This window comes from Helianthus annuus, chromosome 13 (assembly GCF_002127325.2).
Source record: "Helianthus annuus cultivar XRQ/B chromosome 13, HanXRQr2.0-SUNRISE, whole genome shotgun sequence".
Taxonomy (NCBI): Eukaryota; Viridiplantae; Streptophyta; class Magnoliopsida; order Asterales; family Asteraceae; genus Helianthus; species Helianthus annuus.
In genome coordinates, this window is record NC_035445.2 from 2,567,129 (window position 1) to 2,639,217 (window position 72,089).

General features: G+C 37.4%; 2 protein-coding genes across 3 annotated transcripts; both read right to left on the minus strand.

The window, feature by feature from the left end:
• Window positions 1-2,046: 2,046 nt before the first annotated feature.
• LOC110897341 lies at window positions 2,047-3,710 on the minus strand. The gene has a single exon (XM_022144098.2). The coding sequence runs from the start codon at window positions 3,618-3,620 to the stop codon at window positions 2,352-2,354; it is 1,269 nt and encodes a 422-aa protein (XP_021999790.2). The 5' UTR covers window positions 3,621-3,710; the 3' UTR covers window positions 2,047-2,351.
• Window positions 3,711-17,474: 13,764 nt separating this feature from the next.
• LOC110897342 (cytochrome P450 CYP72A219) lies at window positions 17,475-59,218 on the minus strand. Of its 2 annotated transcripts, none has more exons than XM_022144100.2 (5): window positions 58,914-59,218; window positions 18,992-19,212; window positions 18,610-18,854; window positions 18,147-18,531; window positions 17,475-18,019 (listed from the first exon to the last, which is right to left on the minus strand). In XM_022144100.2, the coding sequence occupies exons 1-5, from the start codon at window positions 59,185-59,187 to the stop codon at window positions 17,588-17,590; spliced, it is 1,557 nt and encodes a 518-aa protein (XP_021999792.1). In that variant the 5' UTR covers window positions 59,188-59,218; the 3' UTR covers window positions 17,475-17,587. The 2 variants fall into 2 exon arrangements, with proteins under 2 accessions (XP_021999792.1, XP_021999791.1); XM_022144099.2 differs by lacking the exon at window positions 58,914-59,218 and adding an exon at window positions 19,288-19,647.
• Between the last annotated feature and the right edge of the window lie 12,871 nt (window positions 59,219-72,089).

The following is a 72,089-nucleotide window of genomic DNA, read 5'->3' on the forward strand; positions in this document are numbered from 1 at the left end:
ATTAGCGGTGACAATGAAGTTTAGAACTAGGCCTCTCTGGAGGTCGCCAGTTTGAAACAAGCCAAACCGGGTTTTATCGTAGTGGGCCTTCGAGCGGGCGAGTTTTCCCCGAAACTGGTGGCTCGGGTATGCATCCAACTCTGATCGTTATGGAGGAGAAATGCATTTGCTCAATTGAGGGCATCCCAGGATGCTTATCTGATGATTTAGTTGGTCGTTCAAAAAAACCTATGTGATATTTTAATTTTAAAAAGGTTTGTTGATTGCTCACTACACGTTAACAAAAACGTTTACAATCCATTTACTTACAAAAAGGGTTGTTCAAAAAACTCACCGCTCAAAATCAACGTGTGAATAAACGATCTGACCAGCCTGACTCGTTAAAATTTCAAGTCGAGCTGGAGTTAACTTGTTCATACATATATACACATTAATTTCAAGTCGAGCTAGTGAACCCAATCCCAATTTTTTCTTTTCTTATTTTTTTTTTCCAATTCCATATCTTATATATAACCAACTAATTTCACATGCCTCATCACTACGTCATTTTACCTAGTGAAATGACCTTGATGACATGGACGACACGTGACGAAAAAGGGCATTTCACAAGACTTACCACTACTCATGGTCTAAAGGGATGTTGTGGGGCTCTAAGGACGCTTTATATGAAATGTGGTATTGGTTAAGGTGACTAGATGTGATTGGTTGTATATTTAAAAAAACAAACAATTTGTGCCCTTCATGCCCCCAACTCACCCCGAGTCCCCCTCCACGCCGGTTTGTTGTGGTGTTCGCGCCGTGGGCGCCATTGACGTGGCCATAGGCGTTGTGGGTTTAAGGCCCACAACACATGGTGTAAGTGTCTAAATCTAGAAAATACAAACATAAGAGAATGGTGTTTCGAGTTTGAATAACTAAAATGTAGAGAAAGTTATGTGTGTTATACTTTACGGTGTTCCAGAACAATTTTACAAGTATGGCCATAAGACATGCGAATCTTTGGTCGCGTATCTATTTTTATTGGCCTAAAACCTACATATTTTCAATCTATACACGATACGCATATAACAATACAAACACAAGCCTAAACACGATACAATGTCGCGTATCACATTGGTTCAAATACTTATATATGTGAAAAAGTTTGATACAAGTAAATGGCTCCTAATCTAACACCTATTTAATCCACCTAATACTCCATTGTGGGGATGGAACCATCATCCCTTTGGATGGAGGGGTAGAGTTAATCGTGTATCTTATGGCTAAATGAGAGATATCTTTCTGTAATGACCCAAAAACAACAAAAACAAAAACAATTTGAATTTACGTCCGGTTTTAACCCAAATAGTTGTCAATAGCGAACGGCGGTAAATAGCTATTTACCGACAAGTTACCTATATGCTATGTAGCGATACCAATGAAATAGCGCCCACTATTTGATGTTTAGTTTAGCGATAAAGTAGTAGAAAATTTAAGAAATATTTTACATGTATACTTTATCACAACTAGCTAAAATACGCTATCACTAATTATCTAAATACGCTTCTTTGTTTCAACCATGAAACAAAAAAAAAACCCTAATAACAAACTATATACATAGAATTTTTTTTTTTTTACTGGAAACATCGCTATTTGTCGCTAAACACCCTATAGTATGGGTGCATCGCTACATAGCGCGCTATAGTGAGCGCCATTTACAACTATGGACCCAACGACAAACCAAAATTTCAAAATATATGAACTTGAAACCAAGTAATTTAGAAAACCCATAACAAACTTGGTCCAGTTCTTTTGCTATGCAAGCCTAGTCAAGTTTGCAAACCCTCTAGCCATTAGGGGCAGTGCATGCCTTAAATCGGATTTCTAGATCCACCGTCGCTAGAGCTTCAACATGAGACGTGGGCCACCCATGAGGGTCCTTACATGACTAAGAGCTTAGAACAGAGTCATTGCATTAACAAAAATACTCAAACCCATGACGACCCTAAACAATGACGGCTCCTTAATGGATCACAAAACAATAATCTTCACATCAACAAGAAAATATACAGCAGTTCAAGAATCTAAATTCCATTAAATTTGGCTAATTAATAAACAATGTTACAATACAAAGCAAAATTCAAAACCGAGTTCTTCCATGATTCATCATCCATCCTATAGGGTATACTAACAAGCGTTTCATATAACTTATTTTGCGTTCTAAAAGGAATTTAAACTATGTAACCATAACATTCGAATCAAAATTTCAAAATATGTAATAGATTAAAAGTTAAAAACCACCAAGAACACTAGCTTACTTACCAATTGAACAACCCTTCAAACTCTTACGGGCTTCTGAACAACGAAAACTTTCAAGCTCTTACCGGCTTCTGAAGAACAGCAGACAAGTAAACCTCGGAATTCCCCGACCCGTTAATCTTCTCCCCAACAACCCATTTCAGTTTCTTGTACCCGAACCGTTCAATCAAACGGGTCAAGTTCTTTCTCTTCTCATCATTAGAACAGAGAAAATTATCCAACCAAAACAACCCGCCAGCCCGAATAACCCTATCGATATCAAACATCAAAAACTCCAGTTTCTCGGCCCTGCCACCGATATCCAGACCGTTCCCAACATGAATTATGTCGAACACATTGTCGTAAAACGGGAATCTATGATCTAAACTTAGGTACAACGGGAAAACACCTCGAGCAGCTATAAACTCATTAAAAGGGGCATCAATATTCAAACTAGAAGTAACTATAGTCACATTCTTTTCCGCCATTCGAGCGGCAAACGTACCCGATCCACCACCAATATCAAACCCGATCCTAACACCACCACTACCTAAACTCAACACATCATCAATCAAGAAATCATTTTTACCTCTTGATTTCACAAACCTTGTAACCTCATTCCCATTACTTAAATCGAAACAACCGGCGCAATCTCTATTCAACTTCTTACTATTCAAACAAGCAAGATTCTTGCACCCAAGCCCACTCCAACTATAAATCTTTTCACTAACATTTCTCCAAAGTGAAAGAGGAAAAGGGTGAAGACCAACCTTGGGGATAACTTTAGCAAAGCATCTTCTTCTTGGCAGAGGCTCACACCCCTTCAAGATCAACTTCTGTCCAAGACTCCAATCATCTGGGCAAGCACCATTAGGTTTATAGCTCATATAACTAGACAAAAAGTCCATAGATTTGTAACAAGAATGACCCACAGATGACACCATCTCAGTGATCCCAGTTCTTGAATCTTTACCCAATGGAAGCTGGTTTCTTTGTAGAAACAATTTCAACTCGGTTGGGATGTTGGGTGTTGAAAGATCCAGACTTTCGTATCCAAGAAGCTGTTTTTCCATCTGGGAAAGTTTCTTTTGGGAAGAATCGATCTCTCTGAGGATTAAAGAGACTTGTTCAGAGATTAAAGATATGTTCTTGTGGGTATGGTGGTGGGAAAGAAAGTGAATCTGGTGGTGATTGGGCTTTGGGGAGTAAGTGAAAGCGTATAAAGCAAATAGATTTGTGGTGATGACTGAAAATAACATGAGAATATGTACGGCAGATGAACAGACGGTGGCACTCTTGAATCTGGCGGTTCCATCACCGATCTTTAAAGAAACTGAACCCATTTGGGGGAAGAAGATGAAGATGAAGATGGAGATGGGATTTGGGAGTGAGAGTGGGGGAGCAGGTGGATGAGTAGTAAAAGTAAACACAAGTGAAGACATTTTGTTGAATTAATTAAGACAAGTAGAGAGGGGGGATCTTGTGATATGTCGGTTAATACTAGATATTTAGTTTTTTTTTTTTTTTTTTTTTTTTTTTTTTTTTTTTTTTTGAGTTTGACACTTTCAACCATGATAATTCAAGGTTTATTGTTATCTTGTGTAAGATTGAGTATAACAATATCACCTATCCCACCAAATAGATCTATTTCTACACCTATTTTTATACCAAAGAAAACCGAGGACTTTCACATCTTGAATCAGGTTACCGACCTCCAAACTAGTGCTCGAGAACCTTATATCTTTCCGCTTCCTCCACAACACCCAACACCCTACCACGATTAAACCGCAGAAGATATCTTTTGTATGAGAAACCAACCCGGAAGACTCGTGCAACTCCAGCAGATCCTTCGTTGAAAAAGCAAAAATAGGCCTGACCTTGCACCACGTCGACAACTGATTCTCAGTTATTTTTTGACTGATGTGGCCATATTATGCTGACGTGGCATGATAATGTGTAAGATATTATATATATATATATATATATATATTTAAAACTTGTTTTTCTTTTTTAATTTGATTAAAAATAATAAATAAAAACCCCAAGCTCCACCCCTCTCTCTCCTCACCCTAAAACAACACCTCCACCATTACTCCTACCACCTCCTACCACCATGACATGCCTCCTACCACCACAACCTCCTGCCACCACCACCATAACAATGTCTAATCAACAGTTTCAGTAAAATCAAACAACACTTGATCTGTACAATTATTTCACTCCTCTGTACCAACTCCACCATTAGTCATCTTCTCTAGCAAACTGCAATGCTCAACCGACATCGTATTCTCCATAATTGTAAGACCCATACTTGATATATAAAAAATATTTTATATAAGTTTGCATTTTACATAAATATAATGCTAATTACAAAACGCAAAACGTAACTTGAAGTTATCTAAGACTTCATAAGTATTCAAAAGAACATTTCTACTACTTAACAATGTTTAGGTTAACAAAAACGACTAAACAAGTGCGGAAGCTTTGACTTCATTTGTGTTCGGTTTTTGTAAAGCTTGATCCCACCCGTTGTCATCATATTAAAGACCTAAATAACATTTAAAAGTCCTAAATGTTAGAAGTATAAATGTTTAAAGGTAATTTAATAACATAAACTACTCAACGAAACAAAAATAAAAATTTGGAATAATCACGCCGTAAGCTACGGTTTGGATACGGTAGCTTACGGTTCCCTTCAACTGAATTGGGCAGTGAGGCCCTATCGTAGTGTCACACCCCGATATTTTCACATATTACCGGTGAGTCCGGCGGGGAGTATCGTGACGTAGTTGATATCATTATTGTCAATACACACAATAATATAGCACAACGGAAGGCTTGGTGAATAAACTATTACAAACCATAATGTCTGAGTGATCGAGTTTAAGAATATACAAACTGGAATGTAATAAGATCCACATGCGGATCATGAAAAGTACAAAGAAATAAAATAACAGACTTCAGGTATCTATGGATTTGCAAGATCCTCTTAAGACACCCTATAGCTCCAGCCTATTACGAGAGGTACCTGTCAATTCAGTCTTTAAGAAAATACGTCAGTTTACACTGGTAAATACAATTAACTGACTCTTTTTGAAAACATTTATGAAAATTGATTTAAGTGCACATAGCACAAATCATTTATAACTTGGGACAATTATTTAAAGATAATCTTGTATACACAGCTTTACATGTTTGTCATACAATTGGGGCCGGTTGGAAGCCGATCGTGATTAACCGACTCACCACTTATAGAACCCACAAAGGAGGTATCCCCAACATGTGGGTTTATATATATTATTTAGCATTTGCATCTGTCAGGTGTATGCCTACACCCCGTGCATAGGTCGTGGCCATTTTCAAATGAAATGAGCCGAGGATATCCAGGACACGGTCAGATTAACCCCCGATGTTCATGTTATCAAACAAAACAGATTAAAATGGGTTATGCAATTTATTAATCACAATCTGATTAAATGATTTCATACCCGACCAAGTGGTATTATTATAATACCATATCCCAAGCCCGTGCAAGGGAAAATAAGTTAAAAGTATTTACCTGATGCTAGCAGTATAATTCCTAAATCTTTTTGAAGGCACCTTCTACCGGAAGCTATTTAATCTGTATAGAAGGTTTATTAACCTATTAGGATGCTAACGGGTCTTTACTTAAGTCAAGGACTTAGACCGGCTAGCTAGAAGAAAACCTTACGGTTCTAAACGCTAGATTAAGCGGAGACCGGAATAGAATGTGGTTTAGACCCGACAAGCTTGGATACTTGTATAATATGGGTAAACTAAACACATTCTAGAAATTGAGAATTTAATGATAAGGTTAAGCCCGTTTCGGCTATTTTACATAAACTAGTCACGTAAGCCGATCCGAACGCATAAACGCGTAACAGGTAACCAAATAAATTATATACAGGTCTTAATTGTTATTATGCTCAAAATATGTTAATACATCAGTAAGATGTTAACATATATGCCCAAAAAGTAATTTAAACCAAAATAAGTCCCATAAGGGCATTTTGGTCATTTTAATGCTCATAAAAGAGTTTAAATATTAAAGTGAGTTTCAGGTCTGATCAAATCAGTAAGAATATGTATTTTTATAAGTTATAATAGTAGGGTATTTTATATATGTGAAATTTATTTTATATAACCAAACTATGCACCGTAGGGGCAATTTGGTAATTTCACATAGGCTTTAAAGGTCAAAATAGACTTCTGAGTTTAAAAACTTTGGCTTACTGTTTAATTATATAAATTAACTTAAAATATCAGTAAGTAATAAGTTTTATATGCCAAATATAGTTTTAACTCATATTATGTGCTAAAAACGCTTAAAAGTCGGTTTTAAGGGATATTTGGGTTAAAATAGGAAATCTGAGTTTTTGATCAGTTTATAAAATTCAAAATACTTTATTTATCATATAGAATCAGTAGCAAAAGGTTTGGCATTAAAATGTTATGTAAAACTCATTTTATGACTGAAAAGGGTAAAACCGACAATTACCGAAATCAAGCTATAACCCTATGTTATGCTCAGCCTAAAAATAAATAAAAATCTTCAAAATCCCAAAATATTATTTTACATCAGTAGGTAAAAAGTTTGGTATCAAAAATTGGGTTTAAATAGGCTTTATGCTAATTACGCCATTTAATTAATAAAAAACTTTCTAATTACGCTATTAAGCATAAGTCCTAATCTAGAGCTCAAACTTATGTCAAATTTTCGGGACAAGTCTAAATATCAGTAGCAAAGGTGTTTGTCCATTCACATTGCTAAAAATCTCAGTTGTGTGTCAAAAGGGCGTTTATGGCATTTTTAAGCATAATTACGATCAAGTGCATATAATTCAAACCATTAGGCACCATGCAATATAACTCTAGAGGGTTATACTACTAAGTAATATGGTCTTAATGGAAGCTTAAAACATGGGAGAATCAAGCTTAAACGGGTCAGAACTGAAAGTCAAAGCAAAAGTCAAGCTTTTGCGACTTTCGGTTATAAACTGACCTTAGACTATTAATTGCCGGGTTAGGACTGATAAAACACGTTCTAGTATTAATTATCAAGTCATTAGAATGTTAAAATATAATTTAGAACTTCTGTTTTATTAATTTTAATCATTTTCAAACATTTTATCCAGTTTGACTTTTTGTCAATTTGACCCGACAATTGACTAGTCAAACGAGATAATTAGGAGGTGCCCTTTTAGGGGTTAATCACTTATCTTAATATGGTTCCATAACCACTTTCAATTTGATCAGTGGCTGTTCCATATGTAATTAAAACGAAAGTCAAATCTAATTTACGATAAGTTTTTTAAGTAATTAAGCTAATTAAAACGACTAAGCAAGTAATTAGAAGCTTACTAAAGGTCCTAGCTGTCTTTTCTACCCTTGTAAGTCTTCTCCTTGTACTTTGCAAGCTCCAGAAGTTGTAGTATAAGAAATTGTTGCAAGTGTGCTTGTGAACTCAAGAACTAGTTCCTTTATATAGCAATTCACAAGATCATGGATCATTTCCAGGTGTTAAGGGAGGCCCTAGGATCACCCCAGGTGTCCTAGTGGTTTATTATGACCGACTTACAGCCCCTAGAGTCGTTACAAACAAGGTTAAGGCGGTGCAACAGCTTAAACCCACACCTGGCAGCTTGTTTCTGCGCTGGGCAGTCTTACGCGGCTCGCGTAAGAGTCCTTAAGGACTTACGCGGCCCGCCTGGAACCTGGGAACTGGCAAAACAAGTTTCAATGCTGGCAGATTCAGTCCCTGATCGTTTTAAACCATTTTTAACATGATTTTTTGGCAATACAATCCCTTGTAGTCAGTTTGATGAAGTTCAAGGATGTATGAACAAACTTCGTTAGGCTCGGGTTCGTTAAATATCACTATAAAAGCAAGTTTCGTCAAGTTGACACTTATAGCCCAAAGTCTTGAAAACATGCTTAACGATCTCGAAACTACGTGAAATTTATACCACTTATTCTTGAGAGTATGTTTGAATATTTCAAAGCCTCGGTTTCGTTAAAAGGTCACTCAGAGGTCAGAATTGACATGTTGACACGTTTAACCCTTGTAGTTTTATAATCTTCCGATTATTTTCACAAACGGCTTCTTACATCCAATCAATCACTCGTTTAAGAATATATTTATCACGTATGGTCATTCAGAGGCTCAAGTTTGTCACGTTGGCACTTTTAGTCCCTTTGTAGGCATAGTTTCACTATTTGTCAACTTTAGTCCTTCAAACTCAATCTTTTACATATTCAGAGTTTAGGACACGTGTCTATACACAGTTGGACATGTTTTTACGTGGTGTTACATCCTCACCCCTTTAAAAGAAATTTCGACCCCGAGATTCACTGAAATAAGTGAGGGTACTTCTGTCTCATAGTGGACTCGACTTCCCACGTATATTCGGGACCTCTACGAGCGTCCCATTTGATCTTTACTATAGGTACATGCTTTCTTCGGAGCTTTTTAACCTGACGATCCTCGATCGATATTGGTCTTTCAATAAATTTTAGGTTTTCATCAATTTGCACGTCTTTATGAGACATAGCTAGCGATTCATCAGCTAGGCGTTTCTTGAGATTACAGATGTGGAACACGTTATGTATTCCACTCAGCTCCGCAGGCAAGTTTAGCTTATAAGCTACACTGCCGACACATTCGATAATATCGAATGGTCCAATATACCTAGGGCTTAACTTACCCTTCTTACCAAAACGCATCACACCTTTCTAGGGTGATACTTTCAGTAAGACTTTATCGCTAACCTCAAACTTTAGAGGTTTTCGCCTTTTATCAGCATAACTTTTCTGCCTATCCCTGGCCGCTTTCAGGCGATCACGAATCTGGACAATCTTATCCTATCGTTTCAAGGACTAAATCAGGTCCTGATAATTGAGCTTCCCCTACTTCCGCCTAACGAACAGGCGTTCTGCATTTGCTACCATATAATGCCTCAAAAAGCGCAGCCTGAATGCTTGTATGGTAGCTATTATTATAGGAGAACTCGATCAAGGGTAGGTGGTCATCCCAACTACCACCTAAATCAATAACACATGCACGAAGCATGTCTTCCAAAGTTTGAATTGTACGTTCACTTTGTCCATCTGTCTGAGGATGGTAAGCAGTACTAAAATTTAAACGTGTGCCCAAAGATTGTTAGAAACTTTTCCAGAAGTGAGAGGTGTATCTAGTATCTCTATCAGAGATAATAGACATCGGCACGCCATGAAGAGACACAATCTTATCCACATATAACTGGGCTAACTTGTCGGAGCTATGAGTCTCTTTGATGGGCAAGAAATGTGTTGACTTAGTCAGCCTATCAACTATAACCCATATGGTATCATTTCCATGCCTTGTTTTAGGTAACTTGGTTATGAAATCCATGGTTACCATCTCCCACTTCCACGTAGGGAGTTCTGGTTGTTGAAGCAGACCTGATGGCTTCTGATGTTCAGCTTTAATTTGAGCACAAGTCAGGCACTTTGCTACATGTGTGGCAATAGATTTCTTCAAACCTATCCACCAATAATTAGCCTTCAAATCCTGATACATTTTGTCACCTCCAGGGTGAACTGAGTACTTGGAGTTGTGGGCTTCCTGGAGGATTACATCTCGAAGTCCTCCATGAATAGGAACCCAAACCGAAGTCATCATTAACGCAATCATTCCGGTATGCATAAAGACTTTATTTTTTGTCCCGTTTGGCTAACTTAGCGAAATTCATCGCTTTTATTCAACCAAACCTTTATCAATTCATCATTTTGACCCGTTTGGATGTTTTAATGAAACCCATCACTTTTAACAACCAAACCCTTTATGAATTCATTACTTTGACTCGTTTGGATGTTTTAGTGAAATCCATCACTTTTAATAACCAAACATTTATGAATTCATTATTTTAACCTGTTTGGATGTTTTAGTGAAATCCATCACTTTTAACAACCAAACTTATCGTCAATCGCATTCATCCATTCGATTCATTTTTACGGATCCACCACTTTAGAACAAACCGAATTTCATGAATATCTTCATTATTCAACATATATCAATACAAATTATTAACGAAATTCTACGAAGCATAAGCCACATACCTTAAAGCTTTTCCTTTAGTTGTGCGTTCGCCCCGGCTTGACTTCCCGAAGCTTCACCCGAGTTGCCTATAATGTTTAACCCAATTATTATTAATACCTCATTGTCTATACTCTTGGTGTGCATGGATTTTGTGCTACTTCTAATAATCACAAGTACACATCATTTATCCATAATTTCATTCCATCAAGTCATTATGTCTGATTTTTGACCTAATTAACATCTAAATTCTTATTTATCATATTTCATAAGCATAAATTAATCACTATAATTCATGTATTCCAATCTTTCATATAACCCATTTAACATAAGCATTGCTCATCATTCAAACACTTGAATTTTAGCATTTGATTTCATATTTTCATCAAGGGTTTTGTTCCTAGACTTGAATACATCTCCAATTCAACTATAACATCTACAATTTATATTTAAATTACAGCTGGTGATGTTCATCAAATTCTATAACAACACCAAACATCAAAAGTTACATACCTTATGATCTCCTAGCTTGGATGATCACAGATTTCAGTTCTTGTATACAATATTCACGCTTTAAGCCTTTCAATTTGGGGATTCTTGCTAATTAGGTTAAAAATGGGGGTTTCCCCTTCTGCCCTTATTACTGATTGAACACACACACATAGTGTGTATTGTGTTTTAACTTTCCCAAATAAAACAAAGTTCATTTTTAACAATTTCAGCCCCTCTAGTTTGTTTTCCTTTTTATTTAAAGGTTTTATTTACCAACTAGGTTTAATTTAGTAATTATTTTTGTATGCATACACATTTTTATATTTTTGGGGTGTTACAATATTAACCATCCACTGCTGCTGCTCCACGTTTAAACTCTCTATGATCCTGGCAGTGTGATGCAACTGGAACGACGAAATGCCGCCAGATATGTTAAACACCGATGGTAAATCAGCCGCCGATGATGTCATCAAACTAGTTAACGAATCAATCTCCAGCAATATGATGTTTCTAGTAGATGATTGATGACCCGTAGTGGTATATCGAAGCTAGGGTTTTGACAAAACTGAAACGATGCCTGTTCGGAATTTATCGAATTAACGCCTATCAACGCCTCAACGATGGTTACCGGCAAGGTTGCGGTTGTAAGCGGAGGTGAGGGTGGTGGCGACGGAAGTAGAGGGGAAGATAGTAAAAGGGGATTTCATGTAGAGAAAGAGATGGCGACTAAGAATGGTTTAGGGTTGATTCAAGTTTTGATGATTTCGTAAAAACAGGCCCCTATAGTTTAGTAGTTGATTCAATATGAAGCTTAAACTTTTTATCTTACATATTAACTTGCCACGTCAGCATGCCACATTGGATAAATTGGTCACGTCAGCAAAAAAGTTGGGGGTGGTGGAAGCCAAGGTGAAAGTTGGGAGTGGCAGCGGCCAAAACAGATTAGTTTGGGGTGATAAATCAATTTCCCCTTTTTAAAATGGTATGGGGGATTTGTCTTAGCTTTGTTTTGATGTTTTGGTTTGTGCTACCTCTTTTAGTTACTTTTTACGTGTTGTCAAGAATCTACAAGAATCTACTGCGTAATTTTTTTTATTTACAAAACACATCCCTCTCTTTCGAGTGTGTTATTGAGAATGGTTCTAGATGAATGTAGGGAGATTTCATTGAGACTTAAGAGAGACAAAAGTTATAGCATTTTTGGTTTATAACACCAAATACCCCTTTAGTCTAAAGCAACCTAATTGTGGCACAGTGGAGATTGGGCTTGTTTAATAGTTTGATATGTATGTGTTTCTAGATATAGTTTTTTTTTGTTTTCATTGGTTTGTATGAGTTCTAAATGGAATTTGTGTGAGTTCTAAATGGGAGAAGAATTTGTATAGGTCTTGTTAGTATTAGTAATGGATGATTTTGATGATATATTTCTCGGTGGTAATAAATTTAACATATTGTTGGTATAGAATGAAGCATACATTTCCTTGTATATGGAAATAAGTATATTTATCAAAAATAATCTATTATCCATGTTAGTTGCATACATTGTTATTGGATGTTGTTTTCATATACATTTTCACATCACTACTACTTAATTTTATAAAAAAAAATTAAATCATAGGGATGATAATTCCAGAAATAACATAAAACGTAAAATAATAGTTTTTTAGGTTTTCATATTCAATCTGTTTGCTAAAGGTTCGTGTTTGAGTTGTCTAGTTTACTCTGTTTAACTAAACAGGTAGATGCGTCAATCTATATATTTATATAAGTCGACCCATCGACCTGTTTAATACATCTATTTCAACCATCAACACGTTTAATACATTTAGAATTTGATTACAACCAATCAACGTGTTAACGTGTTTGACTCTTTTCAATGAATGGGTTAATTAAATAGGTCGTGCCTGAGTTACACAAACGTTAATGAGTCCATGTAAGATTACACGTTTTATGAGGGGCTTGAAGGAAGAGGGTGGAGTGACACGTGGCAACCACGTCAGCATGGTGGCTCCACCTCACCCACACATTTGCCCCCACTCAATCAAGAGCCTCCACCTCACCCACACATTTGCCCCCACTCCGGTGGAAATCCTCAAGCTTCAAGCACAACACCGTTCACAACGCTGGACACGGGGTGGTTTTATGGGCGTGGACTGGCAACAACGCCGTGTGTCGACGCCCACACCGTGTGGTCTAAGGGTTAATTTCTTTAACACACAAACATATAGGTCATGTTTAGATTAAACGACTTAACCTATCAAGCATAAATCCATCAACCCATCAACATTACATGATTTACAACCCTAATAAAACTCTTATCGATAATCATATGGTACTGATTGTACTTAATGAAATGAAGCCGATTGAGAATATATCTGAAAATTTTCAAGACTTCGAAGAACAATACGATTAATCAAAAGAATTATAATACTTTTGTATGAGATAATCTGGCACATAAAACTTATTTAGAAAATGATATTTTTTAAAATTATATTACAAAACAAAAATCGATCAATCAACAATATATATTCTTTTTCTGTTTATGGATCAACTTTGTGAGAAAAAAAAAAGTTAGCAAGTGGATGAAGTGGCTGCCAGCTAGGCTGTCACGTTCACATGGGTCGATCAGCCATTTATTTAGACATTAATAACCTTAACCTTGTACCGATCTTAATCGGTAAATCAACCCCACAATTCTTAACTTCACCGGTCACCATTTCAGCCTGTACAACTGGACCACAAAACGGGAAATAAAGAACTGGACCGGGATATAAACCCAAACAGAATGGGCTTGGGCTCAAAATGGGATGGTTGGGCTCAAAATGGAATGGGCTTGAGCTCAAAATGGTTGGGAAGTTTGCACAGATATACCCTATGAATCTATGATTGTTCACAATTTGGTTCATACATTTGGGCGAATACATAAAAATTCGATATACATTCTTATTTTCTCATAAAAGTTTATTAATATTTTTTTACACTAAAAAACCAATATACTTTCTACTTTCTGTTTTGTTTCACAAAAGTCTCTCAACAATTTTTTTGAACATTAAAGTCCATTCAGATGTTAAATTTGAATAAGATTATGACAAAAACTTTTTTAAAACTTGCTACATGAAGTTATGTTTCAACCTAAGATATGTTTGAAAAATTCATAGGTCATTCCTACAGAACCGAAAACAGTGGAAAACGAAAATCGAACGAAAAAAGATTACAACCGAACCGAATAAAATGAATTCGTTATATGTAGCCTAACAGGGGCGGAAGATTCAGGGGGGGGGGGTTGGGGGGGCCCGGACCCCCGAACTTTTCGCGCAGTAGCGTTACGTATGTACTTTTTGTATACAATTTTTTTAGGTATATACGTTTTCGACCCCCCGGTTTTTAAAAAAATTAGGTATATACGTTTTCGACCCCCCGGTTTTATAAAAAAAAAATATTTATATAGACCAAATAAATATTCAATAAAAAAATCCAAAATCGGATCTATTCAGCCCAAATCAGATTCTTTTGTTTATTATAGCCCAGAAATCATTATATAAAGCCCAACCTAACATTCTATAAAAAAAAAAAAAAACAAACCCCAAATCGCTAGATTTGGGGATTACGAACAATCAAAAAAAAAAAAAAAACCAGCGCCACTTAGCTGAGAACAGAAGAACAGAAGGGCTGGTGTTGAGGAACAGAAGAACAGAAAGGCTGCGCTACCTGTGGTCTTGTTCGACTTCTTCAATCTTCAAGGTATGTACTTTTTATCTTCAGGTTTAATTTAGGGCTTCAATTTATGTGATTTAGGTTGAAATTAGGGGTGAAATTGGTCCGATTTTTTGCCCTAAACTTGTTGAATCTTTCTGTAACTATTAGAGTTTGAAATTTAGGGTGATTTGTTTTGTTAACTTGTGTTATTAGATTATGCTACGGGGAAGAATAAAATCATAACTTCTTTTTTCAAAAGAAAGAATGAAGAACAAGTAGAGGGAATTGTTGATGGAAACAATGAGATTAAACGTAAAAAAGATTCAACAAGCGAACCGGTTAATGAAGCGAATAATGAACCGGTTAATTAATGAAGCGAATCAAAACATTCAACAAGAGCATCATGATATTCCTCAAAATCCGATTAACATTGATGAGTGGATGTTAGTAGTCTAGAAAGAGATCCCGCTAAGCAACTCGGAATGTGGAAATATCCGGTTAATATAAGGGAGCAAGTGAAAATCTTTAAGAATCGCCTTCGCAATAATATGTCAGCAATGAAAATATTTAAGAATCGGTTTCGCAATAAGATGTCAAATCAGTATCTAGCAAAGAGTATGGTGATTTACATAGAAAAGGAGATTGCTGTGAACTTTGATTCAGAGAGAATTAAAAAATCTTAATGGAAGACGGGTAGAACTATAATTCTTCATCTAGAGAACCGGGTACCCACCTTCCTCTCTCCTTTTAAATGTTTTGTTGTCTTTGTTCATTTGTTTGTTAAACAATGTTTACGTTTTAATGTTTGAGAACGTTTTTTTATTTGATATTAATGTTTGACCCGACCCGACCTGAATCGAATCACCGACGTCCGACCCGAACATACACCTCGAAACTACACGATAGAAAAATTTTTTTTAGGTCCGTTACCTTCTGACCCCCCGGTGGAAATTTTCAAGCTTCACCACTGTAGCCTAATAAATCGAGTAACCAAAGTAATCCACACTTTATATATAGTCGAATAAACCCAATTATATGATTCGTTGTATTCGGTTGAAACCTAAAACCAAACCAAATTCAAATGTGGTTTGTGATTCAGTTTTGAGGTACTTAGATTCCGTTTAGTTTGGTTTAACCAAAAAAGTTCAAACCGAATAAAAGGAACGAAATAATCAAATAAATCGAAAAAGAACCGAAGAATACCTCCAACGGTTCTAGTTGTTTAAATTATTTTTGTCATATTTTTGTTCAAATTTAACATGGGAAGGGACTTTAATGTTCAAAAAATTGTGGAGGGACTTTTATGAGAAAGATGGGAAAGTCTGTTGGTTATTTTTTTGTGATATTTCCCCATACGATTTTGATAAAAACTAGTGATATTAGACCTATGCGTTGCGGCGGAAATAAGATGGTAATTTAGTCGGTACCGGCTCAGATTGTTATGCTACCGTTACAGCACATGCATATGCTATGACAACTATAAAAACCCAAAAAATTAAAGTCGTAACATTAACCAAAATAATATCTACATGTGTTCGGTTCGTTGTGACAGCGACATGACTCTACATATCGTCATGTAACGACGAAAAACCTACATCGTAATTTTAAAAAAAAGTCGGCTATAACACTATGCAAAACGTCTACAATTAATTTTTGTGTTTCATTTTTAAGAAAAAAACAAACAAACATGTAAGAGTATCTAGTTTTACTAGTTGTTTTTTTAGGTTAGGGTTTAATCATCACTTGCAAGATTTTGATTTCTCTTAGCTTGTTTGAACTTTTGACGATATGACATGTGAATCGTCAAAAGTCCAGGTGAAATTACAAGCGTATGTGTGATTTAACCTTGTACTCATAAGTGATTGCCTGTGTCTTACCTTTGTGATCCTCAATGTCAATTTGATTGCAACTCTGATTAGGTTTAGTTTAAAGCATCATTAATCGAATCTTTGACTTTTTATTTTATGTAATCAACTAAGACGTGTAATACTAATCACATGCTTATTGTAAATACGGTACCCTATTTACCCTAGTTGTATAGATTAATTAGATTTTTCGCATTACTTGACGACGATCATCAAATACACCGAGTATACTTTAGTGTACATTACTTGTCTATTCTGATCATACTCTAGTGTATTCACTAATTAATACACTACTTATACATTAGGAGAACTTTAATGTTTTCACTAATGAATACAATACCTCTACATTCTTACTAATGTATTTTATGGTAATACACTATGTAGATTTCGGCTTTTCAAATACAATACCTCTACATTCTTACTCTAATGTATTTTATGGTAGTATGTAGATTTCGGCTTTTCAAGCATAGTTTATTGTACGCAAATACGAGCACACTAATATATGGATGTTGTTCGAGGTTGGGTCCCACAAATTCGTCGCCTCTGCATATAGACATAATCGTTGTGAATGATACTTAAAAGATGTATTCATTTAACTTAAACCACCCTTTATGTGCAAAGACTTATTTTACATCAGATTGTTGTGATGGTTCACGTTTCTAGTGTATTCATCAGTGAATACATTATACTAGATTTTTTTTCATCTTGGTGTGTTCACTAGTGATCACATCGATTCTTATATTTTTAGATGTCTGTTTGAGTGATATTTATCTCACTCAAAATTTCTTTTCGGCTTTTTTTTTTTAATATTTTTCTTCTTCCATTTATTCAATTTCTGTTGTCTTCTTTTGATTAGTTGTATGTCTACTTGCCCCCTTCGAACGATACAATTTTTCTACAAGTTTAGATGATTGATAGGAAAGTTGTTTGCCAAATCCAGTTTTGATCCAATTGTTCTTGTCAACCTAGATTCAGACTCTTAAATTTTGGGTGACCAAGAGACTACTAGTTATTGATCTTTTAAATTGGGCGACCAATTAATATGTGGCTTATAACAAAGATTGAGTACGATACATAATAATACAGATAATACACAATGTTATTAGGAGTAATCACATATGAAATTTAATACAACACACTCAAAAAACAAAATATAAGTATGCTAAAGTTTATGCAGAATCAAATGAGCCCCAAACTGAGGTTGCATAGTAAGTATGTTTTGCGGAGCATGTGAATATGATGGAGATAACTCAAAAGAAAAGCGTTGTAGAATCATGGCAAGTGCCATTTTCATTTCTAGCATTGCAAAATTTAAGCCTATGCATATACGTGGGCCACCGCCAAATGGGATATACAAGCCTTCCCCTGGCTTCTTCGTCGCCTTTGAAACACCTTCAGAAAATCTCTCGGGATTAAACTCGCTCGCATCTTCACCCCAGATTTCTTTGTCATGGTGAAAAAACAATATGTTTAGTTGGATGATCGTTCCTGCCGGTAAAGTTAAGTTACCAAGTTTAGCTTCTTCATGTATGAGCCGTCTTAGCACCGGAGCTACCGGATATAGCCTAAGAATCTCATTGAATATCATGTTCATCTGTATATATTTAAGATACAAAAAAACAAGATAATAAGTTCAACATTTTCAAATAAGAGAGCGCGCGCACACACACACACCTACACATATATAGGAGAGCAATCTAAAGAACTAAATATTAACTTACAGTTTTTAGGCGATTCAATCCGTTAATATCTGGCGTTCTGTCTCCAAAGATATGTAATACTTCTTCTCTTGCACGCGTTTGCCAATCTATGTGCTGACTTAGTAAAATCATAGTCCAAACAAGGGTATTTCCAGTGGTATCCTGACCTGCAAAGTAGAAAAGCTTGCATTCTTCTATTATTTCATCAATGCTTAACCCGAAATTGTTATTCCCATGCTCCTTAATTTCTTTGTAATTGGAATCCAAAAGTATGCCCAAAAGGTCATTGTTGCTTATTTCACCAGTGTTCATCCCAACCACTCGTTTATCAATAATGCTCTTTATTGAAGCCTTGACCTCGCGTTCAATCGCTTTTATTCTCTTGTTGTTTTTTGTTGGTAAAAATCTGTTGAATCTTGTTTAATTAGTAATCATCTTTTTGCATTAAATTTTGTTACTTCAACCCTTAAAAACTTTTCTTTACCTTGATCCTGGAATATAAACTGACTCGTCAATCTTTAACATCATCGCCGCTTGTTCTCTTTGAAGTTCAAATATCTTTCTTCCCTCTTCAAAACTACTACCAAAAGCCGTATGCGAAATTACATCACCTGAAAAAGAATACAAAAGGGGCCACACATCCACTTCACAAGAGCTTTCTCTGGTCACTAGTTTTTCCCATTTTTCTATCATTTCACTACATTTCACATAAAATGATGCTTCCATATGCTGCAAAATAATAATAATAATAATAATAATAATAATAATAATAATAGTAATAATAATAACAATAATAATTGTTACTACTTATAATCAATACATCTATCTAAATGTTCTTGGCTTCCAGTACAATAATTGAAATGAACCTTGAGTTTTTCGACATGGAAAGCAGGATTGATGATTTTTCTATGTTTAACCCATTGATCACCTTCGACAAAGAATAATCCCATTGCTAGCAAATTTCTTAAAGGATTACCACCTCTTGCCTTTTGAAATTTTCTGTAGTTAGCCAAAACCTCTCGAACCATACTTGGTTCAGATACATGTACTATAGGTGTTGGCCCTATCCATGTAAAAAAGTTCCTACCTGCATAAATAACACAAACAAAATATAAATCATGTATCAAAAAATTAAAAAAAATAGAAGCATGTTTAAATGTACCTAAAGTGACCGAATATTTGTACAAAAAGGGAAAGACCCTATGAGATATATCGTGTGACAGATTTATGGGTTTAGCATGGGCTTCGTTTGTCATCTGTTTCATTTCTTTCACATCTCCGAAAATGAACTTATAAGGGCTACCCTTGAGCCCTTGATCTCGTAGACGTTGTTCGATCTTCTTTGGTTTGAACCACAACCAGTTTGAAATTCTCCATATATAAAACAAGAGCACTGATGCAACTCCAAGAACACCCAAAACTCCAGTTATCTGCATGGCTCGTGGGTGTTATAAAAGGATGATGATAAGGAATAAAAACAAGGGTATTTATAGATGGGGTAATTTTCAATTAGCCACCTTATTATTTGAGTAGTTGATACTTATGATCCTTGTGTGTTTTTAATGTTGCAATGGAAAGTCATTCATCATTCACCTAACATAAGAGTGGTCCGTGTGGACTGTGGATAGGGCGCTGCATGTATAATGTATGCTCACAAATCATTAATATTTTTTAGTTCTATAAACTAGTTTAGTATTCATTAGTATTTACTCATGATTAGCATTTAAAATTAGGCATCCACTGTTCACACATCTTAACACCTATATGACCCGTATATTTCGAAGACCAGAAAAGAAAAGTTAGAGAATGTATTTTTTGGTCGTGTTCTACTGTATAAGTATTATACGGTTTGGAAGCTAATATGCGACCGGTATAGATGCCATACGACGGTACAATTTTATACGGGTCACACTTTAATTTTGGTTGTGTTTTTGTTGAGAAAATGAGTTTGGAAGCCAATATACGAGCCGTCTACATCTATACAGTTTTTTAATTACTTTAATAAATTTTAAATGAAAACATATAATGAGTTTATGTTAAAAAACTACTTTGATAAACGAAACATATAACGAGTTTATGTAAAAAAAACTCTTGAAAATACGTATACGAGTTTTCATACTTTTAATATCTTTAAATATTTAATATAATATATAAATTATATTTTAGACGAACTAATTGTGTTAAACATTGAATTATTAAGATACAAGTTGTTAATAAGCTAAATTTGTTACAATCCACGTTAAACAAACAGGATACAACTAAATAAACAAACGAATATGATAAACATTACGTTAATCTAGTAAGATACAAGTAACCATCAAAATAAAATAAGGCAAACATTTACAATAATAATTACAATGTTTTATATCAAAATACAACAAAAGCAAAACACAATACTAATCGCTATTGCGACGATGATTGTGGTGGTAGTGGTTGTGGTGGAGCACCCGGTCGTGCAAGGACGGGCACACCGCCAACAGTCGGATGCGCTGCAATCGCATCCAATATCTACCAAAGCTAACTAACTACCTGACCCATCTGAGAAACTAACTCTCCCATCTGAGCCTCAACCCGTCCCAGCCTCTACTTATAATAGGGATGCAAATGAGCCGAGCGGCTCGCGAGCTACTCGAGATCGGCTCGAGAAAAAGCTCAAAACGAGCCGAGCCTTATTGAGCTCGAGCCGAGATTGAGCCTAAAATAAAGCTCGTTTGTTTATTGAGCCCGAGCTCAAGCCTCACATGTGAAGCTCGTTAGTCTTATCGAGCCTTAGTGTAAACGAGCCGAGTTGAGCTGAGCTTATTTAAACTAGTTCACAAGCCGACCTCGAACCTAAAAATAAGCTTATTTAGTAAACGAGCCCGAGCCGAGCTTCACTTATCGAGCTCGCGAGCCTAAAAAGTCTATTATTTATATTATTGTTATTTAGTATATATTAATTTATAGATAATAAACGAGCAGAGCCCGAGCCGAGCTCGAGCTTGAGAAAGTACTAACCAGCCAAGCTCGAGCTTTGAAAACAAAGCTCGATTCGAGTCGAGCTCGAGCCCGAGCTCTCATAAATTAATCGAGCTCGAGCCTGGTCAAGCTTGGGCTCAGCTCATTTGCACCCCTAGCTCATACCCTGCTGGAGCGAACAGTTGTGGTCTCTGTGTCATAATTTAAATTTTGAGATGAATGTGAACAAAAACTAAAAAACATAGCCACACAAAATATCGTTGACATGTCACCGTCTTATCATAGCAGTTAGTGTACACTACAAAATGGGACCATTCTATGATTTTGAAACCATTTTTTTGTTTGATTAAATATGTTTATTCAAAGGTGATAATATACACACACCCCTATAATCTTATTTTCACATCCCTTAGTGTATACGGGCCGTATAAGGTTATACGACCCCGTATAAAATGATTTTGCACAGAAATAAATGCAGTGGAATCTTTTTTTTGTTTTACATGTATACGGACCGTATAACATTATACGACCCGTATACATGTGTATACGAGCAATATAATGTTATACAACCTTTTTTGTGAGTTTTGATCAGGTTTTTGGGTTTTTAGATCTATATACGGGCCGTATAAGGTTGTACGATCCGTATATATATATATATATATATATATATATATATATATATTAATCGTTTTTTGTGTAAAACCTAACAACCGTTTAATAAATTTTAGTAATTCTTTAGATAACGTTTTCAGTATCCGGAGTTTGTTGGTTAGTTTGTAGCTAGGATTTAGAATGTTTGAATATGGTGATATTAGAACACTGTACACTGTAACATTTTCATTTTTTTAGATTAAAATAAAGTATGTAAAACTTATATTATTAAACGGGTAGATTACAAGTAAGATGACCATTAAAAATATGAAGTATGTAGATGAACAGTTACTTTTATAGGAACCATTTAATAATAATAGTAAAATATATTATGTTTGAAAATGATATTTTTTAATAAAAACTTAGGTTGAAATGTAAAGAAAAATTAACAGGTTTCAACTACATACTCATAATTTTGTAAAACATTATATTTTACAAGTAATAAAAGAAAAACAAGATTTAGGCTAAATTAATTAGATAATAATAATTAATAATAATAATAATAATAATAAATATAATATAAATATAGTTACGTATGTATTATAATATTAGGAAACTAAATGAGTGATAGTGATATATCTATATATACAGAAAAATAATAATCTAAAGGTTTCATGAAAATCCAAAAAAGTGACGTATGTATACATATTTCTCAAGTAAACTTCATTACGAAGGAAAATTTAGAAACATTATCTATTAAATTTTCGTAGGCAGCAAGGTATTTGATTGAAGACATCCTCCTATAAATATTCGAGTGTTTAGCCTTTCATTTTTTATCTTTCAACTGGACAATTCACTTTCCGTTCTCCACACTTTAAATTCCTATATATTCTAAGACTCTTACCTATTGTAATATCCGTTGTAAGTGTTTTAACCCCTGATCACTGATTCGATACCCTGTCCGATCGATCCTGAACCCAGCAACGGATGTCAAGGTGCTGCCTGTATAAGGCTACACTTCGTTAACTACGTTAGGGTTTTGATCTCGTGATGTATTGATAAAGTTCAGTTGGGTTATTACACTAACACGTGTTGCATTATATTTTTATTTAGGAACCAGAAATTAAGTCTTTGTATTATGCAATTAGTCAATTACTACTGGTGTGTGGGGTTTTGTATACATTACTTGATAATCTTCACCATTGGACAATGGGTTAGCCAATGCGTGATATGACCACAGTCACAGATCCGATCGAGTGACAAATACTTTGGAGTTTTTGTTAGATATAAACATTGTAATCCCCCTTGATACTGTAAAATATAACAATGTGTCTTTTTATAAAATGGAATGAACTCGCCAGTATTTTTGCTGATAAAATGTTTTAAAACGTGTTTAACTTACTGTGAAGATAACAGAAGCCTGCTATGGAGCACTAAAGGCTTAAATAAAGTGGCTATGATTACCTAAATAGAAGAAGAAATTTGTATTTATCAATTAGGGTTTATCCCTATAAAAACATTTGATTATAATATGAGTTTTATCCCATTTATTTAATATTAAACTTTGGTGTTTTACAGACTCTGAAATATTTTCTAACTACGATCCTGATGAAAAGTTTTTCGCTGCGTATTTAATAAAACACCAGTACCACCTGGCTATCCACAGCTCCCGCTCCAAGGGTGGGGTTGTGGGTTGTGATAGAAGGTGGTATCAGAGCCACTGGTTTAATGATGTCGAAATCTCATAAGATCTCGACATCATTAAGGGACTCGAAATCTCATTATGGTTTCGAGACTAAAAGGCCACTCGAAATCATAAAGGGACTCATAAGGAGTCGAAATCCTACTCGAAACCTGACTCGAGATCTCACTCGAAATCTCAAGTTAAGTTAGATTTTATAACTGAATCGAGATCCCACTCGAGATCTAAGTGAACTCGAAATCTCATTTATTTATCAACTGCTATTAAATAATTGGTTTTGTAAATACTTAATTAATCAGATAATTTTTTCAAAACCAAAATAGCTTAACTTGAATGAGCTTCTGATGTATCACTTTTGGCCAAAGTTGATTTGATGCATCTATTTATTGTTCAAGTATTATAAAAGCTATGTTGAGTATGCATTACAAACGTGAATATCTTATTTCTAGCCAAAGTTGATTTAATTTATTCATGTCTAGCATACTTAGCAAGTGCATAACTAAAGTGATTGTCTCATTTCTGGCCAAAGCTGATTTGTCACGATTACTTTGCACACATGCTTAAATGATTACACTTCTGGCCAAAGCTGATTTGTCTTTGTCTAAGTAGAATTTTAACTAAGTCTATTATTTTGATGTTAGTAATAGACATATCACAACTTCTTCATATAATGATCCTCACATTATTGATCCTTCATTAATCTTATGATCATTTTGTCTGCCTTATTTTTAGTACACATAACTTTACTCATTGTAATTTTCTTCTATAAATCTATTTCTAATCCACTCTAATTCCTAAAGTTAATATGTTTAAAGTTTATATAAGATTAGCTCTTAAACTAAATTCTTGATTATATCTTAAGACACGATAATCCTATTGCTCTCTTCTGATAAAAGTGCTACAAAAGAAAAGTAGAGCATGACGAATAGGATAAATCGAGCATGATATCTCTTATGATAATAAAGGACTCTCTAACATAATGCTATTACTAAAGTTGTTCCAGATTAAGTTTTTCCTAAGACTAATCTATTATCTGTGGAATAATTACAATAATTCCTAAGATGCATGCTCTCATTTAAAATTCTAAACTATAAGGTTAAGTGATATATGTGAATACATCATAATGTACAGTACCATGATCCATAAAATTAAGGGCTTACGGATGGATATAAGTACATTTTCTAGTACATTACATTCTAAAATTTTCACTTGTACAATTTGATGCCTTATAAATCAACTATAACACTCAAAAGTACAAAAGGAAATGCGTGTATTGATAAGCAACATATGTACAAAGAAATAAATGTTTGAAACTGGAAAATAAGATGTTATTCACCTTACAACCACTAAAACCTTAAAAGAGGATTGTTCTAAGGTCCACAATCAAAATACAAGTACAAAATTCCAACTCTAAGGTTCTTCAAGGGAGACTCTCACTGTATAATTATGCTATTAGACTAGGCATAAGCAACGAGACTATCCATTATTCAAAAGAACCGTTGGATAAGTTAATTAGGTAGTCACTTACTAATGATATTTAAGTCTGCTAATTTTAATATTCCAATTAACACATGATTAGTTAACTCTAGTTCTAAACGTTTCCTTACCAGAACTCAACAAATAACTAACATGAGAGTTAGTGAAAAAATAAAATGTTAAGGCTATAAGAACCACAATAAGCGGTCTTCTAACAATGCTTTTCGATACCTTACATATTCTGAAGATTAATCGGAATATAGTATCAATACTTAGGCTATGTTATGAAGATTGTGAGGTTTCCATAGGCAATATAAAGTCACACTTACCTTAAACTCTCATATTATCTGTTCTCAATATCTAGATAGAAACATTACTAAGATGAAATTAGATGATACCTTATAGTTTCACAACTTTTGTCATCATGCAAATGAGAATTTGACAAAAGGAAAATGAGATCTATAAATTTCATCAATTATAACCAAAACTCATGAGAAATCATGACATGGTCAATAAGGATGCTTTTTTTATCTAATCTCATTCTAAGTGATTTTAAATCATGACGTTAAAGCCCTAAATATTACTTGGCTTAAGGAATAAGTATGGGTCCATATAAGTTATTCATTGACGTTCGTTGGAACTTATTCCAAATGGAATATTCAGACATAATTCATTTATCAATTAAAGACTATCTACTTGTATCTAAATTTTGTCGCATATGGCCCATAGTCTTAAAAGAAATCTATTCATATATATACTTATTAAGATTTCTATTAAATATGTCCCTAAGTTTCTTATGACATCTGGACATTAAGGAAATCAAATAAAGGCTAACATATATATGATAGGTTCGCACGTCACGTACCTCATTGAAACTTCTCTTTTAGCATTTCTAGAGATATCAAAGATCAGTGGGAGAATTAAGTATCTTAATAATAACTTGCAATAGTTGCAAGAGGTGGGAGAGTGAAAACATCATATTACTTCAATTTACACCTCTTGTACAAGACACTTCTCCATCTCGACACTGTTCCATCAAAACTTATCTCCTTACAATCTAATGCTACTCTTACAAAGTTTCATTGTTGCTTAATTGTGGCCACACTTAGATTTCTTACCTAAACTAACATAATCCTCAACAAGGGAAACTACAACGACTAACGTCATTAATTTGTTTTTCTCTATTAGAATTAGTTGGTCGTTAAATATTGACCCTAAGCATGCCAAGTTCTTAAAGATTTCTAAGGTCAGTGGGAGCAGTCAAAGTCCTTATCATGATTTGCAAGGAATACAAAAGGCGGGGGAAGAGAGTCATTAAATTTTACTCCGATTACACCTCTTGTACACCATACTACATCAACTCTTACACACTTAGAATTCTGAAAATGATAGCAACCTAACCAAGAGCTAATCCATAAAACTGAAACTTTTAATAAAACCCAATAATCAACTCAGGAGATCATCTAGGTTTAAAAGCCTACTAACTTTGATGATTACATAACCTCCCTAATTGAAGTTGAAATGGATTTTGGAAAAAAGTTTACTGATCCTATCTCTTCAAATTAAGCCATTAGTATCAATCAATCTTCTAAATGAAATAAAACTTTTGTTAGTAAAACACGAAGAAACATGATTGATTATCAAGGGTCATACTCGGGAAGAGATAAATTATCAAAGAGTCTTTCTTACCTATCTTACAGAAGATTTCTTTGAGGATCATCACTGTTCTAGTAGCTTATAATAGTTTTGAGCTACATTAGATGAACATTAAAACAATTTTCCCTAACAATTGGCTAACATATTTACATGTTCATAAAACAACCTGAAAGTTTCAAACTGAAGGTTAAAGAACACTTTATTTGTAAGCCAACAAAATCCATGTACGGGTTAATGCAAACATCATAATGCGATGAAAACTTAGAGTAATTATTTCATCAAGAATCAAAGTGGATTAATGTACCTACCTCAAAATGAGTGGGAGCAACTAAAATAAACTTGTCTATATAGATGATATTCTTTTGACAAGTATATGTTACATAAGTCAAAGTATTGTTAACACAAACTTTGATATAATAGATCTCAGAGATATCTCTTACGTGATAGATATCATAACATACCGAGATAGACCCAATGGGACATTAGTTTCGTTCCATAAGTTTAACCTTAAAGGGGTCCTTACATATGTAACAAATAATACTGCTATCCTTTCGAGGATAATAGGGTAAATGAGATCATTTCCTTACGCTTCATTAATTAGAAGCCTTATGTAAGTTTAAGTCTATACTCGTTTAGATATTACTCACATTGCAACACACTAGATATGTCTAGATTAATGTGAAGCATCTAATAGAGTATTACAATATCTTTAAAGGAAACAAGAGGCTATATTTGAAGAAGAAGTGAGAACTCAAATCGGTTGATTACTCTAACTTTGTGATATTCAAAGATGACAAGATGTAATTTTGGGTATATCCTTATGTCAGCAGACAAAACCTACTTATGGAGGAGTTATAATGGACTGATATCAACAACCTAAGTTATAATGACATAATATAGTCACTAAATATTGTTGGAAATTTATCAGTGGACTCATAAGTTTATTAACTCTATATAATTATTATATTGAAGACTTATTATGATAAAGTCAGCTACCATGTCTCCTTGAACAGTATCAGTTCGAGAGGTGCTGCATTAAATTTCGATACACAATTAATTATTCGTTTAAGAACGAATTGAGGAAACTAAATCTTTGTACCGAATACATTCATGATATGCTTAAGGATCCTATAACTGAAGGGCTATTACCCATAAGTCTTATTAAGAGAGCTCATAAAAGAGACGGGTTTTAATTGATGGTCGTGCGCAACTGCATATCGTACTATGAATGACTAGCTATTAGTTAATTTTCCTCATTAGTTTGATTTTGTATGTCTCTAACAATATGCTCAACCGGTATAATGGCATATAGACAAATAAAGTTACAAATCAAATAAAGGGGCTTATGCGTATTTTGATCATAACGATTAGGTTTTAAATTGAGGCTGTAGTATGACTAATGGGGGTCATGAGACGCATAATGATTCAATGGCTGTATTTCTCTGCTACAATTCTTGGTTTAAGGCTAAAATGGGTGTTAACTCCTGATCAGGCTTATCTAATACTCATAGTAAATGATTACTCGGCTAAGTGGGAGAATGTAAGATTAAATATATTATGGTGTTGTCTTTAATCTAGTAGCCATTATAATCATTTACATTATGTAGATCAAAATATATAACAACGTATTAAATAATTAGTTGGTAATTGTTGATAGACCATGGTACCCTTATTAACTAATTAGGTTTCCTCTTGGGTGCATATATAAGGAGATAATTAGAGGGTCAAAGGGTTGGACACTAATCACAATAACATCATCATGAAATTGCCCCCCTCTCTCCATAACCGAATACCCTTTTTGGTTTATCATCACCATCATTAGTTTGCACCCTAAGGAGGAACTAGATCAAGCTGACAATCATGTCAAACATTATTGCTGCGTCTCCATCTGGATTCTCTGCTGGCATGTCTCTTGCAATCAGGTATGTTATTCATGTTTTCCATTATGCCTAAAACAGAACTGATTAATAAATACCTCATTGTCTATACTCATGGTGTGCATCGATTTTGTGCTACTTCTAATAATCACAAGTACACATCATTTATCCATAATTTCATTCCATCAAGTCATTATGACTGATTTTTTTACCTAATTAACATCTAAATATTATTTATCATATTTCATAAGCATAAATTAATCACTATAATTCATGCATTCCAATCTTTCATATAACGCATTTAACATAAGCATTGCTCATCATTCAGACACTTGAATTTTAGCATTTGATTTCATATTTTCATCAAGGGTTTTGTTCCTAGACTTGCATACATCTCCAATTCAACTATAACATCTACAATTTATATTTAAATCACAGCTTGTGATGTTCATCAAATTCTATAACAACACCAAACATCAAAATTCACATACCTTATGATCACCTAGCTTGGATGATCACAGATTTCAGTTCTTGCATACAATATTCACGCTTTAAGCCTTTCAATTTGGGGATTCTTGCTGATTAGGTTAAAAATGGGGGTTCCCCCTTCTGCTCTTGTTACTGATCAAACACATACATACATACACATAGTGTGTGTGTTGTGTTTTAACTTTTCTATATAAAACAAAGTTTCATTTTTAACAATTTCAGCCTCTCTACTTTGTTTTCCTTTTTATTTAAAGGTTTCATTTACCAACTAGGTTTAATTTAGTAATTATATTTGTATGCATACACATTTTAATATTTTTTGGGGTGTTACAATAACGGTCCACTGCTGTTGCTCCACGTTTAAACTCTCTATGATCCTAGCAGTGTGATGCAACCGGAACGACGAAATGCCGCCAGATATGTTAAACTCCAACGGTAAATCAGCCGCCGATGATGTCGTCAAACCATTTAACGAATCAATCTCCAGTAATATGATGTTTCTAGTAGATGATTGATGACCCGTAGTGGTATATCGAAGCTAGGGTTTTGACAAAACCGAAACGATGCCTGTTCGGAGTTTATCGAATTAACGCCTATCAACGCCTCAGCGACGGTTACCAGTAAGGTTGCGGTTGTAAGTGGAGGTGAGGGTGGTGGTGACGGAAGTAGAGGGGAAAATAGAAAAAGAGGATTTCATGTAGAGAAAGAGATGGCGGCTAAGAATGTAGAGAAAGAGATGGCGGCTAAGAATGGTATGGGGGATTTGTCTTAGCTTTGTCTTAATGTTTTGGGTTGTGCTACCTCTTTTAGTTACTTTTTACGTGTTGTCAAGAATCTACAAGGATCTACTGTGTAATTTCTTTTATTTACAAAACACATCCCTCTCTTTCGAGTGTGTTATTGAGAATGGTTCTAGATGAATGTAGGGAGTTTTCATCGAGAGTTAAGAGAAACAAAAGTTATAGCATTTTTGGTTTATAACACCAAATCCCCCTTTAGTCTAAAGCAACCTAATTGTGGTATTCTGGAGAATGGGTGTGTTTAACACTTTGATTATGTGTTTCTAGATATAGTTTTTTGTTTTCATTGGTTTGTATGAGTTCTAAATGGGAGAAGAATTTGTATAGGTCTTGTTAGTATTAGTAATGGATGATTTTGATGATATATTTCTCAGTGGTAATAAAATTAACGTATTGTTGGTATTGAATGAAGCATACATTTCCTTGTATATGAAATAGTATATTTACCAAAAATAATCTAATATCCATGTTAGTTGCATACATGGTTGTTGGATATTTTGTTCATATACATTTTCACATCACTACTTAATTTTATGAAAAAAAAAGTAAAACATAGGGATGAAAATTCCAGAAATAACAGAAAACGTAAAATAATAGTTTTTTAGGTTGTCATATTTAACCTGTTTACTAAACGTTCGTATTTGAGTTGTCTAGTTTACTTTTTTTGACTAAATAGGTTGATGCGTCTATGATGCGGGCCCAAGTGTGGAGGAGCGGGCTATTTTGTATTTGGAGGCCCAAGATCGTGTAACAAAAGGGGCTTCACTAAAATGGCTCTAACTTGGGCTACGGGGGTCCGTTTTGGGCGTGCGACCAGGCGAAACTACGAACTCCAAAAAAAGATGGCACTTGGCGTATGTGTGTTGACAGTCGAGCAACCAACAAGATTACTGTGAGGTACATGTTTCCTATTCCTCGACTTGATGATTTGCTTGATCAAATTAGTGGTGCTACTATTTTTACGAAGTTAGATTTGAAGAGTGGTTATTACCAGATTCGTCTTAGACCGGGTGACGAGTGGAAGACTGCCTTCAAGACTCGTGAAGGATTGTATGAGTGGTTGGTGATGCCATTTGGCTTATCAAACACACCTAGTACTTTATGCGTGTGATGAACCAGTTGCTTAGACCTTTTATTGGGAAGTTCGTGGTTGTGTATTTTGATGACATTCTCATTTATAGCGCTTCTTTCAGCGACCATGTTGTGCATGTGAGGCAGGTTTTGGCCTTAATTCGCAGGGACCATTTTTATGCAGCCACCAAGAAGTGTGTGTTCATGACCCCTAAAGTGTTATTCTTGGGGTATGTTATTTCTGGTGATGGGATACAGGTTGATGAATCCAAAGTGGTGGCTGTTCAAAATTGGCCAACTCCTACTACCATTACTGAAGTTCATAGTTTCCATGGGCTTGCTTCTTTTTACAGACGGTTTATTCCACACTTCAGTTCTATTATGGCCCCAGTGACAGATTGTATGAAGGGAAAGACGTTTGTATGGACAGATGAGGCAGAGTTGGCTTTTCAAGTTGTGAAAGAGAAGCTCACTACAGCACCAATTATGGTATTGCCTGATTTTTCTCAAGTTTTTGAACTTCATACTGATGCCTCAAAGGTTGGAATTGGTGGGGTTCTTAGTCAGGGTGGTCGACCTGTTGCTTATTTTAGTGAGAAGTTAACTGGGCCTAAGTTGAGGTACAGTACTTATGATCTAGAGTTTTATGCAGTGGTCCAGGCTGTAAAGCATTGGCGCCATTACTTGTTTAAAAAGGAGTTTGTTTTATTCACTGATCATGATTCCCTAAGGCATATTCGTACCCAAGATAAGGTATCTCATAAGCATGGGCGATGGTTGGCCTTTCTTGAGAAGTTTACTTTTTTGGTCAAACACAAGACGGGTGTTTCAAATAAGGTTGCTGATGCCTTAAGCAGGAGGAGTAATCTGCTTGTATCTATGAGGGTTGATGTGCCGGGCCTGGAGGTCATTCGTGAACAGTTAGCCATTGACCCTTATTTCTCAGTTATTTTGCAGGATGTGGAAACTGGGCAGAAGTCAGACTTTCTTTTGCATGATGGTTTTTTGTTCAAGGGGAATCATCTATGTATTCCCGATTCTAGTCTTCGCTTACAGATTATTAAGGAGTTACATGGTGAAGGGCATGTTGGTGGTGACCGTACGTTACCGCTGATTCAAGCTTCTTATTGTTGGCCAACTTTGAGGAAAGAGGTGGATCGTTATGTGAAGAGGTGCCGTATTTGTCAGGTTTCAAAGGGGACGGCTACCAATGTAGGTCTGTATACGCCTTTGCCAATTCCCTCACAGCCCTGGGTTGATATTAGTATGGATTTCGTGTTGGGGTTACCTCGTACTCAGAGAGGTAATGATTCCATCTTTGTTGTGGTCGATCGGTTTTCTAAGATGGTCCATTTTATTCCCTGCAAGAAGACGACTGATGCTGTTAATGTAGCCCAACTCTTTTTTCGTGATGTGTACCGTTTGCACGGGCTACCTTCTTCTATTGTGTCTGATCGGGATACCCGATTTCTGAGTCATTTTTGGCGTAGCTTGTGGAAGATGGTGAATACGCAGCTCAACTTCGGTAATGCTTATCACCCACAAACTGATGGGCAAACTGAAGTTGTTAATCGGTTACTTGGGAATTTGTTGAGGTGTTTGGTTGGTGATCATGTTAAGGAATGGGATCAGAAATTGTGCCAAGATGAGTTTGCTCATAATCATGCTGTTAATCGGAGCACTGGATATAGTCCATTTCAGATAGTGTATTCATCTCAGCCTCGGGGACCACTTGATTTGATGTCTCTTCCTGTTTCTGGATCAGTCCCAAAGAAAGTTCAAGATTTTGTGGAGGGTTTACATGAAGTTCATAATGCTGTGTATGATCATTTGACCCGAGCTAATCTGAAGTATAAGCAAGCTACTGATAAGAAGCGTAGGCATGTTGAGTTCGAGGAAGGTGATTTTCTTTGGGCTGTTTTGACTAAAGATCGTTTTACAGTTGGGGAATACAACAAGTTATCAGCGAAGAAGATTGGCCCTGTTGAAATCGTGGAGAAGATCAATCCGAATGCATAACGTCTGAAGCTGCCTAGTCACATTCGTTGTTTTGATGTGTTTAATGTGAAGCATCTGTTGCCTTATTATGGAGATTCTTCTGATGATGAACCTGTTGGTAATTCGAGGGCGAATTTTGTCTATCCAGGGGGAATTTTTTGTTTGGAGGCCCAAGATCGTGTAACAAAAGGGGCTTCACTAAAATGGCTCTAACTTGGGTACGGGGGTCCGTTTTGGGCGTGCAACCAGGCGAAACTATGAACTCCAAAAAAAGATGGCACTTTGCGTATGTGTGTTGACAGTCGAGCAATAAACAAGATTACTGTGAGGTACAGGTTTCCTATTCCTCGACTTGATGATTTGCTTGATCAAATTAGTGGTGCTACTATTTTTACAAAGTTAGATTTGAAGAGTGGTTATTACCAGATTCGTCTTAGACCGGGTGACGAGTGGAAGACTGCCTTCAAGACTCGTGAAGGGTTGTATGAGTGGTTGGTGATGCCATTTGGTTTATCAAACGCACCTAGTACTTTTATGCGTGTGATGAATCAGTTGCTTAGACCTTTTATTGGGAAGTTCGTGGTTGTGTATTTTGATGACATTCTCATTTATAGCGCTTCTCTCAGCGACGATGTTGTGCATGTGAGGCAGGTTTTGGCCTTATTTCGCAGGGACCATTTTTATGCAGCCACCAAGAAGTGTGTGTTCATGACCCCTAAAGTGTTATTCTTGGGGTATGTTATTTCTGGTGATGGGATACAGGTTGATGAATCCAAAGTGGCGGCTGTTCAAAATTGGCCAACTCCTACTACCATTACTGAAGTTCGTAGTTTCCATGGGCTTGCTTCTTTTTACAGACGGTTTATTCCACACTTCAGTTCTATTATGGCCCTAGTGACAGATTGTATGAAGGGAAAGACGTTTGTATGGACAGATGAGGCAGAGTTGGCTTTTCCAGTTGTGAAAGAGAAGCTCACTACAGCACCAATTCTGGTATTACTGATTTTTCTCAAGTTTTTGAACTTCATACTGATGCCTCAAAGGTTGGAATTTGTGGGGTTCTTAGTCAGGGTGGTCGACCTGTTTCTTATTTTAGTGAGAAGTTAACTGGGCCTAAGTTGAGGTACAGTACTGATGATCTAGAGTTTTATGCAGTGGTCCAAGCTGTAAAGCATTGGCGCCATTACTTGTTTCGAAAGGAGTTTGTTTTATTCACTGATCATGATTCCCTAAGGCATATTCGTACACAAGATAAGGTATCTCATAAGCATGGGCGATGGTTGGCCTTCCTTGAGAAGTTTACTTATGTGGTCAAACACAAGACGGGTGTTTCAAATAGGGTTGCTGATGCCTTAAGCAGGAGGAGTAATCTGCTTGTATCTATGAGGGTTGATGTGCCGGGCCTGGAGGTCATTCGTGAACAGTTAGCCATTGACCCTTATTTCTCAGTTATTTTGCAGGATGTGGAAACTGGGCAGAAGTCAGACTTTCGTTTGCATGATGGTTTTCTGTTCAAGGGGAATCAGCTATGTATTCCCGATTCTAGTCTTCGCTTACAGATTATTAAGGAGTTACATGGTGAAGGGCATGTTGGTCGTGACCGTATGTTACAGCTGGTTCAAGCTTCTTATTATTGGCCAACTATGAGGAAAGAGGTGGATCGTTATGTGAAGAGGTGCCGTATTTGTCAGGTTTCAAAGGGGACGGCTACCAATGCAGGTCTGTATATGCCTTTGCCAATTCCCTCACAGCCCTGTGTTGATATTAGTATGGATTTCGTGTTGCGGTTACCTCGTACTCAGAGAGGTAATGATTCCATCTTTGTTGTGGTCGATCGGTTTTCTTTGATGGTCCATTTTATTCCCTGCAAGAAGACGACTGATGCTGTTAATGTAGCCCAACTCTTTTTTCTTGATGTGTACCGTTTGCATGGGCTACCTTCTTCTATTGTGTCTGATCGGGATACCCGATTTCTGAGTCATTTTTGGCGTAGCTTGTGGAAGATGGTGAATACTCAGCTCAACTTTAGTAGTGCTTATCACCCACAAACTGATGGGCAAACTGAAGTTGTTAATCGGTCACTTGGGAATTTGCTGAGGTGTTTGGTTGGTGATCATGTGAAGGCATGGGATCAGAAATTGTGCCAAGCTGAGTTTGCTCATAATCATGCTGTTAATCGGAGCACTAGATATAGTCCATTTCAGATAGTGTATTCATCTCAGCCTCGGGGACCACTTGATTTGATGTCTCCTCCTGTTTCTGGATCAGTCCCAAAGAAAGTTCAAGATTTTGTGGAGGGTTTACATGAAGTTCATAATGGTGTGTATGATCATTTGACCCGAGCTAATCTGAAGTATAAGCAAGCTGCTGATCAGAAGCGTATGCATGTTGAGTTTGAGGAAGCTGATTTTGTTTGGGCTGTTTTGACTAAAGATCATTTTTACAGTTGGGGAATACAACAAGTTATCAGCGAAGAAGATTGGCCCAGTTGAAATCGTGGAGAAGATCAATCCGAATGTATATCGTCTGAAGCTGCCTAGTCACATTCGTTGTTCTGATGTGTTTAATGTGAAGCATATGTTGCCTTATTATGGAGATTCTTCTGATGATGAACATGTTGGTAATTCGAGGGCGAATTTTGTCTATCCAGGGGGGAATGATGCGGGCCCAAGTGTGGACGAGGGGGCTATTTTGTATTTGGAGGCCCAAGATCGTGTAACAAAAGGGGCTTCACTAAAATGGCTCAAACTTGGGCTACGGGGATCCGTTTTGGGCGTGCGACCAGGCGAAACTATGAACTCCAAAAAAAGATGGCACTTGGCGTATGTGTGTTGACAGTCGAGCAATCAACAAGATTACTGTGAGGTACAGGTTTCCTATTCCTCGACTTGATGATTTGCTTAATCAAATTAGTGGTGCTACTATTTTTACAAAGTTAGATTTGAAGAGTGGTTATTACCAGATTCGTCTTAGACCGGGCGACGAGTGGAAGACTGCCTTCAAGACTCGTGAAGGGTTGTATGAGTGGTTGGTGATGCCATTTGGTTTATCAAACGCACCTCGTACTTTTATGCGTGTGATGAATCAGTTGCTTAAACCTTTTATTGGGAAGTTCGTGGTTGTGTATTTTGATGACATTCTCATTTATAGCGCTTCTTTCAGCGACCATGTTGTGCATGTGAGGCAGGTTTTAGCCTTACTTCGCAGGGACCATTTTTATGCAGCCACCAAGAAGTGTGTGTTCATGACCCCCAAAGTGTTATTCTTGGGGTATGTTATTTTTGGTGATGGGATACAGGTTGATGAATCCAAAGTGGCGGCTGTTCAAAATTGGCCAACTCCTACTACCATTACTGAAGTTCTTAGTTTCCATGGGCTTGCTTCTTTTTACAGACGGTTTATTCCACACTTCAATTCTATTATAGCCCCAGTGACAGATTGTATGAAGGGAAAGACGTTTGTATGGACAGATGAGGCAGAGTTGGCTTTTCAAGTTGTGAAAGAGAAGCTCACTACAGCACCAATTATGGTATTGCCTGATTTTTCTCAAGTTTTTGAACTTCATACTGATGCCTCAAAGGTTGGAATTGGTGGGGTTCTTAGTCAGGGTGGTCGACCTATTGCTTATTTTAGTGAGAAGTTAACTGGGCCTAAGTTGAGGTACAGTACTTATGATCTAGAGTTTTATGCAGTGGTCCAGGCTGTAAAGCATTGGCGCCATTACTTGTTTAAAAAGGAGTTTGTTTTATTCATTGATCATGATTCCCTAAGGCATATTCGTACCCAAGATAAGGTATCTCATAAGCATGGGCGATGGTTGGCCTTTCTTGAGAAGTTTACTTTTGTGGTCAAACACAAGACGGGTGTTTCAAATAGGGTTGCTGATGCCTTAAGCAGGAGGAGTAATCTGCTTGTATCTATGAGGGTTGATGTGCCGGGCCTGGAGGTCATTCGTGAACAGTTAGCCATTGACCCTTATTTCTCAGTTATTTTGCAGGATGTGGAAACTGGGCAGAAGTCAGACTTTCTTTTGCATGATGGTTTTTTGTTCAAGGGGAATCAACTATGTATTCCCGATTCTAGTCTTCGCTTACAGATTATTAAGGAGTTACATGGTGAAGGGCATGTTGGTCGTGACCGTACGTTACAGCTGGTTCAAGCTTCTTATTATTGGCCAACTATGAGGAAAGAGGTGGATCGTTATGTGAAGAGGTGCCGTATTTGTCAGGTTTCAAAGGGGATGACTACCAATGCAGGTCTGTATATGCCTTTGCCAATTCCCTCACAGCCCTGGGTTGATATTAGTATGGATTTCGTGTTGGGGTTACCTCGTACTCAGAGAGGTAATGATTCCACTCGATCGGTTTTCGAAGATGGTCCATTTTATTCCCTGTAAGAAGACGACTGATGTTGTTAATGTAGCCCAACTCTTTTTTGGTGATGTGTACCATTTTCACGGGCTACCTTCTTCTATAGTGTCTGATCGGGATACCCAATTTCGGAGTCATTTTTGGCGTAGCTTATGGAAGATGGTGAATACTCAGCTCAACTTCAGTAGTGCTTATCACCCACAAACTGATGGGCAAACTGAAGTTGTTAATCGGTCACTTGGGAATTTGCTGAGGTGTTTGGTTGGTGATCATGTGAAGGCATGGGATCAGAAATTGTGCCAAGCTGAGTTTGCTCATAATCACGTTGTTAATCGGAGCACTGGATATAGTCCATTTCAGATAGTGTATTCATCTCAGCCTCGGGGACCACTTGATTTGATGTCTCTTCCTGTTTCTGGATCAGTCCCAAAGAAAGTTCAAGATTTTGTGGAGGGTTTACATGAAGTTCATAATGCTGTGTATGATCATTTGACCCGAGCTAATCTGAAGTATAAGTAAGCTGCTGATCAGAAGCGTAGGCATGTTGAGTTCGAGGAAGGTGATTTTGTTTGGGCTGTTTTGACTAAAGATCGTTTTATAGTTGGGGAATACAACAAGTTATCAGCGAAGAAGATTGGCCCAGTTGAAATCATGGAGAAGATCAATCCGAATGCATATCGTTTGAAGCTACCTAGTCACATTCGTTGTTCTGATGTGTTTAACGTGAAGCATCTGTTGCCTTATTATGGAGATTCTTCTGATGATGAACCTGTTGGTAATTCGAGGGAGAATTTTGTCTATCCAGGGGGAATGATGCGGGCCCAAGTGTGGAGGAGCAGGCTATTTTGTATTTGGAGGCCCAAGATCATGTAACAAAAGGGGCTTTACTATAATGGCTCTAACTTGGGCTACGGGGGTCCGTTTTGGGCGTGCGACCAGGCGAAACTACAAACTCCAATAAAAGATGGCACTTGGCGTATGTGTGTTGACAGTCGAGCAATCAACAAGATTACTGTGAGGTACAGGTTTCCTATTCCTCGACTTGATGATTTGCTTGATCAAATTAGTGGTGCTACTATTTTTTCAAAGTTAGATTTGAAGAGTGGTTATTAACAGATTCGTCTTAGACCGAGTGACGAGTGGAAGACTGCCTTCAAGACTCGTGAAGGGTTGTATGAGTGGTTGGTGATGCCATTTGGTTTATCAAACGCACCAAGTACTTTTATGCGTGTGATGAATCAGTTGCTTAGACCTTCTATTGGGAAGTTCGTGGTTGTGTATTTTGATAACATTCTCATTTATAGCGCTTCTTTCAGCGACCATGTTGTGCATGTGAGGCAGGTTTTGGCCTTACTTCGCAGGGACCATTTTTATGCAGCCACCAAGAAGTATGTGTTCATGACCCCTAAAGTGTTATTCTTGGGGTATGTTATTTCTGGTGATGGGATACAGGTTGATGAATCCAAGGTGGCGGCTGTTCAAAATTGGCCAACTCCTACTACCATGACTGAAGTTCGTAGTTTCCATGGGCTTGCTTCTTTTTACAGACGGTTTATTCCACACTTCAGTTCTATTATGGCCCCAGTGACAGATTGTATGAAGGGAAAGACGTTTGTATGGACAGATGAGGCAGAGTTGGCTTTTCAAGTTGTGCAAGAGAAGCTTACTACAGCACCAATTCTGGTATTGCCTGATTTTTCTCAAGTTTTTGAACTTCATACTGATGCCTCAAAGGTTGAAATTGGTGGGGTTCTTAGTCAGGGTGGTCGACCTGTTGCTTATTTTAGTGAGAAGTTAACTGGGCCTAAGTTGAGGTACAGTACTTATGATCTAGAGTTTTATGCAGTGGTCCAAGCTGTAAAGCATTGGCGCCATTACTTGTTTCAAAAGGAGTTTGTTTTATTCACTGATCATGATTCCCTAAGGCATATTCGTACTCAAGATAAGGTATCTCATAAGCATGGGCGATGGTTGGCCTTTCTTGAGAAGTTTACTTTTGTGGTCAAACACAAGACGGGTGTTTCAAATAGGGTTGCTGATGCCTTAAGCAGGAGGAGTAATCTGCTTGTATCTATGAGGGTTGATGTGCCGGGTCTGGAGGTCATTCGTGAACAGTTAGCCATTGACCCTTATTTCTCAGTTATTTTGCAGGATGTGGAAACTGGGCAGAAGTCAGACTTTCTTTTGCATGATGGTTTTTTGTTCAAGGGGAATCAGCTATGTATTCCCGATTCTAGTCTTCGCTTACAGATTATTAAGGAGTTACATGGTGAAGGGCATGTTGGTCGTGACCGTACGTTACAGCTGGTTCAAGCTTCTTATTATTGGCCAACTATGAGGAAAGAGGTGGATCGTTATGTGAAGAGGTGCCGTATTTGTCAGGTTTCAAAGGGGACGGCTACCAATGCAGGTCTGTATATGCCTTTGCCAATTCCCTCACAGCCCTGGGTTGATATTAGTATGGATTTCGTGTTGGGGTTACCTCGTACTCAGAGAGGTAATGATTCCACTCGATCGGTTTTCGAAGATGGTCCATTTTATTCCCTGTAAGAAGACGACTGATGTTGTTAATGTAGCCCAACTCTTTTTTCGTGATGTGTACCATTTGCACGGGCTACCTTCTTTTATAGTGTCTGATCGGGATACCCGATTTCGGAGTCATTTTTGGCGTAGCTTGTGGAAGATGGTGAATACTCAGCTCAACTTCAGTAGTGCTTATCACCCACAAACTGATGGGCAAACTGAAGTTGTTAATCGGTCACTTGGGAATTTGCTGAGGTGTTTGGTTGGTGATCATGTGAAGGCATGGGATCAGAAATTGTGCCAAGCTGAGTTTGCTCATAATCATGTTGTTAATCGGAGCACTGGATATAGTCCATTTCAGATAGTGTATTCATCTCAGCCTCGGGGACCACTTGATTTGATGTCTCTTCCTGTTTCTGGATCAGTCCCAAAGAAAGTTCAAGATTTTGTGGAGGGTTTACATGAAGTCATAATGCTGTGTATGATCATTTGACCCGAGCTAATCTGAAGTATAAGTAAGCTGCTGATCAGAAGCGTAGGCATGTTGAGTTCGAGGAAGCTGATTTTGTTTGGGCTGTTTTGACTAAAGATCGTTTTACAGTTGGGGAATACAACAAGTTATCAGCGAAGAAGATTGGCCCAGTTGAAATCATGGAGAAGATCAATCCGAATGCATATCGTTTGAAGCTGCCTAATCACATTCGTTGTTCTGATGTGTTTAACGTGAAGCATCTGTTGCCTTATTATGGAGATTCTTCTGATGATGAACCTGTTGGTAATTCGAGGGAGAATTTTGTCTATCCAGGGGGAATGATGCGGGCCCAAGTGTGGAGGAGCGGGCTATTTTGTATTTGGAGGCCCAAGATCATGTAACAAAAGGGGCTTTACTAAAATGGCTCTAACTTGGGCTACGGGGGTCCGTTTTGGGCGTGCGACCAGGCGAAACTACAAACTCCAATAAAAGATGGCACTTGGCGTATGTGTGTTGATAGTCGAGCAATCAACAAGATTACTGTGAGGTACAGGTTTCCTATTCCTCGACTTGATGATTTGCTTGATCAAATTAGTGGTGCTACTATTTTTTCAAAGTTAGATTTGAAGAGTGGTTATTAACAGATTCGTCTTAGACCGAGTGACGAGTGGAAGACTGCCTTCAAGACTCGTGAAGGGTTGTATGAGTGGTTGGTGATGCCATTTGGTTTATCAAACGCACCTAGTACTTTTATGCGTGTGATGAATTAGTTGCTTAGACCTTCTATTGGGAAGTTCGTGGTTGTGTATTTTGATAACATTCTCATTTATAGCGTTTCTTTCAGCGACCATGTTGTGCATGTGAGGCAGGTTTTGGCCTTACTTCGCAGGGACCATTTTTATGCAGCCACCAAAAAGTATGTGTTCATGACCCCTAAAGTGTTATTCTTGGGGTATGTTATTTCTGGTGATGGGATACAGGTTGATGAATCCAAAGTGGCGGCTGTTCAAAATTGGCCAACTCCTACTACCATGACTGAAGTTCGTAGTTTCCATGGGCTTGCTTCTTTTTACAGACGGTTTGTTCCACACTTCAGTTCTATTATGGCCCCAGTGACAGATTGTATGAAGGGAAAGACGTTTGTATGGATAGATGAGGCAGAGTTGGCTTTTCAAGTTGTGAAAGAGAAGCTTACTACAACACCAATTCTGGTATTGCCTGATTTTTCTCAAGTTTTTGAACTTCATACTGATGCCTCAAAGGTTGAAATTGGTGGGGTTCTTAGTCAGGGTGGTCGACCTGTTGCTTATTTTAGTGAGAAGTTAACTGGGCCTAAGTTGAGGTACAATACTTATGATCTAGAGTTTTATGCAGTGGTCCAAGCTGTAAAGCATTGGCGCCATTACTTGTTTCAAAAGGAGTTTGTTTTATTCACTGATCATGATTCCCTAAGGCATATTCGTACTCAAGATAAGGTATCTCATAAGCATGGGCGATGGTTGGCCTTTCTTGAGAAGTTTACTTTTGTGGTCAAACACAAGACGGGTGTTTCAAATAGGGTTGCTGATGCCTTAAGCAGGAGGAGTAATCTGCTTGTATCTATGAGGGTTGATGTGCCGGGTCTGGAGGTCATTCGTGAATAGTTAGCCATTGACCCTTATTTCTCAGTTATTTTGCAGGATGTGGAAACTGGGCAGAAGTCAGACATTCTTTTGCATGATGGTTTTCTGTTCAAGGGGAATCAGCTATGTATTCCCGATTCTAGTCTTCGCTTACAGATTATTAAGGAGTTACATGGTGAAGGGCATGTTGGTCGTGACCGTACGTTACAGCTGGTTCAAGCTTCTTATTATTGGCCAACTATGAGGAAAGAGGTGGATCGTTATGTGAAGAGGTGCCGTATTTGTCAGGTTTCAAAGGGGACGGCTACCAATGCTGGTCTGTATATGCCTTTGCCAATTCCCTCACAGCCCTGGGTTGATATTAGTATGGATTTCGTGTTGGGGTTACCTCGTACTCAGAGAGGTAATGATTCCACTTGATCGGTTTTCGAAGAGTGTCCATTTTATTCCCTGTAAGAAGACGACTGATGTTGTTAATGTAGCCCAACTCTTTTTTCGTGATGTGTACCATTTGCACGGGCTACCTTCTTCTATAGTGTCTGATCGGGATACCCGATTTCGGAGTCATTTTTGGCGTAGCTTATGGAAGATGGTGAATACTCAGCTCAACTTCAGTAGTGCTTATCACCCACAAACTGATGGGCAAACTGAAGTTGTTAATCGGTCACTTGGGAATTTGCTGAGGTGTTTGGTTGGTGATCAAGTGAAGGCATGGGATCAGAAATTGTGCCAAGCTGAGTTTGCTCATAATCATGTTGTTAATCGGAGCACTGGATATAGTCCATTTCAGATAGTGTATTCATCTCAGCCTCGGGGACCACTTGATTTGATGTCTCTTCCTGTTTCTGGATCAGTCCCAAAGAAAGTTCAAGATTTTGTGGAGGGTTTACATGAAGTTCATAATGCTGTGTATGATCATTTGACCCGAGCTAATCTGAAGTATAAGTAAGCTGCTGATCAGAAGCGTAGGCATGTTGAGTTCGAGGAAGGTGATTTTGTTTGGGCTGTTTTGACTAAAGATCGTTTTATAGTTGGGGAATACAACAAGTTATCAGCGAAGAAGATTGGCCCAGTTGAAATCATGGAGAAGATCAATCCGAATGCATATCGTTTGAAGCTGCCTAGTCACATTCGTTGTTCTGATGTGTTTAACGTGAAGCATCTGTTGCCTTATTATGGAGATTCTTCTGATGATGAACCTGTTGGTAATTCGAGGGAGAATTTTGTCTATCCAGGGGGAATGATGCGGGCCCAAGTGTGGAGGAGCGGGCTATTTTGTATTTGGAGGCCCAAGATCATGTAACAAAAGGGGCTTTACTAAAATGGCTCTAACTTGGGCTACGGGGGTCCGTTTTGGGCGTTCGACCAGGCGAAACTACAAACTCCAATAAAAGATGGCACTTGGCGTATGTGTGTTGACAGTCGAGCAATCAACAAGATTACTGTGAGGTACAGGTTTCCTATTCTTCGACTTGATGATTTGCTTGATCAAATTAGTGGTGCTACTATTTTTTCAAAGTTAGATTTGAAGAGTGGTTATTAACAGATTCGTCTTAGACCGAGTGACGAGTGGAAGACTGCCTTCAAGACTCGTGAAGGGTTGTATGAGTGGTTGGTGATGCCATTTGGTTTATCAAACGCACCTAGTACTTTTATGCGTGTGATGAATCAGTTGCTTAGACCTTCTATTGGGAAGTTCGTGGTTGTGTATTTTGATAACATTCTCATTTATAGCGCTTCTTTCAGCGACCATGTTGTGCATGTGAGGCAGGTTTTGGCCTTACTTCGCAGGGACCATTTTTATGCAGCCACCAAGAAGTATGTGTTCATGACCCCTAAAGTGTTATTCTTGGGGTATGTTATTTCTGGTGATGGGATACAGGTTGATGAATCCAAAGTGGCGGCTGTTCAAAATTGGCCAACTCCTACTACCATGACTGAAGTTCGTAGTTTCCATGGGCTTGCTTCTTTTTACAGACGGTTTATTCCACACTTCAGTTCTATTATGGCCCCAGTGACAGATTGTATGAAGGGAAAGACGTTTGTATGGACAGATGAGGCAGAGTTGGCTTTTCAAGTTGTGAAAGAGAAGCTTACTACAACACCAATTCTGGTATTGCCTGATTTTTCTCAAGTTTTTGAACTTCATACTGATGCCTCAAAGGTTGAAATTGGTGGGGTTCTTAGTCAGGGTGGTCGACCTGTTGCTTATTTTAGTGAGAAGTTAACTGGGCCTAAGTTAGGTACAGTACTTATGATCTAGAGTTTTATGCAGTGGTCCAAGCTGTAAAGCATTGGCGCCATTACTTGTTTCAAAAGGAGTTTGTTTTATTCACTGATCATGATTCCCTAAGGCATATTCGTACTCAAGATAAGGTATCTCATAAGCATGGGCGATGGTTGGCCTTTCTTGAGAAGTTTACTTTTGTGGTCAAACACAAGACGGGTGTTTCAAATAGGGTTGCTGATGCCTTAAGCAGGAGGAGTAATCTGCTTGTATCTATGAGGGTTGATATGCCGGGTCTGGAGGTCATTCGTGAATAGTTAGCCATTGACCCTTATTTCTCAGTTATTTTGCAGGATGTGGAAACTGGGCAGAAGTCAGACTTTCTTTTGCATGATGGTTTTCTGTTCAAGGGGAATCAGCTATGTATTCCCGATTCTAGTCTTCGCTTACAGATTATTAAGGAGTTACATGGTGAAGGGCATGTTGGTCATGACCGTACGTTACAGCTGGTTCAAGCTTCTTATTATTGGCCAACTATGAGGAAAGAGGTGGATCGTTATGTGAAGAGGTGCCGTATTTGTCAGGTTTCAAAGGGGACGGCTACCAATGCAGGTCTGTATATGCCTTTGCCAATTCCCTCACAGCCCTAGGTTGATATTAGTATGGATTTCGTGTTGGGGTTACCTCGTACTCAGAGAGGTAATGATTCCATCTTTGTTATGGTTGATCGGTTTTCTAAGATGGTCCATTTTATGCCCTGCAAGAAGACGACTGATGCTGTTAATGTAGCCCAACTCTTTTTTCGTGATGTGTACCGTTTGCACGGGCTACCTTCTTCTATTGTGTCTGATCGGGATACCCGATTTCTAAGTCATTTTTGGCTTAGCTTGTGGAAGATGGTGAATACTCAGCTCAACTTCAGTAGTGCTTATCACCCACAAACTGATGGGAAAACTGAAGTTGTTAATCGGTCACTTGGTAATTTGCTGAGGTGTTTGGTTGGTGATCATGTGAAGGCATGGGATCGGAAATTGTGCCAAGCCGAGTTTGCTCATAATCATGCTGTTAATCGGAGCACTGGATATAGTCCATTTCAGATAGTGTATTCATCTCAGCCTCGGGGACCACTTGATTTGATGTCTCTTCCTGTTTCTGGATCAGTCCCAAAGAAAGTTCAAGATTTTGTAGAGGGTTTACATGAAGTTCATAATGTTGTGTATGATCACTTGACCCGGGCTAATCTGAAGTATAAGCAAGCTGCTGATCGGAAGCGTAGGCATGTTGACTTCGAGGAAGGTGATTTTGTTTGGGCTGTTTTGACTAAAGATCGTTTTACAGTTGGGGAATACAACAAGTTATCAGCGAAGAAGATTGGCCCAGTTGAAATCGTGGAGAAGATCAATCCGAATGCATATCATCTGAAGCTGCCTAGTCACATTCGTTGTTTTGATGCGTTTAACGTGAAGCATCTGTTGCCTTATGATGGAGATTCTTCTGATGATGAACCTGTTGGTAATTCGAGGGCGAATTTTGTCTATCCAGGGGGGAATGATGCGGGCCCAAGTGTGGAGGAGCGGGCTATTTTGTATTTGGAGGCCAAAGATCGTGTAACAAAATGGGCTTCACTAAAATGGCTCTAACTTGGGCTACGGGGGTCCGTTTTGGGCGTGCGACCAGGCGAAACGAACGTGAGAACGAGCTCCATCTTGCTGCAAATGCTGACGGCGGTTTGGGTCATTGTCCGGGCCAAAAAACGCTTATTTCCATGAGTTATTTTATGTTTTGTGTTTTTTAGTGGGTTTTTTGGAATTTTATTTTGTTCTAGTTTTTGGCCCAAGTGTGTTTTAGGCCCATTTTCGAATTTCGGTCTCTATTTATATGTTACTAAAGCTAATGAAAAGTTCAGACTTGAATTTTGACACAATCAGTTTTTCACTTCAAATTCCGTGCCTTTTGGGTGGAATCTTAGGGGTTGGGGAAGAACACACGGGTATTCTTTGAATCAACGTGTTTGATCTTCGTTTCCGTATCACGCGCTACATCAGTCTACCTATTTATTTATATAAATCGACCCATCGACCTGTTTAATACATCTATTTCAACCATCAACACGTTTAATACGTTTAGAATTTGATTACAACCAATCGACGTGTTTGACTCTTTTCAATAAATGGGTTAATTAAATAGGTCGTGCCTGAGTTACACAAACATTAATGAGTCCAGGTAAGACTAGACAGTGTGGAGGGGCTTGAAGGAAGGGCGTGGAGCGACATGTGGCAACCACGTCAGCATGGTGGCTTGGAGAAAAAAGCACGAGGTGGGAAAGTGGCGAGGAAGAGAATAAAAAAAATAAAAATAAAATAAACATCAACCAATCAAAACAAACCTAAACAACATCCATCAATCAAGAGCCTCCACCTCACCCACACATTTGACCCCACGCCGGTGAAAATCCTCAAGCTCCAAGCACAACACCGTTCACAACGCTGGACACGAGGTGGTTTTGTGGGCGTGGACCGGCAACAACGCCGTGTTTCGACGCCCACACCGTGTGGTATAAGGGTTAATTTCTTTGACGCACACAAACATATAGGTCATGTTTAGATTAAACGACTTAACCTATCAAGCATAAATCCATAAATCTATCAACCCATCAACCGTACATGATTTACAACCCTAACAAAACTCTTATCGATAATCATATGGTACTGGTTGTACTTAATGAAATGAAGCCGGTCGAGAATATATCTGAAAATTTTCAAGACTTCGAAGAACAATACGATTAATCAAAAGGATTCTAATACTTTTGTATGAGATAATCTGGCACATAAAACTTATTTAGAAAATGATATTACATAAAATCTTTTTTTGTTTATGGATCAAATTTGTGAGAAAAAAAAGTTTGCAAGTGGATGAAATCGGGTTCGAAGAACAATGATATTATTTAGAAAATGATATTAATAACCTTAACCTTGTACCTAGTGGTGCACAAATCGGGTTTTTTTAAAAACCGGTTCTGGATATGAAACCGGGTTCAGGTAGGATTGGGTTTTACAAAATCGGATTTTACAAAAGCGGGTTTTTTTAAAACCGGGTCGGGTCCGGGTCCGGGTTTTCTACATGTATACCCTATATACCCGGGTCCGGGTCGGGTTTTATAAAACCCGGGTATTATAATACCCTATTTCTGGGTTCGGGTATGCATCGGGTAGGGTTCGGGTATGCATCGGGTTGGCAAAACACCCACACCGGGTATTAAAAAAACCCAACTGGGTATTAAATGCTTATTTATATGTTTTAGTGGATGGCTTAGCTTATTCAAATTTAATGACATTTTTAAACAAGATTACATCAAAGTGCATACATAATTCTTAGAAACCCAATAATTAAACAAGATTACATTAAGTTGCATACAAAATTTTGTTAAATCATAAGAACTAGAAGTCTTAATTCTTGAAAACATAGATAAAAAAAACATAGATAGGACTTGAATCATCTTCGCCAAGATTTTCTTCTTTTTTGTCGTCTTCGTTTTTTTGACCGTCTTCGTTTAGTCTTCTTCTAGTGGGCTTGACATTCCCATTTCTACCTCTTCCTCGTGTATATCCGTTTCAACGTCATTTTCATCTTCAAGTGATGCACGACATCAACATATTAATTACATGCTGCTTTGGCAAGTAATGTCAGAGAAAAGCAAAAAAAGTCTTTGTGCGCATCCAAGATTCCAATCCATATTTTTTTGTTGAAAATACATCCAATCCATATAACCGGGTATTTATAAAACCCATAACCAGGTATTTATAAAACCCGGTTTCGAGTATTTATAAAAACCGGTTCCGGGTATTTATAAAACCGGGTACTACGAAAAACCGGGTATAAAGCAGGTATAAAAAAAAACCCGGTTTCGGGTTCGGGTTTTAGATCAGATATGAATACCCGGTCCCTACCCTATAGGTAGGGTCGGGTTCGGGTATAAAAAACCCGGGTTTTATAATACCCGGTTCTCGGTTTTTTTTTCCGGGTCCCGGTTCGGGTTTTTTGTGCACCACTACTTGTACCGATCTTAATCGGTAAATCAGCCCCACATCTCTTAACTTCACCGGTCACCACTTCAGCCGGTACAACTGGACCACAAAACGGGAAACAAAGAACTGGACTGGGATATAAACCCAAACGGAATGGGCATGGGCTCAACATGGGATGGGCTTGAGCTCAAAATGGTTGGAAGTTTACAGATAGATATAAGCGGTGGGAACGGGATGGTAATGTAATTTAGTTGGTACCGGCTTAGATTGTTATGGTATCGGTACGACACATGCATATGCTATGACAACTGAAAAAAAACCCAAAAAAAGTCATAACATTAACCAAAATGACATCTACACATGTTCGGTTCGTTGTAGCAGTGACACGACTCTAAACATCGACATGTAACGACGAAAAACCTACATTGTTATTTAAAAAAAAAGTTAAATGCCATTTTAGTCTTTGTGGTTTGGGCCATTTTGCCAGTTTAGTCCAATCATTTGAAACGTTGTCATTTTAGTCCAAATAGTTTCAAACGTTGCCATTTTAGTCCATTGGGTTAACTCCATCCATTTATTCTGTTAACTAGAAGGGCGTTTCGGTCATTTTGTATGGTCGAATTGCCCTTCTAGTTAACAGAATTACATAAAAATTGACCGAAATGCCCTTCTAGTTAAAAAAATAAATTACAAGTGTATGTGTGATTTAATCTTGTACTGATAAGTGTTTTACATTCTTTGTGATACTCATTTTCATTTCGATTGCCACTCAGATTAGGTTTCGTTTAAAGCATCACTAATCAAATCTTTGACTTTTTATTTTATGTAATCAACTAAGATGGGTACCTTGGTTACCCTAGTTATATAGGTTAACTAGATTTTCACATTACTTGACGACGATCATCAAATACACCAAGTATACTTTAGTGTAGACTACTTGCGTATTTTGATCATACTCCAGTGTATTCACTAATTAATACACTACTTATACATTATGAGAACTTTAGTGTTTTCACTAATGAATACAATACCTCTACATTCTTACTAATGTATTTTATGGTAATACTAATACACTATGTAGATTTCGGCTTTTTGAATAGAATACCACTACATTCTTACTCTAATGTATTTTATGGTAGTACACTATGTAGATTTCGGCTTTTCGAGCATAGTTTATTGTATGCAAATACGAGTACACTAATATATGGTTGTTGTTTGAGGTTGGGCCCCAGAAATTCGTCGCCTCTGCATATAGACATAATCGTTGTGAATGATACTTAAAAGATGTATTCATTTAACTTAAACCACCCATTATGTGCAAAGATTTATTTTAAATCAGATTGTTGTGATGGTTCACGTTTCTAGTGTATTCATCGGTGAATACATTACTACTAGATTATTTTCATCTTGGTGTATTCTCTAGTGAGCACACCGATTCTTATATTTTTTAGACGTCTGTTTGAGAGATGTTTATCTCACTCAAAATTTCTTTTCGGCTTTTTTTATTTTTCTTCTTCCATTTATTCAGTTTCTGTTTGTCTTCCCCCTTCGATTTCGGTACAATTTTTCTACAAGTTTAGATGATTGATAGGAAAGTTGTTTGCCAAATCCAGTTTTGATCCAATTGTTCTTGTCGGCCTAGATTCAGATTTGGGAATTTGTTTCAACGCATGTGGAAGACAACAAAATGATTGAGATTTTTTATATCACCTAGATCCGAACAATTAATATGTGGCTTATAACAAAGATTGAGTACGATACATAACAATACAGATAATACACAATGTTATAGGAAGTAATCACATATGAATAATATATATTTAATACAACACACTCTAAAACAAATTATAAGTATGCTAAAGCTTATGCAGAATCAAATGAGCCCCAAACTAAGGTTGCATAGTAAGTATGTTTTGCGGAGCATGTGAATACGATGGAGATAATTCAAAAGAAAAGCGTTGTAGAATCATGGCTAGTGCCATTTTCATTTCTAGCATTGCAAAATTTAAGCCTATGCATATACGTGGACCACCGCCAAATGGGATATACAAGCCTTCCCCTGGCTTCGTCGCCTTTGAAACACCTTCAGAAAATCTGTTGGTGCATACATCTGTCGACTTCGTCTTGTATCGAGTCTAGTATTATAAGTGTTAGATCAGGGCTCGTAGTTTGAGGAAATTAGGGTTTGGATGTGATGTTTGTGCTAATTCCGCTTGAAAGTAACATGTGCAGTTTCAAGCGAAATCAACATGGTTAATTCCGCTTGAAATGCACCTTGACACTTTCAAGCGGAATCTCAAGTCTATATATAGGTCCTCAAGCGAAATCAGTTATGATAGTTTTATGATTTGGATACCGAGGTGCTGCCGGTTTGTCCTGTGATTGTATTTGCTATTATATCAATCAGAAAGTAGTTTAAAGTGATATTCAAGCTGTTTTGAAGTCTATTTCTATGTTTCCGCCTTTGAAATAGATTAAAACTCCTCTGATCGACTCGTTTGGGTCACAACACGATCCTTCAAGTGGTATCAAAGCTCAGGAGGAGGAGTTCTTACCGATTCAGCTCAAAATTTTTGTTTTCTACACCTTCTTTTCAAAATTAACAAATTTTTACGGTTAAAATCGGCTAATTTTCTCATATATTGTGCGAAACTGTGTTTTAACAAACCCTTGAGAGTTTCAGACCTAAATTCAAATTAAAAATGACTAAAATGGATCAAAGTTCTGATTCCGCTTGAAATAGTCTTATTTCGCTTCAGCGAGTTATTTCACTTGAAAAGTTTCAAACGAAATCAGTTATTCCGCTCCAAATCGTTATTCCGCTCCAAATCGTTATACCGCTTGAAAGTTTGAAACGAAATCAGTGATTTCGCTTCAAACGTAATTCCGCTTGAAATTCAAACGAAATCAAGTTATTCCGTTTGAACTTCTTATTCCGCTTGAAACCTTATTTTCGCTTGAAGTTGTTATTTCAGGTTATTTTCGCTTAAAGAGTGATTTCGCTTGAAAAGTGCTGTTTTTTGAAAAACGTGTTACCGAATCATGAGTGAAGAATTTTACAATGCGTTTGCTACATCCCCGACTACTCCGGCTTCCATTGCTCAAAACATGAATTTAGAAAATGAAACTGGAACAATGCAAAAACCCCCGAAGCTAATGAGCATTGAGGAGTATTACGATGGAAAGATAGGTTTGAAAACTGGGTTCAAGCTAATCATTTGAGATCATAGGAGTGTATTTTGAAAAACTATGTTCTACCACGTACTGAACTGCGAGTTGAAAAAACAATTTCTGAATTCAATAACCAAGAACGAGACATGTACTAAGCTGAAAAGATGATGATTAGTCTCCTTCAGCAAGCTATTAAGGAAGACATCTTTGTATTGCTTCAACATGACAAAACTTCAAAATCAATTTGGGATGCTCTTAAAACAAAATTTGAAGGAAGTGAAAAGATGATTAAGAGTAAAAAGGCATTGCTTAAGAAAGAATTTGTTCTTTTCACAAGTTTGCCAGGGGAAGATACAAAGAAATTAATTGAAAGATATTGTCACTTAGTGCGATCCATGTCAATGTTAAGCATAACCAAAGATCGAGAGGAATGGGTTGACAAATTGGCTGACGCTTCACCTCAAAAAGAGTGGGGTACTTATTTGATGATCTTGAAGAACACCGGTGAATATGATGGTTTGACGATTTCTCAGTTCATCGAGAAGATTGAGGGTCAAGATCTTGAACAGCAAAAGATTGCGAGGATGAATAATCCGAGTGGTTAACAAGACGTGAAAATGTATTTTAAAGGCAGTGTTCAAGAGGTTGAAAGAAGTCCGAAGATTCAAACTGCATTTAGTGCTGGAAATTCATCTGAAATGTTGATCAAGGTTCAAACAACAGCAGGGGATTTTCTTCATATCCGAGTGTTAATCCAAAGAGTTCATCATCAAGTTTCCATTCTCAAAGTACAAAAAGTGGTGGTTGTGTGATACAGTGCAATATAGCTTTGAATCTTCCAGAGGGTCGAAGTTTTTCTGAAGAAATTGCAAAAGATCACATGTCTTTACTTGCAACTGTGCGACAATCCTATGAAGGTTTGGTTGCAGGGAGAATCGGGAATCCTATGCTAACGAAAGAGGATTACGATCAGATAGACGCTGAAGAAATGGAGCTCATGGATATCAAATGGTGTCTAGCTAGTGTCTTAAGAAGAGCTGAAAAATTCAAAATGATAACAGGAAGAAATGATTTTCTGGATGCACATGTTTCTACTTTAGGTTTTGATAAATCTAAAGTTACTTGTTTTCGATGCAGGGAGAAAGGTCATTTCAAGAGGGAATGCAAGAATAGAGAAGCAAGTGAAGCAAAGAATCCGTTTGGAAAAGATGACTACTACCGGAAAGCCATATATCAACAAGTTGGTCAACAACAACAACAAGAACCACAAGTGGCTCATGGTAGAAAAGTAATAGAAGATTCTTCAAAGAGAGCGTGTTTAGTCAATCAAGAAAATTTCAGCTGGGATAAATACATTTCATCCGACAGCAAAGCATGCCTAATCAATCAAGATGATGAAAAGTTACCTGAAGGTTTTAGCTGGGATATGTTTGTGGATGAGAAATGGGAGTTTAAAGCTTTCATTGCTAAAATTGTGAAAGAACCAGATATGTTTACCGAGTGGATGAAAGCTATTGGTGTTAGTGTGAAGAATGAAGAAGAAAAGTTTGTCTCATCAGATGAAAGCTCACAAAGTTCAGATGAAAGTTCAGAAAGAGAAACTGTTTTTTTATCAAACACCGGCTGATTCTAGTTCTTCAGATGATAGTTCTGGCAAGTCAATAGAGTTTGATCAATCACCAACTGATGACAGTGGTGATGATGAAGAAGAAAGACATATTAATGTTGCAAAAACTCATCTATCTCCTGAAAGCTTTCAATTTTATTTTGCAGATCGCTTGGAGAAGCTGAAGGAGAGACGAGAAGCAAAAGAACAAAAGCAAATGAAATCTGAAAGTATTATTAAAAAAGAAGAGACTGTTCAAAATGAAGAGGTTAAAATTGTTGCTGAGGAGGTTGGTGAAACAGAAAAGGTGACTGAAGCTGAAAAATCTGAAAAGATTATTGAAGTAGAAAAAATTGTGGAAGTCATCAAGCCTTGCTCAAAGTGTCTAGAATCTTGCAAAGAATGTGCGGCAAAAGACGAGAAGTTGGCTGGGCTTGAGAAGATGAAGGAACAATTACTGTTCAATCTCAATTACGTGAAGGAGTCTTATGATGTTTTGAACAGAACAGTAACTGGTCTTCAAAAGACAAATTCTGAAAGAGAAGATGCTTTGACGATGATGAATGCTACGATGATGACGAAACAAAAAGCTTTAAACTATTACATTGAGGAATGCGCCAAACTGAAACAAGAGTTGGAGACTGAGAAAATTGAGAATGAGAGAATCAGACGATTATTACAGAGTTATTCTAGTTCTGATTATCTTATTGATCGAATTTATCCAACTGTTGCAGGTTTCGAAGCATTTCAGGATGAAAAGCCAAAGAAGAAGGATACTGGTAAGAAACCGAGTGTTAGCTATAACAAGTGTCCGCCTCCGATATGGGAAGGTTATTCTCCCAGAAAACCAAATGAGGAGCAAGCTCAAAAGGCAGTCAATATAAAACTGAAGTCTGATATAACCGATGAATTACCAGAAAACATTGACGTCACTTTTACATCATCTGACACTGATCATGAGTCTGAGTTAATAAAAAAGGTGGTCGATCAGGTGTTGGATACAGATGAGGAGTCTGAGTCAAAGTCTGAATCTGGAGGTTCAAGTTCGTCAGTTAACAGTCCAAAACCGTCGGTCAAACGGGTTTATAGTAAAGAGTTTTTGTTATCAAAATCGAATTTGAATGATGAAACATTCGAAGTAGCATATACTTTGAGTGATTCTGACAAATTATATTCTGACAAAGAGTTTCCAATAAGAAGTGTTAGATTTGAAATGATCAAAAAGGTTTTCAAAATGACAGAAATTAATATTTCTGAAATAAAAGATTTAAATCTTACTGAAAAACCTAAGAAATATACTTCAAGAGTTCAACAGCGATTAAACAAGAAAAAAAGTTACAGTTCTGGTTCTGGTTTCAAAAGAAACCAAACCATAACGGTAATTTCAAAAAGAAAGGTTTAGGTTTTATTCCACCTGAAAATTATAAAAATGATAAAATTTCTAAAACAAATACAAAATTTGTTTCAGGTGGAAGTGCTGAAGAAGAACAGAAGAAACCTTTCTGGAAACAATCAAACCAGGAGTTTCTTGCTGAGAGGAAAGGAACTGGAGTTTTTCATCGAAAGGAGACTAGAACCTGTTACAAGTGCAATGAAGTTGGTCACATTGCATGGAACTGCTCTCAAGCTACAAAGACAAAACAGGGAGTCTCTGAAAAACTTAAAGAAAAAGTTGTCGATGTTGAACCACCAACTGAAAAGTTCAAAATTTTTGAAAATTCAACCTATAAAGTTGGTGAGTGTTCTAAGAAAATTTTTTACAAAAAGAGAGCCAAGGACAACCAAATGTGGGTTGTTAAGAAGTTTGATGAGAAAACTGGCAATGATTCTGGTTCCACAAAGCTAGAAGAGCCACAAGTTGAGATTAAAGAAGAGAATTCAGTGCCTTCAGTAGATGATGTTGATTTTCCATCTTTGAAGGATGAAAATGTCAAACAGAAATTTGGTAAGGTTCAGATCTCAAATCAATTCTATTCTGAAAAGAAGGAATTTGATGTTGAGAAAGCATTTAATGGAAATGTGAAAAAGATTTTTGAGAAAATGGTCGAGGGAAAGGCCAAAGGGGTTAAAGATTTTTATGCTACAAAGAAAGCAACTTATAACCCAACTGAATTAGAGTTAAAATCACCCAAGGTTGGTCAGACTTGGGTGGAAATTCTTTTCCCTTAAAAATCTGACTTGCCGGAGCTCCCAAGTTTGTAATTGTGGAGCAGGAATCGGCATCATTCTTGTTAAAATAGTTTTGTGAAAGATTTTAAAATTGTTGAAATTTTTACAGGTTGTGGACTTGCCGGAGCTTCTAGGATGGTAAGTGTGAAGCAGGAATTGGCATCTTTATTGGTAACATGAATTTGTGTAGATGTGTTATTCCTACAAGTGATACAGATGGTAATTTTTACAAGTGATTCGTCAAGGTCATTAAATTGAACTTGATGTAATCCTCATACATGTGGTTAAAAAATGGACAATGTGATGAGTTTACCCCGAATCTACTAGTGGTTAAAACAAAACTTATTTTCCGGAAAAATCATCTTGATTAAAACAAACTTGAGTGTTTTGAAATCATGATGGGAAAATAGTTTGTTGAAAGGGGGAGTTCTGATTGTTTATGCCTAGTGGATGGCAAATTGAAGCGATTCGATATCAGTTTTCATTTTTCTTGTACAGTTTGTTCTCAATTTTCTTTAAATGTGTTTGTATTTTAGGGGGAGTAAAAGTTTCAGAAAATCCAAAAACATTAGAAAATTTGAAAAAGCCAAAAACATGATAAAATAAAAAACGAGTTTTTTGTGAAAAGAGGAAATGATAGTACATCAGTGGACTATCACAACATGCTAAAGAAATGGAAAGTTAAAATTGTGATAAACAATCTCACTGTGGATGTGCCAGTAGGGTTTTACACATTCAGTAGACTGTATTCGAGATATAAATCTAAATTTCAAACTTGCTTATATCGTGGGGAACATTTCTTGGATATATGGGTAACCCCCGAAATCTTGTTTGAAAGGTCCCTCTTTCTGAGATACTAGGTCTTTATACTCAGTGATATCTGGGGTATTATTCCAGGACTTCTTATTTTGCGGAAGCAATGGCCTAGTCCTCGTATAATACTTCTACAAATGCTTGAAATATAGTGCCGCCCCCAGCATAAACAATGATGAAACATTGAAAAATGCTAATCATGTGCTGTTGAAGAAAAGATCCTCTAAAGGGGACACACCAAAAGTCGAGCTGTCATCTCTTTGCTGAACAGAAGTTCTGACCTGAGCTCTCACGGTTTCGCAATTTAACCCCTTACAGATATCATCTATGGTATACTCACCTGTAAGACTGAATATTGGGATCTGGATACGGGAGTATATTCAAGTGGTGGGACACGCGAATAAGTCTAAGTGCTTAAAACACTAATATTGTATCTCGAAACAGTTGAACTTTGTGTGGAAATTTAAGTGGATCAATATACTGACAATCTAAGTGAATTGTTTAGATCTTAAAATGAAATGAAGCTTAACGGTGTTGGTGATTTGTCTCATAAACTGATATGATCCTCTTACACAAACTCACAAAAAATAGTGTCTGTAAATATTTCTTTACTGCATTTCATTGTCAAAAAATCCAAAAAGATTTTCAGTGTGTTTTAGCATAAATTTTGAAAAATTCAAAAAGATTTTCGACAACTGATGTTGGAAAGCTGATTTTCAAAATTCCGAGTGCCGAACATGATGAACAGGTTTGGGAAAGTTTGTTTGAAGATGTTTGAAAAGAAAATTGATATTTTGACAAGTGTTCATCAGAAATTTTTAATGGTAAATCATTTTGAGATTGGATTCTCAAGTGGTTAGCAGAAAGAAAATTTCTTCAAAATGTTAAAATTGTGAAATTTATTGTGAGGTAGAGTTTGTGCAGGTAGAGCCAGGTTACGATCCTGGAACTCATACTACTGATGAACTTAAAGAATCAAGAGATCTGATCCTGAGCAAAAGGAGAGCCAGGTTTTCGATCCCGGAACAATTCAAGGGGGAGTTTTCTAGAGAAAGAAGAATTTGGAGAAAGGAGAAAGCCATGTCGAGATTCTGGAAGCCCGAAGACTGATAAAGACTGAAGACGTTGAAGACTCGACAATTAAGACTCGTCAAGATCTGAGGGGGAGTCTGTTGGTGCATACATCTGTCGACTTCGTCTTGTATCGAGTCTAGTATTATAAGTGTTAGATCAGGGCTTGTAGTTTGAGTAAATTAGGGTTTGGATGTGATGTTTGTGCTAATTCCGCTTGAAAGTAACATGTGCAGTTTCAAGCGAAATCAACATGTTTAATTCCGCTTGAAATGCACCTTGACACTTTCAAGCAGAATCTGAAGTCTATATATAGGTCCTCAAGCGAAATCAGTTATGATAGTTCTATGATTTGGATACCGAGGTGCTGCCGGTTTGTCCTGTGATTGTATTTGCTATTATATCAATCAGAAAGTAGTTTAAAGTGATATTCAAGCTGTTTCGAAGTCTATTTCTCTGTTTCCGCCTTTGAAATAGATTAAAACTCCTCTGATCGACTCGTTTGGGTCACAACACGATCCTTCAAAATCTCTCTGGGTTAAACTTGCTCGCATCTTCACCCCAGATTTCTTTGTCATGGTGAAAAAACAATGTGTTTAGTTGGATGATCGTTCCAGCCGGTAAAGTTAAGTTACCAAGTTTAGCTTTTTCATGTAGGAGCCGTCTTAGCACTGGAGCTACTGGATATAGCCTAAGAACCTCATTCAATATCATGTTCACATGTAGATAGATATATTTAAGATACAAAAAAATGATAATAGGTTCAACATTTTCAAATAAGAGATCGCGCGCACACATTGGAGAGCGATCTAAAGAACTAAATATTAACTTACAGTTTTAGGTGATTCAGTCCATTAATATCCGGCATTCTGTCTCCAAAGATATGTAATACTTCTTCTCTTGCACGTGTTTGCCAGTCTATGTGCTGACTTAGTAAAAGCACAGTCCAAACAAGGGTATTTCCAGTGGTATCCTGACCTGCAAAGTAGAAAAGCTTGCATTCTTCTATTATTTCATCAATGCTTAACCCGAAATTGTTATTCCCATGCTCCTTAATTTCTTTGTAATTGGAATCCAAAAGTATGCCCAAAAGTATGCTCCTTAATCGCAACCACTCGTTTATCAATAATGCTCTTTATTGTAGCCTTGACCTCGCGTTCAATTTCTTTCATTCTCTTGTTGTTTTTTGTTGGTAAAAATCTATGCAATCTTGTTTAATTAGCAATCATGTTTTTGCATTAAATTTTGTTACTTCAACCCTTAAAAACTTTTCTTTACCTTGATCCTAGAATATAAACTGACTCGTCAATCTTTAACATCATCTCCGCTTGTTCTCTTTGAAGTTCAAATATCTTTCTTCCCTCTTCAAAACTACTACCAAAAGCCGTACACGAAATTACATCACCAGAAAAAGAAGACAAAAGGGGCCACACATCCACTTCACAAGAGCTTTCTCTGGTCACTAGTTTTTCCCATTTTGCTATCATTTCACTACATTTCACATAAAATGATGCTTCCATATGCTGCAAAAAGAAAAATAATAACAAAAATTGTTCAGGGGACAGGGTTTTGTCTTTGGTAGATTAGGGTTTGCAATTCGGGTGGCGGCGTAGCTTGTTGCCCGTCTACCTTCTGTTTTGATGTAACTTGGCAAGTATGAATCAATGAATTTTATATCAAAAGAAAATAAAAATAAAAAAAAGTTTAAAATTTGTGTAAAAAAATTGTTGCTAATTATAATCAAGACATCTATCTAAATGATCTTCACTTCCAGTACAATAATTGAAATGAACCTTGAGCTCTTGAACATGGAAAGCAGGATTGATGATTTTTCTATGTTTAACCCATTGATCACATTCGGCAAAGAATAATCCCTTTGCTAGCAAATTTCTTAAAGGATTACCACCTCTTGTCTTTTGAAATTTTCTGTAGTTAGCGAAAACCTCTCGTACCATACTCGGTTCAGATACATGTACTACAGGTGTTGGCCCTATCCATGTAAAAAAGTTCTTACCTGCATAAATAACACAAAAGACCCACAAACAAAATATAAATCATGTATCAACAAATTAAAAAAAAATAGAAGCATGTCTAAATGTACCCGAAGTGACCGAATATTTGTACAAAAAGGGAAAGACCCTATGAGATATATCGTGTGACAGATTTATAGGTTTCGCTTGGGCTTCGTTTGTCATCTGTTGCATGTCTTTCACATCTCCGAAAATGAACTTATAAAGGCTACCATTGAGCCCTTGATCTCGTAGACATTGTTCGATCTTCTTCGGTTTGAACCACAGCCAGTTTGAAATTCTCCATATATAAAACAAGAGCACTGATGCAACTCCAAGAACACCCAAAACTCCAGTTATCTGCATGGCTCGTGGGTGTTATAAAAGGATGATGATAAGGAATAAAAACAAGGGTATTCATAGATGGGGTAATTTTGAATTAGCCACCTTATTGTTTAAGTAGTTGACACTTATGATCCTTGTGTGTTTTTAATGTTGCAATGGAAAGTTGATGTGCACAAAATGTAACAAATAAATTACATCAATTGTGGCATAAAACTAACCCTTTTTAGTACTAATGTTGGAAAAAGTGTGCTTTTGTCTTCCTTTTGTATTTTCAGGATTAAATGAGCTCAAATAGACAAAAGAAGCAAAAAGGCAGCTAAATCTAACATAAATACAAGAAAAGGAACAAACGTGGCATGCCCGACCTCCCAACAGCATCTTCCCAAGAAAAACAATAAGACAGAAGACTGAACACGCCCCGTACTCAGTGAGCACGGGGGCGTGCTTAAGTGTCAGCAGAAAAGACAAAGTGGTAGAAGCTTCCATCGCCCACCACGGGGCCGTGCTCAGCGGACACGGTGTCACACCCCCAAAATCCCACCTGCGGAGTACTACCGCTTGGAGGCGTGACTGCCCAGGATCCAGCCACCAATCATACTGAACAAGCATATAAATAGTTATAAAAGTTTAACCATTCACGATTGGTGTTCCAAAACAAATAAGTTTAAGTTGCAAGCGGAAGCATAAGTTTAAAGTTATAACATAAGTTCCAAAAGTTTCAAGTTTAACATAGTCTTGTAGCAATCCCTGTCCCACAACGATCTTCCTCCATGCAAGCTCCCACTGAGTACCTATGGTCCTGCAAAGCATGTAGTAACGAGTCAACAACTAGTTGAGTGAGTTCACGGGTGGGCGTTCGTTTTAGTTGTTTCGAAAACAGTTTACTTTATCTGGCATCCAGCCGTGGGGGTTACCCCATAGTTTTAAAAACGTGACCAGTTCGTTCCCAGTTACTCCGGCACTCCGGCCGTGGGGGCTACCCCATATAGTTATCCGGCATTTCGGCCGTGGGGGCTACCCCATGCGTATACTAGACTCGTTACCGTATCGATTGCTGACTGTAGTCATGTTTATGTGCCCTGAAAACATCAATGTCTATCATCATTGACGTGCCCCAGATCCATTAGTTCACGCCCGTCCTCTGCGGCACGGTGTGAGGCTTGTCAGACCTAAATAGCGCTATCTAACTAATGACCCGCTCGCCATTGGCCCGGCGATTAGTCGATACAAAAAGGAGGGACTTCGTGATAGAGTTTTAGTCTAGTACGTTTATCCGTCCATCCGGACGAGGAATCACATTCCTGAACCACTGACGTCCTACCCAATGGTAGACGAGGAACCCATGTTCCTGAATCCCATTCCCAACCCAGGGAATCCCATGCTTTGTAAAGGGTGTGAACTCACCTTGGTTTGCTCGGCAGTCAAACACAGAAAGTCAATCAAGTCGCAAGTAGTCAATAACGTCCTAACACGGATATCACGTATAATCAGATTCGAACCAAGTAGTGCACAAATGTTCAACACGTTTGGCAAGCACGTTTAGCAGTAACAGTTAACAGTCAACCGTAGCACATACGGTTCACAAGTTCAGCCCAACTACTTAGGCCCAAACACGTAAAAGCAGTTAACACAGAAGCCCATCAGTCTGGCCCATTAACTAAGGCCCAAAAAGTGTGGTCCCGAGTCGCAACCGGACTCGCAAGCATGGTCTCGAGTCATGCTGTGTGTTGATCATGGATGGTTGCGAGTCGCAACCGGTGTCGCAACCGTAGTCTCGGTTCATCATGCTAAGGTCTCGAGTCGCAACCGGACTCGTAACCTGCGGTCTCGGCTTGTCCTGTTATGGTTGCGAGTCGCAACCGCGTGGTCTCGAGTCATCACGCTGTGGTTGCGAGTCGCAACCAGGTGATTGCGAGTCGGTAAGCTGTCATTTTCCACGTTCAGGTGCTGATGCAGATAGTCAGATTAATGGTACAATATAATCAGGCCCAAATCAGGAAACAACCAATAGAAATCCACTAACATTTTTCCTAATCAGGCCATTAGTCAAAGATGGATCAAAATCACAAGGGTTTTCAATCCTCAACATTCATTCAAAGTGTTCTTCCTATGTTCAAACACATATTCATCAAGTATTCAACCTTTATTCAAACAAAACTATGAACAAGCATCAAAACACTAAACATAACACACAACTCGGTTTTTATATATGTCCGATTTCATGAGAAATGCAAATCCGATTTCATGTATCATCAAGATCTAGTAGTTTAACTCTATTTAACACAAGATGTCATGAGTTCTTTAGCAACACATTCCAACACTATAACTTGTTAACATACATAAAACTTCATCTCATTCATGCATCCATTTAAACACAAACATAACATAAACTAACAATAATCATCAAGAAATACTAACAATAAACATCATCTCATGCATTTTATCATTTAACATGATTAACATAAATCCATAAACATTAAAAGCACTAACCGGTTAATGAAGTGTGTGTGTGTGTCGATCCGAAGTTCCAAGCCCGAGAGTTCTTGTGCTAACCGATTAGATCCGAGAGTCTTGGAGGTGGGTTTGTGTGCTTAAGGCTTAGAGAGAAAAGTAGGAGAGTGTGTGGGTGTAATGTTCAACAAATGGTAAAAACTAACTAAGGTATGGTATATATAGTCAAGTTCCAAGAGTGTGCACCCTTAGTGGGTTTCGAGTGGGGGTTCACGGCCCAATGGCCCAACCGGCCACAAGGTTCTCGGCCCAAAGGCCTATTCGGTCACTATTCACTCGAGACCTCTTGGTCTCGAGTCGGGTCCGTTGTTTCGTGTCGGGTTCTCGGTTCACATATAACACGTACACACATATATATATACAATACACGCGTAACAAAGCACTTATCACATAAAAAGATTCACGTTATCATTTTAACTAGTCACATAACGTACAAGTAAGTTACAACGAAAGGTTCTAAATTTCGAGTTGTCACATCATCCCCAAGTTGAAAGAAATTTCGTCCCGAAATTTGATGGCACTCACTGAGGAAGCTAGTCAAGTTGCAAGGTTTTCCCGGTTTTCCTGGGGTGTCACATCCACCCCCCGTTGATCTGGAATTTCGTCCCGAAATTCCGTAGCTTCAGCCTCAGTAGCGTTTGTACTGTTCTCAAACAGTTGGGGATACTTTTGTTTCATCCGATCTTCGCGCTCCCAGGTGAACTCTGGACCGCGACGTGAGTTCCAACGAACTCGAACGAGAGGTATTCTAGCGCTCTTGAGGACCTTAACATCCCGGTCCGTGATCTCGACAGGTTCTTCGACGAATTTCAACTGTTCGTCGATCGTGAGTTCCTTCAGAGGAACTACGTGCGTCTCATCTGACAGACACTTCTTCAGATTCGACACATGGAAAACGTTGTGAACTGCACCGAGTTCTGCTGGTAATTTCAGTCTGTAAGCCACCTTGCCTATTTTCTCAAGGATTTCGAAAGGTCCAACGTATCGTGGGTTGAGTTTGCTGCGTTTACCAAAACGAACCACACCCTTCCAGGGTGAAACTTTGAGTAATACCCGCTCCCCAACCTGGAGCTCAAGTGGTTTCCTGCCCTTATCGGCGTATGCCTTCTGACGGTCACGAGCGGCCGCCATGCGTTGTCGTATTTGAGCAATCCGCTCAGTAGTGTCTACCACATGTTCTGGACCAGTGATCTGACTATCCCCCACCTCTGCCCAACAGAGGGGTGACCGGCATTTACGTCCGTACAATGCCTCAAACGGAGCAGCTTTAATGCTGGTGTGGTAGCTGTTATTGTACGAGAATTCCACGAGTGGCAGATGTCTTTCCCAGCTGTTGCCAAAGTCGATTACACAAGCGCGAAGCATGTCTTCTAAGGTTTGAATAGTACGCTCGGACTGCCCGTCCGTCTGTGGGTGATATGCTGTGCTCATATCTAAACGTGAGCCAAAAGACTTGTGCATTGCCTGCCACAGTTCCGAAGTAAAACGTGCATCTCGATCAGAGATGATAGAAGTGGGCACCCCGTGCCTCGAAACAACTTCCTTGAGGTATATCTCCGCTAGAGTGGAGAACTTATCCGTTTCCTTGATTGCCAAAAAGTGTGCGGATTTCGTGAGTCGATCCACGATCACCCAGATAGTATCGTTTCCGCGCTGTGATCTAGGTAGGCCAGTAACGAAATCCATGGAAATTTGCTCCCATTTCCATTGTGGTATCTCTGGTTGCTGAAGTAGGCCTGAGGGTTTCTGATATTCCGTCTTGACTCGCGCACAAGTCAAACACTTGCTGACATACGTTGCTATGTGGGCCTTCATGCTAGGCCACCAATACGTGGTTTTAATATCGTGGTACATCTTGTCCGAACCAGGGTGTACCGAGTAGCGAGATTTGTGCGCTTCATCCATCACAAGTTCTCGTAAATCGCCATAGAGTGGGACCCAAATGCGTCCTGTTACATAATAAGCACCGTCTTCCTTCTGTTCTAAGCGTTGCCTTGACCCGCGTAGAGCTTCTGCTCTAACGTTTTCTGGTTTCAGTGCTTCTATCTGAGCAGCTCGTATTTGCGAAGGTAGACTAGAATGTATCGTGAGTTGTAAAGCTCTTACACGCTTAGGCGTAGTGTCCTTCCGACTGAGGGCGTCTGCCACAACATTGGCCTTGCCCGGGTGATACCTGATAGAGCACTCGTAATCATTCAGCAGCTCGACCCATCGTCGCTGCCGCATATTCAGTTCCTTCTGCTTGAATATGTGTTCTAAACTTCTGTGGTCGGTGTAGATGGCGCACTTGGTTCCGTACAGGTAATGCCGCCATAGTTTAAGTGCGAAAACAACAGCTCCCAGCTCTAAATCATGTGTCGTGTAGTTCTTCTCGTGAACTTTAAGTTGTCGTGAGGCGTAAGCTATGACTTTATCTCGTTGCATCAATACACAACCAAGACCTTGAATTGATGCATCACAGTAAACCACAAAATCATCTGTGCCCTCTGGCAGTGAAAGGATAGGTGCACTACAAAGTCTATCCTTTAGATGTTGAAAAGCTAACTCTTGTGCATTTCCCCAATGATAAACAACGCCTTTCTGCGTTAGTAAGGTGAGAGGCTGCGCGATCTTAGAAAAATCCTTAATGAATCTCCTGTAGTAACCTGCCAATCCCAAGAATTGGCGAATCTCCTTTGGTGTACGAGGCGCAGGCCAGTTCTTAATAGATTCCACTTTGGATGGATCAACGTGAATCCCATCCTTGTTCACCACATGCCCTAGGAAATGGACTTCACGAAGCCAGAAGTCGCATTTCGAGAATTTTGCGTAAAGCTGTTCCTTCCGAAGGAGTTCCAAAATAAGTCGTAGATGTTGTTCGTGCTCTTCTTTGCTCTTAGAATAGATCAGGATGTCGTCGATAAAGACTATAACAAACTTATCCAGGTACGGTTTGCACACTCGATTCATCAAATCCATAAAAACTGCCGGTGCGTTCGTCAACCCAAACGGCATGACCAGAAACTCATAGTGCCCATATCGAGTCCTAAAAGCCGTCTTAGAGACATCCTCTTCCCGAACTCTCAGCTGGTGATATCCCGATCTCAAATCGATCTTCGAATAGTAGCTCGACCCCTGCAACTGGTCGAACAAGTCGTCAATACGCGGTAGAGGATAACGATTCTTCACAGTCATCTTGTTGAGTTCGCGATAGTCGATACACATTCTGAAGGTACCATCCTTCTTCTTCACAAATAACACTGGAGCTCCCCAAGGCGATGAGCTAGGACGAATGAAACCCTTATCCAAGAGTTCTTGTAGTTGCGTGGAGAGTTCTTCCAACTCTGATGGCGCTAAACGATAAGGTGCACGGGCTACAGGCGCGGCTCCAGGAGCTAGATCAATCTGAAACTCGACTTGGCGATGGGGCGGAAGACCAGGTAATTCCTCAGGGAATACCTCAGGATAGTCGCGTACAACGGGAAAATCTTCTAACTTCTTCTCCTTCTCTGTGGTATCAGTAACTAGAGCCAAAATCGCAGTGTGGCCCTTTCGTAAGCATTTCTGGGCCTTAAGAAGAGAGATGATGTTCTCAACAGCACTTCTCTTGTCGCCACGAATCATGAGAGGTTCACTACCTAAACCAGGAACACGAACGATCTTTTCGTTGCAAAGAATCTCTGCTCGGTGTTGGGATAACCAATCCATCCCAATGACAACGTCGAAACTACCCAAGACAATAGGAATAAGATCGATAGAGAAGGTCTGGTTAGCGAGAATAAGCTGGCAACCCTTGACTACGTGAGAGGCTTCCAAACTCTTACCATTAGCTAGCTCTACAGTGTGCTTGTCGCTCAGGGGTGTAGGAATACGCTTAAGCATCTTACTAACTTCTAGTGACACATAACTAGTATCGGCACCCGAATCAAATAAGACTGTAACATAAAAGTCGTCGAGAAGGAACTTACCCGTCACCACGTTGGGATCATTCCTTGCTTCACCTTGGCCAATCACGAACACTCGTCCCCTAGCACCATTGTTGTTGTTTCCATTGTTACCATTCCCCTGGTTGTTGTTGTTGTTCTGGTTCAGTTGGGGACAATCTTTCTTGAAATGACCTTCAGCTCCACACTGAAAGCACCCTTTGTTGTTACCCTGCTGCTGTCGCTGATTCTGCTGAGGTTGCTGACGATTCTGGTTGACGGGGTATGCGCTTCTGCAATCCTTTGCAACATGACCAGGCTTGTTGCATCGATGACAGTTGCCCCTGGTGCATGGCCCACTGTGGTGTAGGCTACAACGATTGCACTTGGGGTGATTCCCCTTGTATCCACCGTGACTTTGACCACCAGACGACTGCTGACTGGGGCTCTTGTGATCGTCCGTCTTTCTCTGCTGAGACTGAGTTTGCACTGAAGTTGAACCCCTGCTTGAAGTTCCATCCCATTTCCGTTTATCCCCACTAGAAGCACCAGAAGTAGTTGCAGCACCTATTCGCTTCGGTAACTTGTTCTGCTCCACCGCTTGGTCGGTGAGACGGTGAGCCAACTGTACAACCTGCTGGATAGTAGTCAGCCTCGCTGAAGTCACATGACTTTGGATTTCTGGCACCAAGCCCTTGAGATAGAGTTCAATTCGCTTATATGGAGGGTCCACCATAGTAGGACACAACAAAGCAAGCTCATGCGATCTCTTAGTGTATGCCTCAATCTCCGACCCCGACATCTTAAGATTGTAGAACTCATCTTCCAGTTTGTGAATGTCGTCACTGTCACACCCCAACCGATGGCGGAAACATCGAGATGAGACGTACAAACTGTTCAAAGACATCATAACACTAATTGTGACAATAATTAAAGTTTATTTCATTGATATTCATAAGTTTCATACAATACATGGAAATGAAAAAGTACATAACATAGATTGTAAATTTAAATAGTTGATGGGTTTCTAAGCCATCCTAGCCTTTTCTTGTTTTCTTGAATCCTCAGCCTGCAGTATGCATTTAAAATACAATCAACAAATAATTGCTGGCGAGTATACAGGTTTGAATATAGCATAATAGAGTTAAATAGTTTATCAAATCTATTCCATGTGAACAACTGATATTAATTAACTGTTGTACTCGTAACGATGAAATCCACATGTCCAAACCATAGTTACGCAATTAACATAGCCTAACCCTCGAAAGGGTGGTAATAGAGTTAATAGATTAAACCTAACAATACCCGTATATACGGGAGGGGCGTTACAACCTACAGCTCTAAAATTGGCGGATGTTACAGTCTCCCCTACTTTAGGAGATTTCGTCCTCGAAATCTAAGATTAACGTATTTTCATAAAAATTTAGAACAATCCACATGCCATACTTAGTTAACAAGATTAACGTATCCTTGGCATGTGAATACACAGGTCAACCCATCGAATATGTTAAGGTGTGGCCTCTTACGAAGTTAATGACAAGTTTATCACATAAAGTTTAACCCAAGTAACACGAATCCAGTATATCGTATTAGCATGCACGTGAAATAAATTCTAAAATTTTTGAAAAGGAACGTTCAATCATAAAATTTCATTGAGAACGAATAAAAGTTGGTAACTACCTCCGAGGTAAGAGAATCACCTCTAGCTCGTTGGTGAAGTTAGAAAGTGAGTGGAGCTAATCATCAAGGTTTGGGAATCACCCCTATCTTGATGATAAGTTTCCATTTTTTTTTTTTTTTTTTGGAAATATGAGTATGGATAGATTGTGCAATAAAAGCGTTTATCACTGTGTTTTTGATATAGGAAATGCATACTACACCCAAAAGTGTGAAAAGAAAATGGGTCAAGTATACTCACCTTAGGTTGCGTTGCGTATATTGGAAAAAGATAATAGAATCAGGGATTTTCCAAGAAGATCGTGCACAAGAGAATTACCCTATTAATTTGAGGATTTGATTAATTATTTGGGAATTTATAGAATAATTTAGATAATAAGACATAAATAATACAAAATTCCTAAAGTGTTGGAACAATAAAATAAATAGGAATTTAAATAGATAAATAATTATTTTAACAATCTAAAATAATTACCACAACATTAGTTAATAATCTTATAAACAAATAACTTATTTATAAAGTTTCTAGTTTATAAAACAAATAAATAAATCTGAAAATAAAATAAATAAAATTTCTAGATTTTTATTAAATAAACAATAATTCTGTTTTAAAGAATATAAATCCTGAAATTAATAAATATGATCAAATAATAATTAAATAGTAATTCAGAATTAATTTATAATTTAAACAACATTTAAAATAAATATTCTGAATTAATAAAAACAATATATCTGATTTTTATGATAATAATTCTGAAATACATAAATAATTCTGATTTATAGATTCTGAAAATAAATAAATAACCTGATTTTAAAATATAATTCTGAAATAAAATTCTGATATACAAAAATATGATTTCTAAATATTATTAAATAATAATTCTGATTTAATTTATTAATAATTCTGAAATATATAATATTCTGAAAATAATAATAATTTCTCATTTTAATAAATAAGAAATAAAAATTCTGAAATAACTAATATAAATTCTGATTATAAATAATTCTGATATTTAAATAGTAATTTCTGATTATATAAATAACAATAATAATAATAATTCTGATTTAATAAAATAAGAAATAAAAAAAATCTGAAATAATAAATATAAATTCTGAAATAATAAATCTATAATAATAAATTGAAAATTATAAATCTGATTAGTTATAAATTTCTGATTTAATATTAATTCAGAAAAATAAATAATTCTGATTTTAAAACATCAAATCTGATTTTTATAAATAAATCGAATATTATAATAATCTTTAGTAAATATATAGTTTTAATATATTAGATTAATATAAATAAATCTGGTTTTATAAAGCTGAAATAATAAAATAAAATTCTGAAATATATAAACTGATTTATTAAATTTCTGATTTAATTAATAAACCAGAAAATAATAATATATATGTTATAAAATTCTGATTTTAATTAATTTTTCAAATTCTGAATATAATTTCTGAAAAGTGTATTTTTCTGATTTTATAAATAATAATATTAATAATCTGTTTTAATATAATGATAATAATAATAATTGTAATAATAATAATAAAATATGCAGAAACTGAAAATTAATAAATAAAAAAAAAAGAACGGGAACGGAGAGTTACCGACCGGTGGCGGCCGACGGCGAAGGTGGCGGTGCGGCGGTCGTGCGGTGACTTCCGACGGCGAAGTGGTGGACGGTGGTTCGCAGTTCCGGCGACAAAGGTTTTTCGGTTTCGGTTTTGTTTCGGGTTGATTCGAGTTGCGAAGGAACAAGATTACAGGATGAAGCATGTATTTATAGGGAGTTGCAGGTCGGTTACGGAGATGAGGGGTTGCCGGAATTTAAACGTAGAAGACGAAGAAGAACAGTCCTTCGGCGGTTTTTTTTTTTTATTTGAATTTAGTATTAAATGCTGTGTTAAATATAATACAATCCAAGATTAATCACAACTGAGCATGCAGCCCAGTTGGTTTGATGCCCGTGTTTGGGAACAAGAGGTCCCGAGTTCGAGTCTGTTCCGACGCGGTTCTACCCCTTTTTTTTGTTAACTATTAGACTAACTAACTGGGTTAGTCACTAACTGAGTTTTTCTAACTCAGTTTAGTGCTGCCCTTTAATAAAATTAACCTGGTTAGTCTTATTTAACCGGTTTTCACCAACGGGGTTAGATTTGCTAACGGAATTGCTTAAAAATCAATAAAAATTTAGAAAATAATTATTTATTTAATTTAAATTATTATTTTGATCATCTAAAATAATAATAAAATAATATAATAATCAAATCTAACCCAAATTTCAATATTTTTACCGAATTAGCGTATAAATTCCCAATTTTTGTACGGTTTAGGGTAATCTCTTGGCAACGATGAATTAAAGAGTCGAAATTAAGATGGAATTCCTCTGTTTTTACGTGTTTAACATAGTTTCAACGTGATCGTATAAGTACAAGTACAAGTATGTTGTTGCGACTATGAGTATAAATATGAGTACAAGTGTAAGCATACGAACGTATTGTGGGGAGTACGTGTGTAAATATGAGTCAAAGTATAGACACGAAACGTGTCGTGGTAGTTATGAGTATATAAATACGAGGATCATAACAGACGTGAGAATGTGTCTGAATATAAATACAAGTATAAACATAGCGGTATAAGCGTATACGCAAATTGCATACGTATGAATGTGTATATGATTATAAGTAAAACGAAGGTGTATGAATATGAATTTAAGTATCACGTAAATGTATAATTGTGAGTGTGTGTATAAACGTAAAACGTATGAGTTTTGAATCGTGAGTATAACATAAATGCGTAAGTGTGAACATAAGTGAAAGCATAAAATGTATAAGTATGGACGTAGGGATTAATGATTTTGTTTATAGTATAAAATTAAAATACATGAGTTTATGCGCATAAAAGGTTTAAAGTTTTGAATATGAAAGGAAAAAGAGAACGAGTGACACGCGTGAGATTGTTGTGAGATATTGACTAAAACGTGTAAAATGATATACATATATAGTTGTTTGTGCAAAACGTGAAGTTAAATTAGATTGAGTTGTCAGGAATGTAGAATCTAGTTTGTGAATTGTAAAGAGAATATAAAGGAAAACATCTTTTGATTATGCGAAAGGATACTTTGTAAAAGAATGGAAGTGCTATTATGGTTTTAAAAAAAAATTTTCATAGCTGAAAATTTGTCGTCCTTATAAAGTTTCCTTGCCCACGTGTTTTGAATTTAATTAACGTATCAAGCGAGGTTTTGAAAAGTTCTTCGAATTAAAAAGTTTGCATCGTTTTAAGAAGTTTTTTTTTTTTTTTTTTTTTTTGTATTACTAACTTCGAAGTTTACAGATTCTAGTGAAAAGGTTTAACCTTAGGATAAGAAATTTTGGTATACGAACCTGGTGATCGTGAAAGGTGTCCTTAATAAAATGTTTTTGTTGATCTTGAAAAGAGTTTTGATAACTGATCGGATAATATTTGTAATATTCTGTATGAAAAGTTGGTTTGATTCTCAATTGGAAATTTAGAAATCTTTAGTATAGTGATGCGAGATGAGTGCGTTTTAGTAATTACGTGGAATACGAAATTTTGTGGGCAATGGATTTATTAAACTGATTAGGGTGACAGTAGTAGTTTGTGAAATTTTTGAAATCGAGGAATACGCGTTTTTGGTAACATTGAAAATTTTTGTGTATGCGAGCGATGTGAAAATAGATTATAGAATAGGAGATACGTCTAAATAAATGAAGCATTTTGAAATACATGATAAATGATTTAGGTATAAACATGATCGTGTTTACGCAATATAATCTATTAAAGAAAGTATTGGTAACGATCACCTAGGTAAGGGAATCACCCCAAATCCGTTGGTGAGGTCGTTGTAAGATGAGAAAAGAAGCGAAGTTAATCGTCAAGGTAAGGAAATCACTCCTATCTCGATGATATGTCTTCACTCGTTGTTACGAAAGTGTAATTAAAATTAAGTGAAATTATGCATGCTAATGATGTATAATCGTATGATGTATGCGCAAAAGTGAAATCCTAAAAAAATGGTTCATAATTGACAAGAAAGAGTTTCATCATAAAAGATCGAAGATAATAAAGTGTACATCTGATAAAAAGGAACTTGGATTTTCTGGGAGAGTGAGAGTACTGACGAGATGATGACATCTAGAAATTCAAAACAAGAAATGGATGAGACTTTTAATCATAATGTTTTTGTTTAGGAAAATTGATTTCATGTATGCATCACATAGCACATAGTTTCTCACATGAATCACCAAATAGTTTCACATAGTTTAACATAGTATTACACATAGAATGATGTTTCACATAGAATAATGAAAGCAATATAAATTTAGTTTGTTCACGAAAGAGAGTAGTTATTAATTGTTTTGGATTGCGATAATAACGTGCTTCGTGTTCCCAAACGTGAATCGAAGATAACGCTCAAATGTAAATCACATGATAATTGAGATAACATAAAAAGAGATTCATCATAAAATATAGAGTGTCACGGAACGTAACATAGACTATTCCAAAGTGAATCGAAGTCCTTTTCGAATTAAGGAAGCGTGCTTTGGCCTAATAGACAAACACTCTCATCGAGGAGCGACTAACGGTGTTTGTCCTTCCAGTTACTACACGTCCTTAATCGATTGGGAAAATCGAAACTTTGGCGAGATCGAAAATCGAGGAATGGGACTAGTTAACAAGATGCGAGTTTCACCTCTAACTTGATGACGTCGTACCCTAACGTGGTTGGTACTCATCCAAAGATGAGGGTCCACTAGATTATGAAATGGAAAACTCCCAACAAGGTTTGGATATCACTCCTAACT

Bases quoted from the DNA above. Each gene is read 5' to 3' on its own strand.
- LOC110897342 (XM_022144100.2), bottom strand. From the start codon at position 59,187: ATGCAGATAACTGGAGTTTTGGGTGTTCTTGGAGTTGCATCAGTGCTC. The intron at 18,532-18,609 runs GTAAAGAAAAGT...AAGATTCAACAG, and splicing joins GTTTATATTCCAGGATCAAG to ATTTTTACCAACAAAAAACA. The intron at 18,020-18,146 runs GTAAGTTAATAT...AAATATATACAG, and splicing joins GATTGAATCGCCTAAAAACT to ATGAACATGATATTCAATGA.
- LOC110897341 (XM_022144098.2), bottom strand. From the start codon at position 3,620: ATGGGTTCAGTTTCTTTAAAGATCGGTGATGGAACCGCCAGATTCAAG.